We start from the raw sequence: 72,089 nt of genomic DNA, 5'->3' as shown, positions 1-72,089 counted from the left end.
GATGATTATCCGTTGCCTCGGTCTTTTCGACCACGTTAACTTGCGGTGCGAGAGCAAAGGGGAGCGTGAGAAGATGATCCCCAAGGGCAAGAATAAGATGGACGCCGGGAATGTCTATCTTAATGAGGACGAGAAGCGAGCAATCGAAGCTTTTCGAGGTCGATGATGATGGGGCGCCGAAGGTTTGGTTGCCCCCGACGCAAGTCATCTTGATGGACGAGCCGCTTTGCTATGTCGGCCTCATACCGGCCCTAGCACAGGGTGAGTGGGGTCGGTGTGAGGCCCATTTCTGCTTTAATGTTTTTCGTTGTTTGTTTCTTGACATGTCCCTTTGTCTAAGTTTTACTTTGTTTCTTTTACAGAGCACTTTGGTCCCGTTACGTCTCGAGCAACTCCTCGAGAAGATGGGGCTGGACAAAGACGGAAACGTTAAGGAGAAGAATCCGAAGGTCGATGTGCATGACCGCCGTCCGTCGCCTACTGACCTCTTGAAGGGCTTGGACGAGGCGGCGACCCAGGCCAAGGTAGCTGCTGCCTTGCCTCGCCGGGTCCGAAAAGCCAAGTCTACGGCGGCGACGGTGTCAACCTCAGTTCCGCCTCTACCAGAGGTGGAAGTCGTTGACATTGTCGATGGAGAGGATTCCGATGCTGAGGGATCTCCGCTTAGGCGTAAGAGGAAAAGATCTACCCATGCCACCGATGCTTCTGCTTCCGTCGCTCATGTTAATGCCGGTAGCCGAGGAAACGGGTCAACCGGCCAAGAAGAGCAAGCCCTCCGGTACAGGTCTAACTTGCGGCTCAGATTTAGCCGGCTCATTAGATATACCTGATGACCGGCTCTCTGGTATGTCCATGAACGTTGACGTGGACTCTTTGGTTGAATTTTTTGTAGATCAACCGGCGCAGTCTGTCCCAATTACTGAGCGGCGAGTTGAGAAGAGGCCTATGCAGACGGCGGGAAAAAATGCCGACTCCGTACTCGCGTCGATATCCAACGACCAGCTCACAGCGGAGGGTACAAGGCTGAGCAAGAGGATTGGGATTTGGTCCGACCTGGCCGGCTCTCGTATTAGGGAGCAAGAAAAGGCCTTGGCCGAGACGGGACCGTTGATAGAGCAGCTGAGGCTCGATGTTGTTGCCGCAAAGGGGGTGGCCGGGAAGGCTAAGCTTGACCTCCTTGCCGCACAAGCGCGGGTCGAGGAAATTGAGAAGCTGCTGTCGGCCGAGAAGGCCAAGGTAGAGGCTGCTGATTCTGCCGCCGCCAAGTTGAAGGAGGAACGGGACAGGTACAAGGGCGGCTACGACGTTGTTGTCGCCCATAGGGAGGAGTCGAAAAGGGCGTATCGGCTCCAAGCGGAGTCGCATAGGGAGACTAGTGCTATCCTTGCCCAAAGGGAGAAGGATATTGAGACACTTCAAAGCACGATTCTCCCTCGCATGTGTGCTCAGTATAGGGACCTGACCGAAGAAGCTTTCAGGGAGGTGATAGATGAGGTCTATCCGGATGGCTCCTTTCGTGGACAAAATTTGACGAGCCGTTCGACGATAGGCTCGAAGCTAAAGAGAAGGTCGCGGATAAGGCTGCCGAGGATGCGAGGGCCAAGAAGGATGAGGAGGCGACCGCTGCAAAGGCGGCCCTTGCGAGAGAAGACGAGGGCGGCCAAGGAGGAGTCCGCCGATCAAGGCGGTGAGGATGCTAAGGTCGCTAAGAAAGTCTGCGGCGGATAAGGCAAATTTGAGGATGCTAAGGCCGCCAAGAAAGCCGAGGATGCTAAGGCTGCCCGGATTGCATCTAAGTCGCTCACCGAGGGTAACGCTGCTGCGATGGCGGTAAGGGCAAGCGAAGAACGGGCATAGGGAGACGGGCGGTCGTCACCGGGCTCACCCGGCGTCTCGGATAGCTTCACTATTCGGGGCCAACTATTAAGCCTTTTCTCCCGCCATCCTTTTGGCGCTTCAAAGAACCAAATCAAAACCTTTTGCTTTTTCTTTTCCTTGTATTTTGTAAGACCTTGGTAGGTAGAGTCTTGGCTTATCCCAAAGGGGACTACCGTCGTCCGTGTTTCTCCTTCTTGTAACTCGTTATCTTTTCCTTAATGAGATTTTGCTTGCTTTGCCTCTGGCTTGGCCGAGGCCTTTTGATTTATTCCTTCACTTGTCTTCTTGCGTTAATTAATTGAGCGCTTTTCGTTTTTTACCTTTGGCTTTAGCCGAGGCGCGATTTAGGATGCGTATCTCAACTGTGTTTAACGTCTTTAAGCTCGGTCTTAATTTGCCGAGGCGATTGCGTTAATTAATTGAGCGCTTTTCGTTTTTACCTTCGGCTTGGCCGAGGCGGTTAGAATGCGTATCTCAACTGTGTTTAACGTCTTTAAACTCGGTCTTAATTTGCCGAGGCGATTCGTTAATTAATTGAGCGCTTTTTCGTTTTTACCTTCGGCTTGGCCGAGCGGTTAGAATGCGTATCTCAACGGTGTTTAACGTCTTTAAGCTCGGTCTTAATTTGCCGAGGGCGATCGCGTTTCACTCGTCTCTTCCCGGCCAGATTCGGGGCAACGGAGTTTACGTTTTGACCGCCGTTGAACATATGTTAGCATATCGGCTCGTCCCCGTCACTCCCAAGTTAAAGGCCGGGATGATCGGGGTTTTGGCTCTGTCTCTTTGTGTACATATGTTAGTATGCCTTCTGATTGGGGTGGATTAACACTTTGATGAAAAACTTGGATGACTCCTCATTAGATATGAATATGCATTGGGGTGCCAACAATTGTTTTGGGCAACTCATTTGTTATACAAAGTATTTTCTGAGATTGTCGGTGTTCCAATGGCTCATCAAAGGTACATCTCCCATGTCCGTCAGCCGGTATGTACCCGGCCTCATTTCTTCAACTACCTTGTAGGGACCCTCCCGATTGGCCGTCAACTTGCCATGGATGTTTCCTTTGTTGGTGGCGGCTGACTTCCTTAGGACCAGATCTCCTACTTTTAAGTCCCTTTTGTGGACTCTTCGGTTGTAGGCCCTTTTCATTCGGCTCGATATCTTTGCTAAGTTGAGGCGTGCCGTATCTCGGCTTTCTTCGACCAGGTCCAGGGAGGTTCTTAGGCCTTCCTCGTTTTCATCCGGTTAAAAGTGGCCGTTCGAATGTTGGCACCGTTGCTTCAATCGGCGGGATCGCCGGACCCGTAGACTAGGTGAAAAGGACTTTACCCCGTTGCTTCTTTCTCCGTGGTCCGGAGGGACCATAGAACGCCGGGTAGCTCATCGGCCCATCTTCCCTTGAGGTCTTCAACCGTCTTCTTCAAGCCGTTGAGGATCGTTTTATTGGCCGCCTCCGCTTTGTCCGTTGCTCACGGGGTGGCGGGAGACGGAGGAGTATGCAAATTTGATGCCGAGTTCTTCCAACCAGCTCATTATTGTGTCACTCCAAAATTCTCGGCCATGGTCGAACACCATGACTTGGGGTAACCCAAAACGAGTTATGACATTCTCCCGGATCACCTTTCTTACGGCCGCCGCGCAGCTGCAGACACGCCACGGCCTCAACCCATTTGGTGAAGTAGTCGACGGCGACGATTAGGAACTTTCTTCCTCCGGATGCCGTTGGAAATGGCCCTAGTAGATCCATTCCCCACTGTGCAAAGGGAAGGGGATTAAGCACTGTTGCGGTCTCGGGAAGGTGCGTGTATCACCGGAGCGTGCATCCGACGATTGTTGCATTTTCTCGGTTTTGTTTCGGAATCTTCAAGCATGGTGGGCCGAAGTAGCCGCTCGGAGAGCTTTGTGGGCTAGTGTTCTTGCCCCCATGTGATGACCACAGATGCCTTCGTGTATTTACGTCGATTAGCTCTGCATCGGTGGACCGACACATTTTAGGAGTGGCCTTGTCGCGGACCTCCTATATAACTCTCCTTCAAACACCAAGTACCTTGCTGCGATCCTCTTTATCTTTTGTGAGAGGTTGCGGTCCTCTGGTAATTCATTTGACAGTTTATACCCCTTTATCGGAGTCATCCATGTCGTCTCGGTTTCCACGTCGCACACCATGCCGATGGTTTCGTCAATGCTTTTAGCGTTCCTGATGTCCACCAGCACGGTTCGGCTGATATTCTTTATGGTTGAACTGGCCAGCTTTGAGAGAGCGTCGGCCCGGTTGTTCTCAGACCTGGGGATGTGTCGCATTTTGAATGACTTCAATTTTGAGGTCTCGGCTTTTACCTTTTCCAGGTATCTTACCATCCCATCGTCCCGAGCCAGTACTCTCCTTCGTATTGGTTAGTCACCAAGAGAGAGTCTGTTTTCAAAATGATGTGTTACGCCTTGGCGGCTCGGCTAACTCAACTCCGGTTATCACTGCCTCATATTCGGATTCGTTGTTTGAGGTCGAGAAGGTGAATTTCAAAGCGTACTCGAACTCGTCCCCGTTTGGGCCGATGATGAGGATGCGGCTCTGAGCCGTTCGTTGTGGAGGATCCATCGGTATATACCTCCCACATGCCGGGACACGATTCTTCCCGATACGTGCACTCGGCCAAGAAGTCTCCCGGCGCTTTGCCCTTTTATCGAAGGCCTTGGTTTGTATTGAATGCCGAAGCCAGATAGCTCCACTGCCCATTTGATAAGTCTGCCTGATTGTTCGAATTTTTCCAGTGTTTTCTCCAACGGCTGGTCGGTTAAGACCGTCATGGGATGTGCGTCGAAGTAGGGTTTCAACTTCCTTGCGGCAACAACCACGGCAAAGGCTGCTTTTTCAATCAGCGGGTAGTTTCTCTCGGCGGGCAACAGTGTATGGCTGATAAAGTATATTGGTCTTCTTTGCTTGTTTTCTTCTCTCGACGATTACGCATCGACCGTGGCCGAGGTTACTGCTAAATATAGATATAGCGTTTCCCCCAGCGTCGGTCTGGACAGGGTCGGGAGAGTTTGCAGATGGGCCTTCAGTTGTTTGAAAGCCGTGCTCTGTTCCTCCCCCCAGCAGAAGTCTTTATTCCCTTTTAGCACTTTGAAGAATGGGGTGCTCTTGTCGGCTGACCGAGAGATAAAACGGGCAAGGGCCGCCATCCTCCCGGTCAGTATCATAACCTCTTTGCGATTCCTCGGCTCCGGCAGGTCTAGAATCGCTTGGACTTTCTCTGGATTGGCATCAATTCCCCTGGCGCTAACAAGCACGCCGAGGAATTTGCCGGCCCGGACACCGAAGTTGCACTTTGTAGGGTTAAGCTTCATCTTGTATTTCCTTAGTGAACAAAATGTCTCGTGTAAATCGGCTAGGTGCTCGCCGTCGGACTTGCTCTTGACAATAGCATCGTCGACGTGAGCCTCAATGTTTCGCCCTTTTTGATTTTGGAACACTTTGTCCACCAGTCTTGTGTAAGTCGCGCCGGCGTTTTTCAAACCAAACGGCATCATCTTGTACATGTAGGTGCCGTGTATGGTGATGAATGCGCATTTAGGCATGTCTTCCTCTGCCATGAATACCTGATGGTATCCTGAAAAGGCGTCGGCGAGCTCGATTGTGTAGCCTGCCGTTGCGTCTATTAAGCTATCTATCCGAGGCAAGGGGTAGCAATCTTTCGGGCATGCTTTATTAAGTTGCGTAAAATCAACACACATCCTCCACCCCCCTGATGATTTTTTAACCATTACAACATTAGCTAACCATTCAGGGTATGTACAAGGGATGATAAAGCCTGCATCTAACAACTTATCAACCTCGGCCTTGATGGCATCTTCCTTTTCGGCCGAGGAGTTTCTCACCCTCTCGCTTCACGGGGCGAGCGCTGGGAGTACGTTCGGCTTGTGAACGATGACTTCTCGGCTTACACTGGCATCTCGGCGGCCGAGTACGCAAAGACGTCTTTGTTCCTTCTCGGCAGTCTAGGAGGTCGGCCCTGAATTTTGGTTCCAGCCGACACCGACAATCAACGGCGGTGCGTCTGGATCAATCTCGATCTGTTCGGTCTCAGCCCCTTCGACCATGGCGACGTGGTTGGTGCTCATCGGTTCGTCCTCCTGTCTTAAGGATGGGTTCTTCCCTTTTTCCTCTTTCTTTGCCACTTTGAAGGATTGCATGTTGCATCCTCCGCCGATATTTGGACGTTGACCACCTCGTCTTTTTCGTTCTTTGAGACGAGTTTATGAACCTCCCGCGGTCCGAGATATACATCGTGTCGGGGCCCGATGGACATTACAAAGATCGACCTCACTCAGGGTGACACGACCGATGAGAACGTTGTATGCGGATGAGCCGTCGATGACCACGAACTCGGACATCACATTCTTGGCCGCGTCGGACCGCCGAACATCACTCGGTAACTTGATAGACCCCGGGGGACCAAGCCTGCCGGAGAAGCCGTACAATGGGTTGGTGCATGGGCTAAGGTCCGCAATTTTCAGGCCGAGCCCCGTAAAGCACTCCCGAACATGATGTTCGTGTAAGCACCCGTGTCAATCAGGCATCTCATGACCAGGTGGTTAGCTATGTCTAAGTGGACTACGAGTGGGTCGCTATGTGGGGCGATGACTCCTTCGTAGTCCTCCTTCCCAATAGTTATGTTCGGGATGTTGGAAGCGCGGGCCGTAGTGGGCACGAAGTTGACGGCCCCGATACGATCCGTTCGAGTGCCGTTTGTGTCCGCGAGCGGATCCGCCGTTCTCGTTTCCCCCGATGACAACATGAATTGTTCCTATCCGTTGAAAGACGGATTTTTTATCCGAGCCACCGGTGTTAGTCTTTTGGCCTCCGGATATACTTGCCGAGGCTCCTTTTCGGATCGGCTCTTCAATGGCATTCTTCAAATGCCTGATCGTTGGTTAAGTGACCGGTGTGGCCGTGGTACTCACAAAGATGCGGGCTCGTGTCACCGTCCCCCTAGGTTTGGGGGCCTTTCCCACTTCGCCCCTCGTTTCGCTCGGGAGAAGACCTCGGCGGCCGATACGACCCGGGGGGTGTGATCTTTGTACTTCTTATGGTAGTACGGACTGAACTCCCCGGCGTCCGCTGGTTACGCTTCTGGCGGGCTGTCGGTCCGCGACCTATTATTGTCACGGCGCCCTTCATCCGGCTTGTCCTCCCGGTGGCTCTTTCTTTCGAGTGCCGGCTTCGCCGTGGCCTATCCATATTTTGTGATAGTCTTCGACCTTAATGGCCTGGTCGGCCAATTTCTGGCGGACTCAAGGCTCGTGCCACCGCACTTGATGAGCTCGTTTTTCAAGTCCCCTGCGGGAGGCCTTTCATTAGTGCGAAGGCCGCTAGTTCGCTTGTTCGGCTCCCCCTAATCTGCCGAACCACGCATCGAACCTCTTCACATAGCTTCGGAGTGACTCGCCTCCCTCCTGCCTGATGGTCAGGAGATCCGATGTCTCAACGGCTCTCCTTTTATTGGTAGAGTACTGGGCCAAAAACGCGTCTCTTAGGTCGGAATAGGAGTATACCGACCCATCGGGTAGCCCCTTGTACCAGCTTTGCGCCATTCCAACCAAGGTCGTTGGGAAAATTCGGCACTGGACCTCGTCGGTTGCTCCCACACCGACATGTGAGACTCGAAAGCCTCGGCATGATCGGTTGGGTCGCCCTCTCCTTTGTATGATATAGACGGTAGCTTTAGCTTTGGCGGCACCTGGGTCTCTAGGACGTAGGCACTGAGGGGCTGTCTGACCACGTGTCTAATGACACGCGGCGATCGGCTCCTCGCATCCCTAGTCCGGCCCCTCTCCCCGTGGCGGGAAGGGCTTCTTCTCCGACTCTGGTGAGTCGGACTCCTTCTTCGACTCGGTGAGTCGGACTCCTTCTCCGACTCGGTGAGTCGGACTCCTTCTCCGACTCGGTGAGTCGGACTCCTTCGCTCGTCGGGGCATGCCTCGTGGGCGTCGCGGCGACATCGTCCTTCCGCGAGTGCGGGAAGGGCTTAGTTCTACCACCGACACTCACGGCTCCCCGCGTCTTGGTAGGCTCGGCCTCTCTTAGTGCTTCGTTCGGGTTTCTCGAGTCACCTTTTGGGCCCTAGCTTCCTGGACGGGTCCCGCCGCTCTTGTCGGTGTGACAGTGTGAGCCGGCGCGCTGACAATCAGGTCCAGGAGCTGCTTCAGCTTTGCTGCGTCAACCACACGCCCCATGATGGTGACCTGGTCGGCGGGCAGCGGCGTATCTGGCATTATTGGCATCCCGATCTCCGGTTGAATTATCCGGTGGTGGAGGGCCGCACAACCTGCATTGTGGACGGTATCCTCCGGGTGGAGGGGCTCTTCGATTCGAACACCTCTTGTTCTTTTGACATCTTCTTAGCTTTTTGGGTGGGTTTTTTTTTTTGTTTTTTTTTTTTTTTAGGGAATGACTAGCTTCTAGTATCTGATCCCCACAGACGGCGCCAATTGTTCCGGGTATGAATTCCGAAGTAGGTTTGTTTACCACGCTAGCTTTGTCGAATAATGCCTCTTCTAGCCTTGATTGCTCTCCTCGGCTTTCTCCTGCAACAACGAGCAAACTGAGGGCTTGGCTTTGTGCCAAGCGTACTCACTCCGACGCTCAAGTCAGTGAACTTATTGTGATTAAGTAGTATGTAGCTTGATGACGTGTATTGTAGAGAGATGAGAGAGATAATACCAATTTAAGTGGTTCTTAGGTTAGATTCCGGATCCCTTCCTCAATGAGGATTGAGGAGTATTTATAGACTTTCACCTTTTGTCACGTAGTGGCCAAGTGGGCCAAGTGGCGTAGCAGGTGGAAAGACTGATCTACCCTCGGCCGAGGGACCTATGGCAGGCCGGCGAGCCTGGTTGACTCCATGCCGAGGGTTCTTGGATATGAGTACGCGGGTATGTGCCCCGGCTGGTAGGTTGCCATGCCGAGACCCAGGCTGGCAGGCCGAAAGGCTGCATCGGCTGGGATGTCTAAGTCATTGGCTTGCTGTGGATATCTTTGACCTCGTTCAATATGTTGACTTGGTCAGCGGGCACAGAATATGCCCCATCATTACCATTTCGTTATTACTTTTTCTATTATTGCCACACTTGATTATGTTAAAGTCGTGAAAATGTCACTCAATGCATGATCTTTTAACCTACTATAGTAGGTCAATCCACATTATATCAAATCCAAAGTGTAATTACTTATAACAAAACTTGAATAATTATTTAAAGTATAAATGATAAAATCATTCATATAAGTGATAAACCATAGTATTGGATTTTAATATTATTTTTATGTATATATTAGATAAATTATTATGAATATGTTGGAATAAAGTAAGTTTGGGCAAAGTTTGATATGTAGTGTTCGATTAGGCTTACGAGTATGTTCAAATTTATAACCGTAATTTTACGTTCGAATATAAAAAAAACTCAAGAATATAGTTCACCATCGACATGAATTTTAAACCATGCGATTGTGATCTAGTCATCAATTTTAAGTGGATAAAAATAACTCACATTATGGTTGAGAGCTCGATTTAAAACCACAATAATACCGAACCCTACTTATTATAAGATATCAATTAAAATCTGGTGCATCAAGAAAAAAATGTACAACAAAAATTGTACTTTATATAAGTAGGAATATTTATCAAAAATGGGTTCTCACAAACTCAGTTGTATTAATTAAAACATACGAAACACTATTTTGAACTAAACCATGTTGCGATAACTTTTCTTTATGTTATTATTTAAAAAAACTAAAGAGGGTTGGGCAAAAAATCTAAGAATATGACTATTGATAAAAAAAATCAATGTGTTTTATTAAAAAAATTCATATTGAATAATTGATTAAATTTATAATTATTTAACCTAATAACCTATATAGTTTTAAACCCGTGCAAAATTGCACGGGTATGTATTTGGGCCAATATTAATGTTTTTGGATGTACATTTGTTTTTGCATTTCTATTGCACTTATCTAGTTGTTCTAAATCTACGATCTACATAATTTATGTTTAAATTTGTTAAAAACACGTATTCACATACCCTGGTTTATAAGGAAATAACGTAATCTACTCTTGTAAATAAAAATTGCATGCATAAAAAACTTTACATCCGGATAAAAGAAATATACTCTAATATAATCAACTTTAACATATGTATGTAATTCATTTGCATTTTATGTTCGATCCCGTATATAAATGTTATTCTTTCTTGAAATTATGTAATTTTTTTATTATGTAATTTTGTTTTAAAAATTATGTAATTCAATTTCATTTACTCGCATTTGTAATTCATTCTGCGTATATGTTATTAATTTTATTTACACGGAATGTATAAAATTATTTCATAATAATAATTCATACTCCCTCCATTCAACTCCACTTTGAAGGTTTCTCTTTTGCACACTATTCACAAGCGGACATTTAACTTCAGTTTTATCTCGATATATAAGTTAAAATATATTCATGTGGGATCTTATTTGATTCGTCTTTAAGAGTACATTAAAAATATCTAACTTTTATAATTTTTGCAAATACGTAGCTAAAGATATTTACCGCGTAAAAGTCGCTTTGGCAAATGTGATAAAGCAAACATGTAAAGTGGAGTTGAATGGAGGGAGTAGAATTTTTTCATAATATTATTTCATAGAATTTGTTGTAAGACGGAATTTATCGCATGTTTGAAAAGACGGAAATGTGAAGAAATAAATAAATTGCACACTCAAGGGTCCTACCATAACATGAATTTCCCAAAAAAAAAAAAAAAAAAACTGCATTAATGACGTGGCGCGCTGAGGATTGAGTATTGTTTTTTGTATTAATATAGATAAGATTGTAGTAGGTAACACAAATTACAAATGGAAACTAACAAAATAATACTCAATCCTTAGCACGCCACGTCATTAATGCAGTTTTTTTTTTTTTTTTTCCGGAAATTCTTGTTATGGTGGGACCAGTGAGTGTGCAATGTATTTATTTCTTCATATTTCCGCCTTTTCAAACATGCAATAAATTCCGTCTTACAACAAATTCTATGAAATAATATTATGAAAAAATTCTACTCGTATAAATTAATATTATGAAATAATTTTATACATTCCGTGTAAATAAAATTAATAACATATACGCAGAATGAATTACAAATGCGAGTAAATTAAATTGAATTACATAATTTTTAAAACAAAATTACATAATAATAAAATTACATAATTTCAAGAAGGAATAACATTTATCTTATCTATATTAATACAAAAGACAATACTAAATCCTTAGCGCGCCACGTCATTAATGCAGTTTTTTTTTCCGGAAATTTATGTTATGGTGGGACCCGTGAGTGTGCAATGTACTTCGTATTTATTTCTTCATATTTCCGCCTTTTCAAACATGCCATAAATTCCGTCTTACAACAAATTCTATGAAATAATATTATGAAAAAATTCTACTCGTATGAATTAATATTATGAAATAATTTTATACATTCCGTGTAAATAAAATTAATAACATATACGCAGAATGAATTACAAATGCGAGTAAATGAAATTGAATTACATAATTTTTAAAACAAAGTTACATAATAATAAAATTACATAATTTCAAGAAGGAATAACATTTATATACGGGATCAAACATAAAACGCAAATGAATTACATACATACGTTAAAGTTGATTATATTTCTTTTATCTGGATGTAAAGTTTTTAATGTATGCAATTTTTATTTACAATAGTAGATTACATTATTTCCTTATAAACCAGTGTATGTGAACACGTGTTTGTAACAAATTTAAACATAAATTATGTAGATCGTAGATTTAGACCAACTAGATAAGTACAATAGAAATACAAAAACAAATATACATCCAAAAACATTAATACTGACCCAAATACATACCCGTGCAATTTTGCACGGGTTTAAAACTAGTAATTTGTGTTTCTCCGCTAGTCTTGCTTGTGACGGGCTAATCTCGTCACAAGCTTGTGACCTCTCACAAAAAGGGAGAGGGGACAAGGTGGGGCACCCCCATGTGCTTCCCACTCACCTTTCAATGAGCATTTTGTGAGAGAAAACGGTATTCGTCACAAGCTTGTGACGGATATCACCCGTCTTCAATGAGATTTTGTGTTTATACAATGGCAAAGAATTCATTAACCTACTGAACTACACAAATTGTGATATAATTTTCTTTTTAGGTTCAACTTTTTATATATGAAACTGCAACTTTATCGACATTTCTGACATACAAAAGTCATCCCGCAAAGAGAAATAAAACATGCAAAAGGGACACTTCATCACTGACATTTTATGCAATGTTTATTCCCGGCGTTAAATTGTCGTTCTCGTGAAAATGTAACAGTTGTGTTCCAGTTAGCATACCCGGAGTACAAGTTGCTAATGATATTGATATATCTCGAATCCTAACTGGACCAAAATAAATTAGATACTATAAAAGATTTTTCTAACGTGTGGTTTAAGGGCACACATTAAGACGCTATAAAAGGAAAGATTCTTAGGATAATTTCATGATAAATTTAGAGATAAACTCATTGTTGTCATTTTTAATGAAATTATACTAAGAATCTTTCCTTTTATGGCTTCTTAATGTGTGCCCTTAAGGCACACGTTAAAAAAACCCTATTATAAATCATCAAAATTTGGTTTTTATATGACTCGACTTAGTGTGTGTTTGGCCTAACTTGTAAAAGTGTTTTTGGACTCAAAAACATTTTTTGGTCAAACACATCATTTTTTAAAAGTTAAATAAAAATTTCTCAAAAGCTAAAAATCCATATTTTTGCTCATAGAAATAGAAGCAGCAATTTATTGCTTCTACTTTTAAAAAACACTTTTGAAAAATTAACTTGATAAACAAAAACTCATTTTTGAGAACACAAAAACTCCGGAGAGACGGTCTCTCAATAGCGTTATTGAGAGACCTCTAACATGATGTGATGAGGGGCCCACTAAATATTTTTTTCCTCTATTATGTCTCCAACTAAATTAGTGAGAGACGGTCTCTCATGAGACCTACTGTTTTGAGAATCGAGGCCAAACATGCTTTTGCTGTTTGGCCTTGTTTATGGAAAATGCTTTTTCCTTTTTAAAAAGAGTTTATTCACAAGTTACTTTTCGGAAAAGTTTTAGTTGTTTGACCATACTTTTGTAAAAGCGGTTTATCAACAAAATTTATATGTTTGGCCTAGCTATTTTAATACAACTTTTGTTTGCTTATTTGGTTCTTTATGTAAAAACTCTCTAATTTACCATGTTTGACCAAGCTACTATTTTTTCAATTACAAAAACATTTTTTAAGCTTGGCCAAACAGTCAGGTAGTAGAGCGAGTCCATGCAGGTGTGTGATTCTTTATGACTCGACTTAGTGTGTGATTCCCTATGCATTTTACTTTTTGTTTTATTAACCATGTGGGTGATACTTGACCCGTCACAAACTTATGACGGATATATCCGTTACAAGTGAGACCTATTGATTTTTCTTACCTTGGCAAAAAAAAAAATAGAAATTGGATTTTTTTTATGATGTAAAAGATCCTAATTAATATTCCATGGTCCAAACTCCAAACCCCACGTTTCTTTTATTTTTGAAACCTTGGCCACAAAGAGGGAAAGAGGCCAAGCCCAATTGTTGTCGCGGCTTGCTCCCAATCACTTTGCCAACCGTATTTTAAAAAATATAAACAAAAAAAAAAGGAAAAAAAGTGGCGATTAGTAGGTGAAGGCTCGCAGCCAAAATTGCCATAAAGTGTTGAACACACACCCACAACAAAAATAAAAGTTGGTAGAACATCAAAATTACACAAACACCCCTTTTCTCCCTCAACTACCGTTTCCACTTTCCCACCCCTCTTCCTTAAACTAAATTATAATCAAACAAATCCAAAATAAAAAAACAAAAACAATACAATCATTATTAAAATGAAATGAATATACTTAACGAAAAATAGATTACTTCATCCAGTCCAATTATTTGTTTATTTAATTTCAATTTTTTTGAATAATATTATAATAAAAAATAAAAAGATGATTGAAACACATTATAGGTGATCAAATCAAATGCGGACTTGGGCTGAACATGGTCACACTAACATGATTTTGGAGTCGTTTGGTTCACGAGATAGAATTCCCGGGAAGATTAAATTCACGTGAAGTTGAAAATCACGTGAATTGTAGAAATCTTGTTTGGTTGGATATGAGAACTTGAATTCATGTGGGAACTCCCACTTACCTAGGGGGGTTAGGTAAGTGACTTCCTATATTATGTAGGAATTGGAGTTCCATAGGAAGTTCTACTTCCCATGGATTGGGCAACCAAACAAACTTTCATTTAGGAGCTGTTTTGTTCAAAAGGTTGGAATGGATTGAAATAGAATGAGATATCATTGAGGAATAGATTTAGAAGCCATACCTATTATTTATTGTTTGGTTCACTCTAAAATTATATAGAGGGGGAATGAAGTTAGAAACATGAGGAGAAAGGTGGATATGGAATTCTAAGGGGTTGGGGTGGAATTAGAATCCTGATGAATTCTAACTCCATTTCAAAATGTTCCAACCAAACACTAGTATCACTCAAATCCATTCCATTCCATTCCAACGCCCCCAACCAAACACCCCCTTAGCTACTTCCCATGATTTTCCAATTCCTATGAATTTGGAAGGCAAACAAACAACCCTTTTTTTGCCGCGGACATGCGGGTTAGCATGTTTTGAGCCGGTTCACGAGCTCTGCCTTTGTAAATTTTGTAAACATCGTCCAAGTCCACTTTCTTAGGAGAGCAGATAGAGTGAGTCTAATCGGTTGTTCCGTCGATTAACAACTCTAAGACGAATGAATTAAAAGGTAAGAAAAATGAGTAAGTGAATAAAAAAAATGGTCTTTGATAAATTAGTGAAAAAGTGTCTCTCCAACTTATATCTAAACGACTAAACATAAATGAAAAGATAAACAAATGAAAAAAATATACATAGGTAAACAAATAATCGCGACGAAGGGAGTATTATATAAAGCTAATAAACGAGCTATCTTTTTACAAAATGAAAAACCATCTCTAGCAATAATTATTCCTAAACTAAGCTAAACTATACTATCGGAAAATTCACGCAATACACCTAACCTTTGACATTTTACACCAGATATCCAACTTTTTGATCTAGAAAGCTTTCAGAAGTCATAATTCGTGTTTATAACTTTAAAGTGACGATTTTTTTTAAATCAATCATCTTTCCGAGTACTATGATTTGAAAAAGTTATTTGTCGAGTTTGAAATTTGTGACCAAGAGATATGGTCACTCAAAGTTTGTTTGCTAAAAAAATTGTGACGTACAAAAACTCCTAGTCACGGAATCCAAATACAACATATTTTCTTTTCAGATTGTACCTTTCAGAAAGATGGATTAATTTGAAAAAAAAGAAATCGTCACTTTTCAAATGCGTAAACACACAAATTATAACAATTAAAAAAGATATTTCGTGTAAAATGTCAAACAGGGCTCTGTTTGGCAGAGCATTTTAGGTACCTTTTTTGGTCAAAGTAAGGTATTTGGCCAAAATTTCCGGTAGCTTATATTTTTGCAAGTATTTGGCAAGTAGCTTATTTGCCCAAATAAGCTACCTAAAATGAAATGTTACCTAGAGTAGCATTTGGGATTTAAGGTACCTGATCATAATTTATATTCCCTTTTTACCCTTTTATTAAATAGTTATTATATCTTTACCAACAATTTCATCTTACGAAGCAAGCCCTTGATCGTCATAATATTTTTATCCCCATTCCACGAAGCCCAAGAACGGAGATTTTTGTCCGTTGGTTACCCCCACCACACGGATGGACACTTCTCAACACGGACAGAGCATCCAAAGGAAACCCCGGCCCTGCAGGGAGCGAAGGAGTATTTAGAGATGAGACCGGTAACTTTATAACTGCTTACTTCTTCTCTTGTGGGTCATGTACTTCAATGAAGGCGGAACTTCTAGCCCTTTTAGCGGGTCTAGAAAGAGCGAAGTCTCTCAACTTAACAAAGCTCATCATACATATGGACAATTTACCATGGGTTAATCTCATCAATGAAGACCAGCTGGTTAGTAATGGACTGAAATTCATTGTCAAAAGATGCAAGGACCTAATACGGGAAAGGCATTGGAAGGTCAAATTGGAGTATACGTATAGAGAAGCCAACAAAGCAGCTGATTTTCTGGCCAACAAGGGAGTTAACGCGAGCACTTTAATTACGCACTTAGATATTCCTCTGAATGAACTTCGTCCTATCCTTAGGGAGGATATTTTTGGGGTTACTACCCCTCGTGTAATAGCTAGTAGTTAGTTGCGGGGCTAAGCCCCTCTTTCGCACCACAAAAAAAAAAAAAAAAAAAAAAATCAAGTACCTTTTTAATTAGTTTTACCAAACAGAACTCTAAATTGACAAACAAAACAAAATAAAAACATAAAAAAAAATTCCCCGAATTTTCCTAACACGATTCAACATCAATCAGTCAAAAACCTCAACAACCCCCGTTTTGGCGTTCTTCCCCTCTCTCTCTATATATATAAACCTCACACCCTCCTTATTATTCCTCATTCCCCAATATACCCTTCACTCTCCTCCTCCCTCCCTCCCTCATTCCCCAACCCCCACAACAATGGCTCTCTCAAGCACTTCCCTCCTTCCTACCCCTACCCCTACCAAATCCACCTTCTTCTCCTCTTCCTCCTCCGCTTCATCCACCCCCTCATTCATCCGTCCAATCTCCGCGGTCCACTCCGCCGACAAATCATCATCCACCCCCTCCACCGCCGCCGCATCGAAATCCGTTTCCGCCGCGGCGGTGACGTCAGCAACAATTACCGCGGCGAAGAACGGGGCGGCGGTGGAGCAGAAATGGGGAATAGAATCATGGAGGAGTAAGAAGGCACTCCAGCTCCCTGAGTATCCTGATCAAGGGGAGCTGGAGGCGGTTTTGAAGACGATCGAGGATTTCCCCCCGATCGTCTTCGCTGGTGAAGCTAGGATTTTAGAGGAACGTCTTGCTGATGCTGCTCTTGGTAATGCGTTTCTGTTACAAGGTGGTGATTGTGCTGAGAGTTTTAAAGAATTTAATGCTAATAATATTAGGGATACGTTTCGGGTTTTGTTACAGATGGGTACTGTTCTTATGTATGCTGGTCAGATGCCTGTTGTTAAGGTTAGCCTTTCCGTTCCATTTAATTCTTTACGTTTTTACTTATTTTAGTTTTTACGTCTTTCAGTCCATTTGATTGTATACGTTTTTTTATCGTGGAATGACGTGTTATTTGATCTAATTAACTGTACGTGACAAAAGTTACTTTCTTTAGAACCAAAGGTAAACAAATGATTAAGACGACTTTTAGTAGATGGTTTTGCGATGAATTGGGTCGGGTTTTTGAAAGTCAATTGATAAAAGTTTGTACATTTTCTATGGTTTTAATGGTCAAACTTGTAAAAATTTGAGGAAAACAAAGAATTTAGAATAGTCAACATTACATATTAGTCACTATTTGTCGGTTCCAATCATTTGTTTACGTTTTGGTATTTTAATAAAAGGTAAACAAACGAATGAGACGGAGGGAGTAATAATTTTGATTTGACTATGTGGAATTGGCTGATGTGATAATGTGGGAATTGAGTAGTGATGGATTTGATTGGTTAATAGGTGGGGAGAATGGCGGGGCAATTTGCAAAGCCGAGATCAGACAATTATGAGGAGAAGGATGGGGTGAAATTGCCAAGTTACAGAGGAGACAATATCAATGGTGATGTGTTTGATGAGAAATCGAGGATTCCGGACCCACAGAGGATGATCAGGGCATACTGTCAGTCGGCTGCTACTTTGAATCTTTTGAGGGCGTTTGCTACTGGTGGTTATGCTGCTATGCAAAGGGTTTCTCAGTGGGATCTCGACTTTGCTCAGAATAGCGAGCAAGCTGATAGGTATGGTGTTATGCAAAGGGTTACTCATGCGAATCTTTATTTTGAATGGTTGTTAGTTGGTGATGATTGTTCTTTGTGATCATCTTTTATGTGGCTTTTGATTTTGCTAGATTTGACGGTGATGGTTTTTGGATGATTGTTGTATTTGTTCTTGGCTGCTAATGCTTTACCTTTTCAGTGCCTGAATGGTCATCATGTATGAGTTTGTAGGTTATAATTGCGTGTGTTGGAATTTGTGATGCAATGCAGTTAGCGAGTCCTATGTAAGACAGTATTATGTGAGACCGGCCGGAATCCTCATGTATTCTTCATTTAATTATATGGGGTTATTGGGGTTGTTTTGATGTGAAAAACCGTCTCATCTATGTTCTCGTGCCTGGTTAAAGGAACATTATTAGATAGATCAGATTATTTATCTGACTTACCTTTTTAGTTATTGGACTTTTGGCTTTTTGAATGGTTGGATTCTTACATTGATCATGATAGATTCGCAATTAGCATCAAAGAAAGATATTCCGTTATCCTTTTGTAGCTCATTACTCACATGATTGTATTCATCATATTCTCTCTTTTCTTTTTGAGTTGCATCATGCGATTCTTTGTCGATTGACAATGCAATCTACGATTGTTAAGTTTTGCACTAGTTTACAACTTAAATTTTTGTTTTTCCTGATGCAATCACAACATTCTTTCTTGACTATTTGTATAGATAGATATACCCAAGTCTTCAGTATTTGTTGCTCGTGTGGTACTTTATGGTTTTTTCGCTATTTGTTTTTCTGTAAGAAAATAATACTGCAAGTCATTTGGAACTCTTCTCAAACTCTGTAAGAGTCTCTCTTTCTTGGTTGCTTACATCTAGAAATATATTTGTCGCCTGCAGTACGTGGGGATAATTTAATTGGTTGTCAGTTTTGGCATTATTTTCTGTTTTCTCATTTGGCGATTGGCAAATTTGTTCAGGTACCAAGAATTAGCTCATCGTGTCGATGAGGCCTTGGGATTCATGGCTGCTGCGGGACTTACACTTGAACATCCTGCAGTGCAATCAACTGAGTTCTGGACGTCTCATGAGTGCTTATTGTTGCCTTATGAACAGTCTCTTACCAGGAAAGATTCCACTTCTGGGCTATACTATGATTGCTCAGCCCACTTTCTCTGGGTCGGAGAACGTACTAGGCAACTTGATGGCGCTCATGTTGAATTCCTCAGAGGAATTGCCAATCCTCTTGGAATTAAGGTACTTGATCGGTCTCCCTTTCCTTATTTTAACATATATAACGTGTCTTATATGAGACGTTCTCACCGAGCCAGCTCATAACTAATTGTTTCTGCAGGTAAGTGACAGGATGAACCCTAATGAGTTGATCAAGCTGATCGATATTTTGAACCCGGACAACAAGCCAGGGAGAATTACAATCATTACCAGAATGGGAGCTGAGAATATGAGAGTGAAGCTTCCGCACTTGATTAGAGCTGTCCGTAGGGCTGGTCAAATCGTCACATGGGTCAGTGATCCCATGCATGGGAATACCATCAAAGCTCCATGCGGCCTGAAGACTAGGCCCTTCGACGCTATTCTGGTACGTTTTTTATTATATTTTTTAGTTCACCAATGACTTCGTCTACACTTTATTGGAACTTTGATTTATCTTCACATTTAATACAAGTAGATCATCGTAGCTTGTCTTGACCAGGTTATTGATTTAGATATTTTGGTCTCGAGAAGAATTATTCCACCATCATTATGATATAATTAAAATAAATATCTGAGATAAATTTTGCGTAATCATGGTCATTCATGTTGATACCATAATCCCAAGGCCTCAGGCTAACAGTCCCACAATCCTGAGTCCCAACCTAGCCGTACACCCGATACATAATTTTTGCTTGGGTTCCGATGTCAGCTAAAGACGGATTTTTTTCCATATCGGTGACACTTCTCATTACCTGGTACTTAATGTATTTTGGTAAATGGTAGGTAGAGACTAAAAATGTGAGGTAGGTGGGAAGGTGCCTACAATCAGAGGTGGTTGTTTGCTTGTCCAAAATGATTAAGCACGTTACCTAATTAATTGCTATACTTTGATGTTATGGACTGGATTATATCATTGATTTATTATATACATACCTACCTACAAATGGGGATCTATGCTTATTGAGTTAATGGTATGGGGTCCGCAAACACCGAACAAACGATTTCGTTTGTGCATTTTGTTCCTTAAGTTTTGTATGGTAACAAAAGCTTCACAAATTATAGTCTAAGACGGAAAGAAAGCTCCTTTAATAGTAGTAAATGAATGTTTTTTTTAATAAAAATGAACCGTCTCAGAGTGTAAGACCGTCTTACACTATAATTACTGCAAAAGCTTTAATAGTTGTAAGTGTAAATGTGATATTGTTCTGTTTACGACGGGGTTGACATTGTAAATTGATGTTCCTTTTATTTCGTGATGACAGGCTGAGGTTAGAGCATTCTTCGACGTCCATGATCAAGAAGGAAGCCACCCAGGTGGTGTTCACCTAGAAATGACCGGCCAAAATGTAACTGAGTGCATTGGAGGAGGCCAAACAGTGACCTTTGACGATCTAAGCTCACGCTACCACACCCACTGTGACCCAAGGCTAAACGCTTCCCAATCTTTGGAGCTAGCCTTCATCATCGCTGAGCGCCTTAGGAAGAGAAGGATGAAGTCCCAGCCTTCTTTGACCTCTTAAATTGGATATTTGGTTTAACTTTTTTTGCCTTTTTTTTTATCGTTTTTCTCTACCCTAAAAGTCGAAAACTATGTTAATGACTATGAATATGCCTAATAGTACTATTTATGCTTGTACTGGATTCTTTTAGTTTGCTATGCAATGTAATGTATTGTATCAGTGTATGTGTATTACTGGGGGATAATGAGTTCTCTGCTGCTTGAGATGACCGCAAAAATGAATCAGTTTACGTGTTTAAAACATTTTCGACTGTGTGTTTTTTTTTTCGCGTGTTTTTCATACGAGTATATGGTGGAAGTATGCAGCCAGACAGTTTGGAAAAGTATTGGTCTTGACTTTGTGCTATAAGCCTATAACACAATGATATGATTTGAGTGCATTTGACAACCTTATTCCAAAGAATTCCTGGATCTTCACCATGAACAACCTTAGTAATGTCAACTTGGTAAGTCCGAAGACAATTTTGTTGAAGAAATTACTATTCGGCTCATTTCTTCCCCCTTACATTTTGTACAAGAAATAAAGGAATGATTTTAAATCACACAAAATGCTCTACCGCTCTCTACTTCACATGCAATTAAATTTGTACCACACAGAACTTTACAAAATAGAAAAGATAGAAAAAAATTCGACTACCATGAATAAGGAAAGAGTGAAGAACTGAGTGAATAGGAGCGAGTATAAAAAGTCATTTTCCTTTTGCTAAACTAAATAGTCATTTTCCTTTTGCTAAACTAAGGTGACAAATTCAACATCAATCTATTTGAAGAGATTAATAGTTAAAATTGCCTACGACATAAGAAAAGCACGGTAAATTTGTCTAAAAAATGTAGGTTTTTTGAGATAAATAAATCCATATTCTTTTTTTTGAAAATTTATTAAAATAATAAAGAAAAAAACAAAAATAAATAATAGACTAAATTTTAAAGTTTCTTTGAAATTCTTTTTTAAATTGGATTATAAGAAACTGGTTTAGATTTTTATATATTTTTATAATTTGTAATAATTCATTTTTTGAGTAAAATGGATTTATTGTTCAAATTTTTTGATTTGTTCACCAAAAATTAAGAGTGTCAAAAAGAGGTCCAAAACTAAAATATCGTCAAAAAATTAATACTTCCTCATTCAACTCCACTCTAACACTTTCAATTTTCTACACTATTCACAAATAAACATTCAATTTCAATTTTCTCTTAATATATAAGTGAAAATATATTCATGTGAGATCTTTTTTTATTCGTGTTTACGAGTACATTAAAAATATCTCTTTTATAATTTTTGTAAATACGTAGCTAATGATATTTACCGCGTAAAACATGCGTTGACAAACGTGATAAAATAAAGTGGTAGAGTAGAGTTGAATGAAAGAAGTATTATTTTGAAAAAATTCAAAAGATAAAAAATAAAGGGCTAGCTAAACTCCATGTAATTAGGAGCAATTTTTCCTAGAAAATACTTCATCGTGCTATAAGTATCTCATTGGTCTTGCTTCAAACCGGTTATTTTTATTTGAAGTAATAAGACATGATTTTGTAATTATTCTAGAGCTAAATGTCACCATCGTCAAAAAATAAGTTATTATAAGCTGTAACACTGATTGTACGTGTACCATTGTGATTACATTTAATCAAAATAATAGTTATTTAAATGAAAAATGGCCGTCTAAAATAAGTATGAAAGTGTAGGTTTTTTTTAAAACAAAGATGTACTATTATAAAAACAGAAACGGAAACTACATAGCGCTGCCGTTCAGTATGAAAGTGCACAAAATCTCATTTGTGATCAACACTATCCGTCACTTTGGAGTGACGGATACCATTTTACCTCACAAAGTATCCACTTTTTCTCTCTCTGCAACACTGTTCATGTGGTCCCCTTTCTCTACTAACCCATTTTGTTACCATTTTATCTCACAAAATATCCGCCATAAATGGTAACCCGTCACAAGGGAGACCAATTGATGAAAGTGTAGGTGAAATTGGAGGGAAAAGGGTAGAGCAAGGTCAATGGATGATGGCTTCAAGACTGAGTGGGTGACATGCAAGTTGGTGAAGAATGAGTTGGTAGGCCTGCCTTGTACGACCTTCTTTTATTCATGATGTGATTTTGTAATGGTAGTAGGTGAGAATTTAGTAATGTACTAATGTCCCTCGAATATGCTATATTGGCTCGACTTAACTCGACTCTACTGTGTGGTTTTATAATTGGTCTTCGTTAAGATTATTTTAACTATTGAAAATGTTTTATTTTAGTGGTGAAAATAGGGTACTGTGGCCAATAGTTCTTAAGTTCAACTCCCTCCCCTCTCTCTATTCTAATCCGACTGTGTATGCGATTCGTCAGACTAAAAAAAAAGATCGTTTTTATTAATGATGCATTGATGCTTGTAACTTTGTAAGGCATTCAATAAACTTCTAATTCTATTGAGAAGTCATGGGTCATGAACTCATGACTTTTTAGTCTCAAAACATTGCAAATTGTTCGTGGCTTCGTGATATATGCTGGTAGATCCTCAGATTAGCTACCCATTTGTCACGGGCTGACTTCTCTTTACTCCCGCAAGCAAGCCACGCCCCGTGCGCCACCCGTCAACAGTTCATCGTTGGCGAGTCAGGCTTGCCAAATTGACTCGACCTCGAGCCTCTCATTAGTATGCACCCACGATCCAACGATCACCCGATATCAATACCAATTTGGTTATCCCTCACACTCACTTTAATGACTAAGTGTTTTTGGGATGAAGGTTAAAGAGAAGAGAACACCCAATACATTTGTGTAGAGCTTGAATGAAACTCTCAATCACTCAAATGGAAATGTACATGTGACACCCCCCACATACCAAAGTGCCTTACCAGGACCACTCTACCATGAGAGACCGTCACCATTTCGGTTTCCGAGGCTAGTATATTAAAGTTACCATTCCAAAACAACAATTATTAAAGTATGACGAATTAATGTTTACATGTTCCAAAACCAAAACCAAAATAAAGATTACTAATGTTCAACAACTGAAACTGAAAGATAAATCTCAAGACAGTGGAAGCTAGACTCGAATGATGACTCCTCATCTCGTCCCAAAGCTAATGACCATCATCACCTGTCACAATCTGCTCACCATCCACGAATGGATCACCACAGATTTACAAAACAACGGGGTCAGTTTACTGCATAATCAACATAAGACAAGTACGATAAGATAAATAGCTGATCATCATCCACCTCCGCTCCCAATCACAACATGTAACTGACTACACACTAAAGTGTGTAGCCCTGCCAGTGGGGAACTGCAGCCATACCCACCTAAGCTCCGCTCATCAACGAGCGATAATCCTGTTCATTAATGTGCACATCCCCTCCTGTGGCGGGTTCCACAGAGGGCGAACCTAGGGGTGAAGCCACTCCGGCAAGTGACTCCAATCAGCCGAGAACGCACCTCGCGAACATCATCATCAACCATCTCAACACCAACACCAACTCCAACCCAACAATAGCAGTTAATCATAATATCAATCGTACAAGCAATCACAACACATACCTTAAAACCAATTAAACAGTAAACCGACTAGAAAAATCCTACCTTAGCACAAACTGCAATGAGACAATCAAGCAAGCTAGAATGGCTCCTCTATGAAATCTCCACCTAACAACAATCACATAATTCCAATTACCACATGCCAAAACCCCTTTTCCCCAAATCATAAATCAGGGCAAAACCCTAAATGACCAATCAATAGAACTTTAGAAATTAGAAGCTTACCGACACAATCGACGCAAGAAAAGATGAACTCGACACACGAACGATCCACGCACTTTGAGAGAGAGAGAGATTTGGAGAGGATTAGAGTTACGTTGTACTGCTTAGGTTTTGTTAAAATGATTAAGAACTCTAAATCGCGTCTTATATAACCCTAATCCTTTCTAAATCAAACCGCGGAAATAAACCTCGTTAGACCGGATACTCGGTCGAGTGTAGAGTATACTCGGCCGAGTATCCTCTACTCGGACGAGTATTCCCATACACGGCCGAATACTCGTCCGAGTATTCCTGGGCAGTAAACTGTCCAGAAACACACGACACACTTACTCGACCGAGTAAGCCATATTATTCGGCCGAGTAACCAACTTAGAAAACCGTAGTATTACAGTACATGCCTTGGTCTATTTATAGACCTTTCATTCTACTTCTAAACCTTCTAGAAAGTTCTACACAATTACATCTTAGTATCTTACAACTTTCTAGAACATTCTAGACTCGATTCTAGAACACTCTACACACAACAAGAACATATATAAACATCCCAATACATAAAAGAAATATCTAGAACCACCTAGATACTTCTACACACTTCTAGAATATTCTAGTTAACTCTGGAATATTCTACGTAATTCTAGAATACACTAGATCCTTCTTGAATACTCTAGACACATCCGAAAAGCACTAGAAAGTCCTTGAATATTCTAGAACATTCTACCAAATTTTAGCCCATCGAATAATTTAACCGAATAAAGCAACGTTTTCGGATCGGTGAGACACCATCCGTGACATTCTCCCCCACCAAAACCGTAGACGTCCTCGTCACGATCAATCCTCGATACTCCGGCTCGAAGATGAACTTTACGAGATCCATTCTCGTGATTGTTTGACGTGATCCCCATCACGCCCGTCGAAATTGACGGTCAACAAATGCCCTTTGTACTTGCATCCTCAGTAGCCTTTTTAGTCGGCTCGACTTCACAGTTTGTTATAGCATCCAGCCCCGCAGGTTCCTTGCTAACGACCCGATAACCTTTAACATCGACTCAACGATTCTGGTAGCCTTTAATGTCGACTCGACATTAAAGGTTGTCGCGATAGCCAGTCCCGCTGGCTTGTCCACGACCCCCATAATTATTGTTGAAGTAGCCATCCCTATTAGCTCATTGGTAATGTTGTCTTGATCGCAACCTTTTTGGTCTAGACTCCCCAGGTAACGTCATAATGACGTTGATTGTTACTCACAACACCTCGTAAGCTGATCTTTTTGTCAATCACTATTCAGTAGCAATCGACCCTAGTGAACCACTTGGCCACTTCCCATGTGACCAAAGTGGCTCTAATGCCACCTATCACGGACCGACTTCTCTTTACTCCCGCATGCAAGCCGCGCCCCGTGCGCCACACGTCAACAATTCGTCGTTAACGAGTCATGCTTCCTTATTTGACTCAACCTCGAGTCTCTCGTTTGTATGCACCCACAATCCAAGGATCGATGCCCGATATGCATACCAATTTGGTTATCCCTCACACTCACTTTAATGACTAAGTGTTTTGTGATGACGGTTGAAGTGAAGAGAACACCCAGTACATTTATGTAAATAAAGCTGGAATAAAACTCTCAATCACTCCAATGGAAATCTACATGCCTTGGTCTATTTATAGACCTCTCATCCTATTTCTAAACCTTCTAGAAAGTTCTACACAATTACATCGTTCAACTTCCTAGAACATTCTAGACTCAATTCTAGAACACTCTACACACAACTAGAACATACTTAAACATCCCAATACATACAAAAAATATCTAGAACCACCTAGATACTTCTACACACTCTAGAATATTCTAGTTAACTCTGGAATATTCTACATAATTTTAGAATACACTAGATCCTTCTTGAATACTCTAGACACATCCGGAAAGCACTAGAAAGTCCTTGAATCTTCTAGAACATTCTACCATCGAACAATTTAACCGAATAATGAAACATTTTCGGATCGGTGAGTCGCCACCCGTGACACCTTGGTCTTTTTAAAAAATGAAGTGATATAAATGTTCACACGTTTATTGGTAAAATCGACTCAAATACATATTATCAAGTATTATGACAACGGTAGTTGTCCCTGGATAATAGTAAAAAGTTTGGCTATTATCAACAAGTAATAGTATTTAAATATGCTTTACGAATAAAACGGATATTATCATTTAAGCAAGACTAGCTGATGAATGTTGATTGGTTAAAAAATGTAGCGTGTTAATGGATTGGTAAAAGCGGACAGAGGCAACATTTGAGGGGTAAGAGTGGTATCATATATATGGAATACTTAGCATATAAGAACATAGCTTTGGTATATGATGCTATGAGGTATATAGTTGCTCACTTTTTATTTCTGATTACAAAAACAATTTAATCCTAAATAATAAGGCACGTGGAATATGGATTATAGATCATATACTATATTTTTTCCTTACACCAAAGGGAATTATTTAAATAACTATTTATCGTGAATATTATTGTTTTCCGAGCATCATCTATGAAAAAAATCTAAATGACATACATAAATTGTATCGAATGTATTTATAATAGTTTAAAAAATATCAAATTGACAATATGTAATTGTAAGTAGTGTATGACTTTATTGGTTAATAATTTTTAGTTGACAAAGGAATTAACAAGTTGATTTTACTATTAAAAACTCCATATATGATGTCGATTAGTAGTACGGAATATTCTTTACCCAGTACTCCCTCCACACATCTATTTTCACCCCATTTCAATTATTCCTCACATATATTAGAGAAATGAGGTGAAAATATATATGTGAAGAGAGTACATACCAAGAATAGTGGCTACGGTCTTCTGGTTACCAAAAAAAATGCAAGTACATTGAAAGTTATTTCCATTTGCAATCAAGTTGATGGTCCGAGAAATCACCTAAAGCAAATCAAAAATTCTACCGTCCACTCGGAGGACGGTACTCCCACACACAAACACAATCCACCCAATTAAAATATGATAATGGCTAGTGTGTGAGGAGTACCGTCCTCCCGGAGGATGGTATAATTACTCGAAGCAAATTGTAGCTTAAAACAAACCAACTACCCCTACTTAAAGGCCTGATGTCAAACTAGGTTTATCAACTGGCCCAATAATGGCCCAAATATTTTGAAATCAAATGCGAAATGGTTGAACTCGATATAATTCATAAGTAGGCAATATTTACCTTCACATCCTCTCTCCTCTTTCTTCGTAACCTCCTCACCCGCTTCAGTAATGGCGGACATCACCTTTTCTCTCTTCTCCCCTTCCATGGCTTCCGACGCTTCTTCTCTCTATGCTGACGGAGTGACTCGGTGACGCTGTAACTTCCTCCATCCTTTTCCGACGCTTTCGTGTTTTCAAGCTTAAAAATGGAGTTTATTGTTAATTGAAGGTGTAGGAGAGAGTTCTTCACCTCCTCGTAGCTATGGCGGTATTGGTGGTATACTGTATGATCAGATTATTGAAATTGGAAATGATGAAGCTGTTACTAATCCTGATTTTCACGATGTTTTGGATTCTCACTTTAATCGCTTGCCTTCTAGGTATATTCTCTTAATTATGTTTATTATCCTTTGATCATGTTTTATTTCTCCATGGTTTACTTTAGTTTAGTTTAGTTCGATTGAGTTCGTAATTTGTGAAATATTTTTATGTTCATGTATGCGGATTTATGTATCCTTATTTAGGGTGTATTTGGATGGAGGGACTTGGAAGGAAAGGAAAGCGCAAAAGTGATGATTAGCCCCTATAATTTTAGCGAATTGTGAGATTATGCCCCATAACTTACAAATGTAGTAATTAGGCCCCATAACTTCACCAAGTAGACTATACAACCATTTGTATTGGTTGTATACTAAAGAATCCGAGCTTTATAATGAATTATTTGAGCTTAGACCTACACATTACGAACTTTATTAGAAGGAACTTGAGCTCCATTCTAAAAATATTGATTTTTAAAAATTATAATGAATCAAGAATAGTATATATAAATTTAAATATAAATTAAAAATTTAAATTTTGACTCAATTAGATTTTAATTTTGACATAAAAAAATTTAAATATAAATTAAAAATTATAAAAGCTCGAAAAAAATACACAGGTTGTACAATGCTCTTGTACAACGGGTTGTATAGTAGTATTTGTGCCATAACTTTGATAAAACGTGAAATTCAACCCAATTTTTTTATTTTCAACCAAAATTGCACAAAAAAATTCAATTTCATTCATCGATATAATTTGTGAGTATACAATAAAACTTATTAAATAATTTAAACTGTGTATGAAATTTATTACACATTGTTGGAAACAAATCAACAACAACAACATCTGAGCCTTAATCCTAAAATGATTTGGGGTTGGCTGACATGAATCATCTTTTAGAACCGTCCATGGGTGAAACGCACACCTCAAAATGCGAATAGAAAAGGGAAAATGAAAAACAAAAGGGAGAGCGAAAATGTAATGGAAAGTCAAGGTAAACTTAGAGGTTTTAAAATCGAATTCCGGATTTCTCTTATAAAGCTTAAAATTTAAATTGAGAGAAAAGATTAAAACGGTTTTGAGAACCGAAATAGAATTAAGGATCCAGAATGCCTTAAAGTAAACCAAGTAAAATATATAAGAAAATGGTTGGTAAAAAAGTGTAATAAAGGAGAGAAGAATCAATAATTTAATTGTTGGAAACAAATATTTAAATGAATTAAATAAAATTGAAAACTTGTAAACGTAGTCTCATATGTATGTGAATTATAATAAAATTTGTAAAAATTATTAAAAATATTCTAAAAATTATGTTAATAAATTAAATAAATACTTCTAAAATGTTAATAATTATTTAGTATACAATGTACTTATGAATAAAATGATTTAATGATATGATTTAAGTTGAAAAGAGTAATTGAGATAGATTTCACTTTTTCTCAAAATTATGGGGCCTAATTACTACATTTTAAAGTTATGGGGCTTAATCTCACAATTGACTAACGTTATGGGGGCTAATTACCACTTTCGCGGAAAGGAAAGGGATGGAAAGTAGGGAATTTAAAATCCCTTGTTTGGATAGCAAATAAGTGTGGAGGGAAATGGAGGGAGAGGGATTCATTTAGTTTAGTTTAGTTTAGTTATGTGGATTGATGTACCATTGTCTAGAGTAGCATCCAGGTGGATAAAATAATTCCCTTCAGCCTCTTGTTCCTATGGTGGATAAAAATTGCCCTGTCTAAGTTTTCACAACCATCTAACTTACGGTCTTACGTTTAGGGTGTGTTTGGATTGAAGGATTTGGAGGAAAAAGAAAGGGAGGGAGAGTAGGGGATTTAAAATTCTTTGTTTGGATAACAAATAAGGATGGAGGGAAATGGAGGGGGAGAGATTTGGAGGGATCCATTTTTCCTCCTCTAAGCCTAATCAAAATCTCTCCAAAATAGGCAAGATTTGGAGGGATATTGTATCTAAACACCCACACCCCATTTCCCCTCCTCTTACCTTCTCTCCCTTTCCCTTCCCTCCTTCCCCCTCCCCTCTCTTTCCCTTCACTTTTGCTATCCAAACACACCCTTAATCTTTAACAATTTTTCCTTTGCTATGGAACAAGTCAAGGGGTTTGCTGTAAAATACTAGTAGCATTCTTAATTATCAAGGTATGATCTAAATTGTAAAATCGAGGTTTATGCTAAACCTTCTTGGCTTATAATTTAACTACATGAACCAATGTGATGAAATTACCACTTTTCATCATGTGTTGGTGTTTTTTTATATGGTTTTGGCAATCCTTCCTTTTGATTATTTTTTCTGTTATGTTTCAATTGTAGAACTTCTGGAATAAAAGCGAGAGTGATGAAGACCATGGCGGTGAAAGTGTGTCGTCTTTTTTATGCTCTCTCTCATATGTGTATCGTGAAACATGTGTGCATAACCGGTATTTAGACTCTTTCTGAATGTTAATTTAAGGCTCTTAGATGTTTGTCGTGTTTCTATTGTCATGTCGATCACACCTTCGTTCTCAAAAAAATTGTTGTGTACATCCAACGCCCCTACCTTGCCGTGGGCAGGAACCTTTAAGGCGCTGGAGTAATGGTTGATTATACTAGTGTAGTCTCACTCCCTGCAACATATGGCTTTCTATCTTTTGTTCTTAACTGATTTCCACAGCAATAGTTATTGCATTTATTACTCTGGTTTGGAATAGTGATAAAGTGGGAAAATTCGAGCCTTGTTCTAAACTTGAAGACTTCAATTTGAAATTTAGACAAAATTCGGAAAAGAGGTACCTAACCAATGCCCTGATAATTTGTTCCTTGGTCATTTTTGTGTATTTGTCCTGAACTCGTAAGCCTTGGGGAGAGAGTTTGGTGAGAGATGGTGGACCTAGTTTGAAGCCTGATCCATTAACTTGATGAAAATGCAAGTTTTTGTACATTTGGAAAGACATGGTCGGCTAGTAGTGGATTAATGGATTAGTGGTCGGCTACTTGCTTTTGCGAGTAGAGTAAGGAGATAGAAGAGATTACTTTCTGATTATTTATTTTGTGGTCGATTTTTTAATTACAAAATCTTTGATCTAGTAGAGATGCAATTTTTGTACATCACATCGGGGTTCCTTAGTTTAATACTGTTTGAATTAAAGAAATACCAGTACTAAAAATGAATAGTGGCCTTTTTTGGTTTCTTATATTTTCACCTTCTAATTCTTGTCTGATTAAAAATACAACAACAACATTACCCTAGTGCCTCAATGGCTCCCGCAAATTGCGGGGTAAGGGGGGTCGGATGTACGCAACCTTACCCTTGTGTTAGCAACACAAAAAGGCTGTTTCCGAATGACCCAAGATGAAAATTGCGTCGAGAACTGCATTGAAGGACCGCTACTTCACAAAAGAAAGAAGAGCAGCCATTTTAGTGAGCCATTTTGATTTATTCCAATATAATCCATAACCAAAGAGTAATGAGTCTTGTCTGATTAAATAACTGCGTAAAATTCGAATAGTTAGCTAGGTATGATTTGGTAAAAACCAGGTTGAAGAAAGATTCATATGCATTATCTATGAAACTGCAAGGTTTCGTTAATGTAAGTTTTGAATCAAATGATGGGCATGATTTCTTGTACACTTTGTTTGGATGCAATAATAGAGGGAAAAGAGGGACGGGGGATGGAATGTTGGAAAAGGGGGGAGGGGAAGGAGAGGCGGAATGGGATGATGGCATTTTCCTTTTGAATATTCCCTTTGTTGGGAGGATTTGTATTTGGATTGTAGGAGGGAGAATGGATCCCTTCATTTCCCTGCCCTCCAATTCCATCGTACACAATTTGCCAACCAAACAAGGGCAATCTTCCGCCCCTTTCCCTCCCCTCCCTTTCTCTCCGAATCCCTTCATACAAACAAAGGGCTAGTTTCTATTGTAGAACGTATCTCAATGGATCTGAGAAATGCAGTTATTATATGTAGCCCCAGTGGCCCACTTTTCTTCTCACAGAAAATGGGTCCATGTGGCTAATTCAATAAAATGCAGGAGTATCGTCTAATCTTAGGATGTACTGTAGAATTGAACCGTTACTCTTTTACTTCTGCTGCCTGTTGTTACTTTGGATAGCTAGTTTCCTGCATGGCGGACCACATTTTCACTTAATATAATCTGTTTTGTAGATTGTAATTCTGTGTGATAGCCTGGTAGGCTCCGTAGTGATTCTGTTATCACTGTTTATGTGAATTGTTTTTTTTTTGCCGACTGTAACAAACTTTTTGTGTAGGTAGGAACTTGTGTTTTTCATGAAGTGAGTTTCTCCATTCCAGATAAACCCAGATTCTTAGTCAGGTATGTTCAGATGAGAGTTCGGCGACTCGCCGTCTATAGGTCATTCATTCTTTTCATCCAAAGCTTTTGATGTAAATTAACATCAATGATATAATTACCATTAAAAATTCATGAACAAACTTGTCGAATCAAATAAATAATGTGGCCATTTGTTCTGTTATGCAAAACTGTTCCTCCATTGTGATATTGCTCTTACATAGTTCATGTTTACCAGAAAGGCTGTGAACATTTACTAATGTTCATTAAACAGAAGGATATAAGAGGGAATCTAGAAACACTGTCATGGAAGTAGTTTTATGAGCTTTAACAAAATAAGCACCCTGTAAATACTCTTTACTTAATTGCTCGAGTAGATATACGATGCAGTGTAAAGATCGTTTCACCATCCAACTAATTTTACTAGATCCTGTACTCCGGCTTTTATTGGTCACTCTAAAAAGACTATTAACAACTCCGCGATGTGTGATCTTTTCCAGCTTTGCGCGTTGCTTTCTGACTTGGGGCTTAACACTCGTGAAGCTCATATATTCTCAACAACTGATGGTTGCTCTCTGGATTTATTTGTTGTGGATGGGTGGTCTGTTGAGGTACTATTTCTCTACTGTTTGAGTTTAGGGCATTGTGATATGAATTTTATAGTTCTTGTTTTTTTCTCTCATTGTTTCTTTTATTTGTATATATTATTTTTATCATCTATGGGTCTCGTTGTTAGATTTTTGCTGATATCTGAACCTGACTCTTTTCACATACTAAAAAAATATTGGATACTTCAAATATTTTTTCAGCTTCTTTTTGGGGTGGATGTGGGACCTTTTTATTTCCTCGTGATTGTAGGAAGTCTTGTATGGCATGATATTGATCAGAAGAAATGTGTCCTGCATCATTACTTTATTCTGATATTTTTTTTAACTTTATAAAGCATTAGGGGGCATTTGGTTCGCGAAGGGCTGAAGGGGTAACGGAATGGAAACAGGAAAGGGTTACAAGGGGAAAGGAATCCGATACCCTTTGATGTTGGTACTTGTTTGGTATGAAAAACACAAATAGATACCAAGGCTAGCACACCCACTACAAAACCGAGAACCGCCAGTCCACCACTTCACGGTCACACAGGAACAACCACCGGTGACCTCCTCATACACCGTCTCCGGCAGCCCCGTTCTCCCTTGCCGGCAGCCCCATATCTCCTGTCACCGGCGTCGCCGTCTCTGTTCCAAACCACCCTCGTTCTCTACGCACCCCTAAGAAACCACACACAATAACGACCGCCCCACTGTGGTAAAAGTGTAAAACTATCCCCGCAACAACGGACATGGGTATGACACTTGGACACCTCATTTTAGACCAAAATATGCATTATTTTCAAAAAAAATAGCCGAGTCCGACACTTGGACACGCACCCGTGTCGGATACTTCTAAACGAGTCTGAGTAACATAGGGTGTGTGTGGGGGGGGGGGGGGGGGTGTGTTTCATGGTTAGGGGATAGTTTTACTAGGGTGGGGCGGTGCTTATTGTGCGTGGTGTTAGAGGTTGTGAACGGGGTTGGACCTAGGTCGTCTGCAGTGGGAGGACGACGGCAGACGATAGGCAAAAGGCGACGACCGGCTGCGACCGATCTGAGTTATGAGTTTAGAGGAGTTTGGGGTAATCAAGGGGAAAGGGAATGGTTTTTTTTGTTTGACAATAAAAGGGAATGACCGATACAGTGAAACAAACATAACCAGAGGGAATGCTTAGTTTTCATTCCCTTACCCTTTCCTAAAACCGCCATACCAAACGCCCCCTTAAACAATATTGATCAAAGGACATGGAACGGGGTAACAGCCATGTACTAAAAGACACCAATGGGGTGACACATCTACAGGAAAAGTGTTGATTGCTGAAGCTCTAATGAGTAATTCCATTTACATAAAGAATAAAATTCAAGTGCTTTTTCTAAAAGTCACCACTCACGAGTAAAACATTCGAAAGAAAATCTAAGTTGTACCTCCTTTGATAGCAGTGTATGAGAGGGTTACGCATTTAGTCGACAGATTTTGTATTCTACACGAAAGTTTACCCTATAACATACCTCAAATGGAAGCTCTATAAGCTGTTGGACGTCTAGGACTGAGGAGATGTTGGCTGTAGGCAAGAAGGGATCAAGGGGAGTGCTACTTGGCATGCAGATAATTGAAGGGAGTGGTGTGGCAGGGGAGTATCTGCTTTGGGAGTGGTCAGTGAAAAAGATGGTGTGATTGGATCTGGTATTATGGATTTAAAATCCATTATTAGCTGCGAAGAATCGATATTAGGATATCCCCGATGTCACATGACAGAGTGGCAGCCAATGTGGCTGCAATTTTAAATGTGTTTACCATATGCGTTAAAATCTCCACTCTGTCTTAATATCTGAAAATTAAATTGGTTTTCCATGCTTGTAACATATCTTCTCTTAATATTTCACAAATACAGCCAGCATTTGCTATATTCAATACTCCGGTTTTATCATAAAAAAAATTTCCCAAAACTTTCGCTACAAATAATACTCCATAGTTATTATCTAATCAAACTGTGATAATTAAGCAACAGCAATATTTTGAAATAACGGTTGATGAGGCGAAGATGTCGGCGTTTTAATCTATGCTTGATATAACTGGAAATAACATGACGGCGACTTGAAATCATGTTACCTAACTTAATGGTATTGCTGATGCCGTGATGTGCTATTGCATATCAAAAATATTCTCAAGAAACATTTAAATGGAAAAATTACCTCAAGAAACAGTTAAAAGGAAAAATAATCTCAAAAAACAGTTATAAGGTTCATTTTGCCCATTATAAATTCCCCCCTCTTTCTGTTTCTCTTGAAACTTCACTTAGTAGCACACTCAACTACTCGAGCATTATTTCTTGTGCTGCTAATCTTTTCCTTGATAAATTTTGTCTTATCCCCCTTATAGAAAAAATGTTATAAATGAAGTTCAAAAATGCTGCTTCGTGAATAAGGATGGTGGGTAATTATTCCGAGGCGAGTTGGGAGCATATTTGGCTATTTGCTGCTTTTTATTTGTTGTTATCCTGAAGTCCTGAACTACTACTGGAGACATATTTTATGCTTCATGGGCTTGTCTTGTAATTTTATATTGCATTAATACTTTTATGCACCAGGATCTTCATTTCAGTCAAATTGTTGTTGACTTTGCAATGTTATACATAGGATTCTGAAAGCTTGCACAAAGCTTTGGAAGAAGCGAAGTGAGGTAAACGTTTTACATTCATGATTTTATTTCATGTTTCTCGGAAGCTTGTTAGGGTCATTGATTGCTTTCATATTCTTTTTTGGCCATTTTTTTTAGTTTTGCCTTTGATTATGTCGCCAAAGGGAACTTTAATTATGTTAAACTTGTATGAATAAATAGGACTCGTGGTCTGGCTCAGTGCATTCGCAGTTCCCAGTGGATAATGCAATAGCTAGTCAAGCTGAGCCGGGAAAATGGGAGATTAATAGAAAACTGCTAAAGATAGGAGAAAAGATTGCATCTGGATCTTGTGGTGATCTGTGAGTTGAACTGCTTCTCATTTTTGCACTATAAGTTTTGTTTTCTCTTTTTTTATTGTTTGCAACCTAATGTTTTTTTTTATTTCTTCTCTCTGGTCTTTGACAAAGGTACCGTGGACTTTACCTTGATCAAGATGTGGCTATCAAGTTTCTCAAATCTGAGCATCGAAGTGAAGGGTCAGAGGATGAGTTTGCTCAATGGTTGTCTGGTTGATATATTAAGGTGAGGTATTGATGTTTCTTTAAGTGATTATCATTGCTCTCTAATGTTTTCAGTAAAGATCAATTTTATCATTGCTATCTAATGTTCAGACATCCACATCATGCTTTAAAGTGACAGTAGACGAGAAATGGAGACATAATGTTGCAACACCGCCAATCTAATAAGAAGGCAGCCGTTAATATTTTAGCTGAAATCAGAGAGGTCCACCGACTTAATATCAGTCTAAGAAATATAAAAAGTTGAGAACATGGAAGAAGTCTGACAACCAAGTCTATCGGTCACCACTTTAGCCGTATGCAAACTCCCTGCTAGGTAAAACACGAGAGAATTTCTGACAAATGACAATACACATTAATAGCCAGTGTCAATCAACACTAAGAGGCTTATTCTAGATGACTCACGATAAGAATTGCGTTGAAATTGCATTGAAGGGCAGGTAGTTTACAATAAACAAGCATAATCTCTGTAGTGAGCTTTTTTTGTTTTATTCCATTATAATTTAAAATTAACGTCTATTGTTGGGTAAACGCTCTAAAATTCAAAGCTAAAATTGAAAAGACGACCTCTCCAATAAGGCTGGATTTTTAAGTAAAATTTAGTGTAATGCCTATTCTCTGCTTGTACTTCTTATTCTGATTTTTCTATAACAATGAAATTAATTTGATGTCTCGTAATCTCCTGCCTATGGCCGTGTGGGGGCGGGAGATCTATGAGGGCTTATCCCCATGTTGAAAACATAGAGAGGTTGTTTCTAGATGATCACAATTAAATTTGCGTTGCAAATTGCATCGACGTGCTTAATATTATTTTGTTATCAACGTGCTTAATATTTTGTTAATTCTCACGTATGACGTATGAGGATGTAGTCGTGTGTTGGTAATATTATTTTGTTATCAACGTGCTTAATATTTTGTTAATTCTCACGTATGAGGATGTAGTGTAATGTGTTGAATGAAGATTCCCTTGTATTTTTTCTGCGGTTTAACCAAAAATAGTTTTTGTGTGCAGACAAGTACAACATGAAAATGTTTGTCGCTTTATTTTTGAGGGCATGTACTAAGTTCTCTAATTTGTGCATTTTGACAGGTATCATATTCTGTACTTTTTCTTAAATTTTAACAATGATATGTAGAAAGTTTCTTTGTTTAAATTAAAATCATTGAATTTTACGAGAAATATTGTTGTGTTAGCTTTGTGCACTTATGTTATGAACTATGCGTGATTATTTGTACTTAAATATAAGTATAGAACTGCACTTTTGGCATTCCCTGTTACGCTTTTGTGCTAGAATTTTATAGCGCTCAGATAAGTGCACTAGTTAGCAATAAGTTGTGTACGCTTCTTATATTGAGCTGGTCAATGGAATTCTCCACGCAATTTTCATTATGTTTAATAACAAATGTGTTGGATTATCACTGGGGTGAGGTTATGAACTATGTGGTATTTTTTGGGTAGAAACATTATGGACACGAGTGATGGGTGTACTCTAGAATAAGCTTGGTGCATATTTTGCCTGGTGGTAGACCATTTTTGGGGAATAATGTTTTAATAAATTGAGAGGTACTAGAGAGAAAATGGATAGAAAGAAAGGGAGAGGGGATCCAATTGCAAATAAAAATCCCTTTTCTATAAAAGCTAAAGCATTTAGAATGCTCTCATTGGTCCCTCATTTTTAGAAATGGAAAAAACTTTAATTCATGTAGGACCCCTCCACCTTTGTGTACATATTTAAAAATCCCTTTTCTATAAAAGCTAAAGCATTTAGAATGCTCTCATTTGTGTTATACATGATATGATACTTGAAACATAGGACGGATAGTGCCGAATTTATGTATTATGATTTATAATCACAGATGTCAAATGATGGTAAACAAGGAAAGTCAAAAGTTTATCAAACCTAATAGGGTGTGTTTGGATACCAAAATAGGTGGGGAAGGGAGGGGGAAGGAGGGTAGGGAAAGGGAGGGAAGAGAAGGGGAGGTGAATGTTTTGATACATTTTCCCTACAAATCTTTCCTATGTTGGAGGGATTTTGATTCCTCTTGGAGGGAAAATGGATCCCTTCCCTTCCATTTCTCTCCAATCTTGTTTGTGAAAATATAAAAAGAGAGTGAAAAGAGGGTGAAACTCAATACAAAAGTCAAGTTAAACTTATAGGTTTGAAAATCAAAGGTCAAATTTCTTTTATAAAAGCTTAGATTTTAAATCTAAGATAAAATTAAATCCAAATGATGATGTTTCAATTAAGATTGTTACAGTGATGTAATCTGGACGAGGAACGTACTTGGAGATTACAAGTACCCTGTTGTTCCCGAGTATGTAAGCCGTTTTAAAATAACAATTTAAGTGGCCTTGCTGCTTATCCATGCATCTGTCGCTATTAGTTGTGGAGTATTTCTCAGTATTTTTTTTTCTGTGTTTCTATGTATTCATCTTAATAGTTATTGAGATGAAAGACTGTCGTGCTCATTCACTGCAATTATACTCAATTGCTGCATGATGTTTATGTTAGCTCATTAGAAAGACAAGTATTGTTGGCGGTCAAATGTATGGAATTGGCTTGAATGGAGGTAGTATTTATTTTAAGGATGTGGAAGTTGGACTGTTTTCACTCTGAACTTATTATACTTGGGAACTGAACTGAACTGAAGTTGGACTGTTTTCACTGAACTGAAGTTGGACTGTTTTCACTCTGACTCGACTGTGAAAGAGTCGGTTATGACTCGTTTAACTCAGTATTGAAGTGTCCAACATGACTATTCAAGAGACGGATACCATCCAAATTTGTGGAGATCAATAGTGCCTTACTATTCTTGTACAATCTCCTTTTCCCCTTTTCACTTCTAAATAAATTCCTACCATTTCTCCATTGTTACCGCCAAAACGTCCGGACGGTTGGTAACAACATGATGACATAATTTTCATGGCTCTTTTACTCAAGCCTCCTGATCTCCATTTTTGAATGTATATGTGTGCAGCTTCTTTCAAATTGCTTTACTTGTTACTTTCTCTTACTGGGTGGCTGATTGTTTCAGTTTTTGGTTGATTGCTTAGGTTACATGTTTTGGGATGATTTTTAAGTTGTAATTTTCGTACCGTGTTTTGCAAATGACTACCTAATACTTATACTCACTCCGTCCTGGTCATTTGTTTACCTTTGCTATTGGCACAAAGATTAGGAAAAGGGGAGGAGACCATTTGTGACAAGTGGACAATAATGAAATTGGATGATCAACTAACCATTAGAGATATGCCTAATATAGAAAGGTAAACAAATGAATGAGATACCTAAAATAGAAATGGTAAACAAATGACCGGTACGGAGGGAGTAAAACATAGTACCTGATAAGTTCTCCGTTAAAAAATTGCTGCCATAAGTGACTTCCTTCATAACCAGTTAACCACTGTCATTCGCAGCGAGTTAGAGTAAAACGGTAAAGGGTCTGAGGAAGAGCTTTGAAGGGCGAAGGATGGAGAGGCATAAGGGGTAGGGCTATCGGATTATATTAATGGACATATGTTGTCGGAGGGAGTATCATGCTAACTACTAAGAACACGTCAATGAAACTGATAAGTTTTTTACGTGTTTGGAGGGTGAGGTTAGTAATGCTGGGTGTATAGTCAGTCGGCTTCAGCAGTCCATAATTGATATGCTCAAAACTGTATCGTCAACAACTTTTGATATTATCTCGGGTACATGTGTCTGACACTTGATCTTTGGAGCAACATCAGTATAGCTTTAGGGATCCATGGATTTTTTTTAATAAATGGCTGAATCCAGAACTTGACCCACATAGAGACACCCGTGTCAATTAGTTATATCCGAGTCTCGGTAAGATAATATATGTGTGATCTTGTGGCAGAGTGGACATAGTAGTTTATGAGGTTTTGAGACCCCACAGGTCCTTGAACACTATGCTTTACTGATGCGGATGGCGATACTTAACTAAGTTTGCTTGATGAGAAAAATATTTAGTTTACGATCCTGCAGTAAAGGAAATAATGATTTACGAAATTCAAAATTACCTGTACTCTTAAAGTCTAAAACTTCTGTCTAATTCCCCTAGTCTGCTTGATGTGGGCACCTCTTTTATCAGTCAAAATGCCTGAATTGCGACTTCTTGCACCAGATTCCTGTGTCGTTGCATCAAATCCAATGCAGGACGGATTTCAATATCACCATGCCCTGAGCAAGGTTTTGTAATGTTGATCTATTGGATTCTAGAAGGGCCTTCTGTGTTACTTGCCCTGAGCAAGGTTTTGTAATGTTGATCTATTAACGAAAAAAATGATGTCAAGTTTTCTGAAAATCCTTCAGATATATATCCTTCAGATATATACTAAATGGCAATTGTCTAGATGACTTGGATTTAGTGCCGAACTGCCGATTGATTACGCTTTTGTGTGAAATTAAATGCTTCTTGTAGTTTGATACTGTATTTCATAGTCCCCTTCTAATTGCACCGTGTGTCTGTCTTGTTTGGAGAGCGCTTGTAATAGTTATTCGCCTTTGCCTATGTCGGAAATAATAAGAAAAGGTTGGATTTTCAGGTTACATGGGTGGTTCCCAAAGGGGTGGCCTCACCGAAAGGGACATTGACTCATTGAGCAGGTAATTAACTGTAGTGTGTCTCTCTATTGGTTTAGTTCTGATGTCACCGTATAAAATCTTAGTAGGGACCGTCTTAACCGGCCTCTTTTTATTTTGTTGCAGGGATGAAACTTTGTTCAGAAAACTTTATATCTCTGAAATTTAATACATTTACACTATGCAGGAATGTGTTTAGGGGCTCACTCCTTCCCCGATAAGAGGCCGTCTGTTTACCGCGAAGAGGAGGCTACCAACCAAAAAAATACAGAGTATGCAAAACCTGAACACCACAAATAAGGAAGCAACGATTTTGTACATCAGAGAAGTAGTTATATTATGACCACCTCAAACGCGGTGAATGAACTCATATACAACGGATAGCCCACGTAATACCTCCATCTTATGGAATACGTGGATTAGGGACTTATTGCTTCCTGTACCGTCTCGCATCGAATATCAGTTTAAAGAAAACATCATGTAAACAAAATCCTCCATCAGTTTCCACCATAGAATCAAACTTCACTCAATTTTTCTTGCTATTTGTGCATTCAATCAAATTTTACAGTTTGATGCTATTATGCTGGAGATTCTCAAAGAATTTAGTTAGCGATGGATGTTTCCACACCTTTTTCGGAAATACTCCTTTCGTTGGGTTCTTTTCAATAGTTTATTTACGTTTATATTTTTCTGTAAAGATATTTTAATCAAATGTAAACAAATAACGATGACAGACACGGAAAATCAGAACTAAATTTTCATAATTATCGGGAAAATCAGAACTAAATTTTCATAATTATCTAAAAAATTATCGAGTTCACAGCACTCCGGCACTATTAAAAAAAATGTTGAAAAGAAATCAAGGACAAACACACTAGTTTCAAATAAAATGGCACAAAAAAATCCTAGCGATCACACAAAGAATGTGAGTAAAGCAATATTATGATCATCGAAAATAACTCGTCTTCTTGTTTAATTAATTAATTTATTCTAATCTTCCTGCAATGAGGAATCGTACAACAAACCTTCCGGCCATGGGATACCTTCCTGAGGACGACGATAGTGGGGATAAGTATATGTATTACTTTTGCAGATGGGAGAGATATACCGTGTCGTGCGGATTTCATCGAGGACAGTAAAAGTCATCATTCCAGTAAGCGTAAGGGCACCGAGTAGGGCGGGACGAAGGCCATAACGGGCAAACCCTACGGCTCCACCTATGGCTGCACAATGGATTTGATACGGAATGAAACCCCCGTGATGAGGCTCTCAAGCAACCCATGAAAGAAAGTGACCTAAAGAAACCAACGCTATACTCTGACCTAAACCGGGAGATTTGGCAAGGGCAGTGAGCAATCTAGACTTAAACCCGCAACTATTATTGGGTTTGATGAAATTGTAGAAAAATCCAATTGTAGTACCTCCTATAATTCCAAATCCTACATCTTCTACTACGCCAGATATATCATATGGACATCTTAAAGTACAATATGCATTACTATTTGGAGGCCCTCCGTCAACAACTAGCTTTTCCATGCCGCTCTTAAATGGAAGATGCTACAGTTACACTCGGTGTATAGAATCTTCTATACGCCACCAATAAAATCTATGGAATCTATTATTTAATTATGGAAGGAATTTGGGAAATTATTTTTACCAAAATTAATGATAATATTTTACATTAACATAATTTTCTCATACGGGGAAGTGGTGATTGACCCCCTTAACTCTTTGTAATTGTGAAATTAAGCCCCATAACTTTTAATTGGAGTAATTTGACCCCATAACTTTCACATAAAGTGCAATTTAAACCCAATTCAAATTGTATCTAATATCCCCTTGAAATCAATATCTCCTCAATTTCCCACTACAAAAATAAGAGAGAAAAAAAATTATACACTCCATATACAGATTAGAAATACACATTTTTCATATATGATGTTTCTTCTTAAACGATACACATTCTTCAAAAAAAAAAAAAGAATCAAAGCAGCAGCAAACATGTGAAATCCGCTGCATCAGTGTGTAAGTAAATGGCGGCTAAAGCACATAACAGCTCACTATTGCAGCATTTGCACATTGATATAAATCACCCAACATACACACAGGTGACTTGAAACTTTCAGGAAACTTAAGGTGCACAATTTCAAAAACAAAGCAGCTAGTCCTATATAAGCTCATCAAGTCTTATCATATCTCCGAATTGAACAACCTTGTAACACAGCATAAAATAATGAACCTAAAAATTGCTCTAATTAATCTAATTTACTAACAAAATAAGATGATTTAAATGATAATTGGAAGAATATATTACCTTTGAGTAAGGTAGGATGAGATTTGGGGTACAAATTGAGGTTTTGCTATTGAGGCATTTCGAGCTCCATAAATGTGTTGCATATCATTCTTTGGGCAGTCCCAGTACCGGTTTATATTGTAAAATGGTGGAATTCAGGGAATTAGGGGGTAAAAATTAGGTTTTGCAAATTAGCTTGGAATCTTAGGGATTGAAGAATAGATAAGAATTGAAATGATGTAATTAAGTGGAAATACAAAGAGGAAAGTTACAGAGAAACGTGGAAATAAAGTGTATTTTTTTTTTTTTTTGCAAAATGATAAGGTGTATATTAGAATATTAGATTGTACGTATTTTGTATGTTTTTAATATACTATACCTGCTAATATACGTATACCTTGTTGTTATACCATGAGATTTTGGTGAGATTTTGAATGGGGTTAATATTCACTTTATGTGAAAGTTATAGGGTCAAATCACTTTAATTAAAAGTTATGGGGGTTAATCACCACTTCCCCTTTTCATATCTTACAAAATATTCTATCATATTTCTTCAGCTTATTTTAATTAAAAAAAATTGTTTAGTCTTGCTATGTATCAGGCATTAGTTTTCATTAAAAGAAAAATTTATCATCATTAATACTCTTTAAGAACATTACATTGAGTTTTAGGTGCACTTCAAATTTTTTGTCAAGTCTTACCTTATAAGACGTAAGTTTTTATTACAAGAAAAACTCATTTGTCAGACGTTAATTTTTATTACAAGAAAAACTCGTTTGCTGGCGCCGCCGACTGGGTTAATTGGTAGAGAGGAGACAATGGTGGTGCATGGTAGCCGTTAAGGATTGGTAGGAGTTCAATTGTTAGGGAAAAAAGACGTAAAAGATGAAAGACTTAGAAAATAATACAAGTATGTTACCAAATCTGAAATAATTAGGGTATAAAGAAATAAATAATAATCTGGGAAATTTTTTAATTTTAAAATTTGTCTCTTCAAATATACTAACAAAATCAAACATAAAAAAGATTTTGTCTTATACCCCACTATTGCCACATGTCAATATGTGACTCGCAGTGTATAGAAGATTTTATACACCGAGTGTAACCGTAGCCTTTTCGCTCTTAAATCGATATCTATATTTATGCTCACCTTGCCACTTGAATCAATCAATTTAGAACAATATTAATATGAGGATGATTAATAGATGCCTTATATATATATATATATATATATGTATATATATATATATATATATATATATGTATATATAGAGGTAAGATCTAATGAGTCCACCACTTCCATTGAGTCCATAAGTCCCTCTAAGGGCCATTGGATGGACTAAATGGAAGGTTGAGATGAATTTGATTAAAGGCCATTAAAAAGAAAAGGAAAAAAATGTGGATGGTTGGATTGAGATGGATGGTTGAGATTGAAAATTACCAAAAAAAATTACCACTAATCAAATTTCTACACACTAATTAATTTTTCTTTCTCTCTCTAGCCCCTAATTAATCAGTTTTGAGTTTTAGATTTCAGAAGTGTAAATGTAATGTTGTATGAGTTTTACAAGTGTAAATGTGACGGAAATATAATTTTAACATTTTACAAGTGTAAATGTGAGGTTTTACGAGTGTAAATGTAACATTTTAAAAGTGTAAATTTGATTTTTTGTGACGGAAATTTTGAATTTATATAATTTTAACATTTTACAAGTGTAAATGTGAGGTTTTACGAGTGTAAATGTAACATTTTCAGAGTGTAAATTTATTTTTTTGTAACGGAAATTTTGAATTTATATAATTTTAACATTTTACAAGTGTAAATGTGAGGTTTTACGAGTGTAAATGTAACATTTTAAGAGTGTAAATTTGTTTTTTTGTGACGGAAATTTTGAATTTATATAATTTTAACATTTTACAAGTGTAAATGTGAGGTTTTACGAGTGTAAATGTAACATTTTAAGAGAGTAAATTTGATTTTTTGTGACGGAAATTTTGAATTTAGATAATTTTAACATTTTAAAAGTGTAAATGTGTAATACTCCGTATTTATAGTCTTGGGGGTACTCTATAGAGTAGCCCTTACTCTGTCGAGTAAGGGTAAGTGTCGCAAAGAAAATAGTTTCGACTGTTGGGCACTCGATCGAGTAGCTGGGGCACTCGATCGAGTAGTGGGGTACTCGATCGAGTACCTTGGGTACTCGATCGAGCGCCCTGGTTTACGGGGAGTTTTCGCGGGTTTTGTTAATTATGCGATTAGGGTATTTAAACCAATTCGTCTTTGTTTTAAAACACTTTTACCAAAACCTAAAACCCGTTTAAGAGAGGAAGCAACGAGCTTCTTCTTCCTAATCGCATCCTTAACGATTCCCTGAGTTCGACGGTCGATTCTCGTTGTTTTTCGTGTTGTTGGATTCCTTGCGTCGAGGGTAAGCTTCTAGCATAATTTTTATAATGTTTTGCTAGTTTTGGTCAAACCCTAATTTAGTGTTTGGGGATTTTATGAGTAGGAATTGAATAGTAGTCTTTATGTGTTATGTATGATAGGAGGAGAATTCGTAGAGGAGCCGTTTTGAGACAGCTGTTTAGATCGCCTGCGTATTTGCTTTCCAGGTAGGATTTCCTACTCGGTATTAGTCCCATAACGGGATATTGGTGATGTGCTGTAGTTAGCTTTTGATTGTGATTGTGATTGTGTTTGTGCTTGTGGTTGGTTGTGATGGTTCTCGAGATGCGTTCTCGGCTGAGTGGGGTCACTTGCGGGAGTGATCTCACGCCCTAGTTTCGCCCTTCGTGGAACCCGCCACGGAAGGGGATGTGCACATTAATGATACAGGGTTATCGCTCGTACGATGAGCGGGGCTTAGGTGGGAACGGCTGCGGTCCCCCATCGCGGCAGGGTGGTCCAAAGGACGATCGGTGTTGAGATGATGATGGGAGTTGGTGTTGTGTGTATGTGTGACGGTTCAAATTGTCTGTTTGCCTTATTGTTATTATCTATTTTGGTTGTGTGATTAGTACTGACCCCGGTGTTGTTTTGTAAAACCTGCGGGGATCCATTCGGGGATGGTGAGCAGATATTGAGCAGGTATAGAGATGGTACTGGATAGCTGGGGATGGCCACGACATGACGATAGAGTCTTCCGCTGTAGTTTAGCTTTTATTTACATTTCAGTTGAGAACAGACAGTTTGAATAATGTATTGCACTTTCAGTTTGGTTTCGAGGATTGTAACTTTTCATTAAAGTACTTATAATAAAGGTTGTTTCTATTTTGTCTATTTGATTATCATACCTCGGGCAACCGAGATGGTGATGTCTCCATACCTGAGTGGTCCTGGTAAGGCACTTGGGGTATGGGGGTGTTACAAATGGTATCAGAGCGACGATCCTGAAACCTGTAACCAATGAACTTAATGAACATAGGGAGTCAATTAAAATGAACCCGGGGTAAAAGTTGTAGGAGCTAGTGCAAAGGCTTGGGAGACGTCCTAAAGTCGCAAGGGGTCGCCCTACAGCTTTGAACCGGTCACGTGGGGTAAATATGTGTTGAGTCATGTGTGTGCTTAGTAACTTGTGTAACAATGTGATGGAATGTGATGATGGATGGATGTTTAAATTGAAAGTTGATGAGATGAAAGGAAGGTGATGATATATATATAAACATTGTTGATAGCATATGGGATGTTTTATAACATGGCAATTAATAGCATGAATGTTATGATGTAATGTGATTTTATAAAGTTATCATGTTAGTATATGACGTAATATGCGGGTAGCTTTTACGTATTAGTGATACTTGATCGAGTAAGACTGACTCGATCGGATAGGTTTTTGGCGAAATTGAGTCCAGAATCGCGTTTTGGGGCACTCGATCGAGTAACTAGGGGTACTCGATCGAGTAGGGGGTCACTCGATCGAGTAGCCTATATACTCGATCGAGTGGGTTAGTGACCAGAAAGTCTGTTTGGTTCTGGAGTTTGGGTACTCGATCGAGTACATAGGGGCACTCGATCGAGTAGCCCGTCACTCGATCGAGTGGGTTTGGGTACTCGATCGAGTGGGTTCTGGGCATCGTGTTTTCGTGTTTTGAAGTTTAGTACGTATGTTCATATCTACCCTTTCTCATATATGTTTAGTTTCAAGATGTCGCCCAAGAAAAATGCCTTGTACGCTAGAGCAGAGCTTATGACTACGGATGACATCGTTAAGATGTTAGAGCACCAGGATGCTCTTACTGAGACCCTGAAGAGAGTGAATGAGGACAAAGATAAGAGTAAGGAGAAGGAGGTTGACCATGCTAAAGTCAGCCTCTATATTGCGAGGTTTAACCCGAAGGAGTACAAGGGAGTTGAGGAGCCTAACCGTCTTGATAGTTGGCTGAGGGAGATGGAGAACATACTAGATTTAGTCCACTTGTCCCGATGAGATGAGAGTGGATCAGCCGCATTCTATCCGAGGGAGGCAAATGGCAAGTGGTGGGATTCAGTGAAAGTAAGTGCCAAGGAGATATATACCAACCAGGGGTTACCCGCTATACCTTGGGAGGAGTTTCGTAGGGGGGTGTGAGGAAGGAGTTTGTGCTTGGAACATGTGAGGAGTAAGTTGAGGGAGGAGTTTGATAAGTTTAAGATGACTCGAGATGTCCGTGGCTGAGTACTACAGTGCGCGTTCAATGAGAAATCTAGATATGCAGAGGACATGGGTTTGAGCGATGAGAATTTGGCTTTGAGGTTTGAGAGTGGACTAACCACGAAGATTATGGACAAGTTACCCGTGGGAGTCCTCACCGATGTGAAGGAAGCATATGAGAGGGCCGGGAGAGCCGAGAGACTAGTGGAGATGGCTCGGAGAGGTCCGTGGTGAGAAGAGGAAGTCGGAGAGCGAGGGTGGTGGCCAATCTAACTACAAGAAAGGCAACCACAATCAATCTAAGGGGTTTTCTTCGGATCCGGGTTTAGTCTTTGGAACTTCCTTTGGGAGAGGTCGTGGGAGTGTGAGCAACAGGGGGGAGTGACCTGCTTTGGGTGTGGTGGCGTAGGCCACAAGAGGCATGAGTGCACGAGTGCACCGGATCTTTCGAGACCTCGCACGAGCTTCGCGAGCAACAAAGCCGGCTGGATCATGGCCAAACCGAGGAGGCCGAGCTACCAGAGTGGAGGCAACCGCAACGGCGGTAATTCTTATCAGAAGACACCGACGAACAACAACAATCAAGGGTCGGGTGCTAAGCCGACCGCATCGCTAATCTTGTCCGGGAGGTGGGCGGAAGACCAATGGGCAAATTGTTCATGATGGAGAAGAAGGCAAACGAGGAGGATGCGCATGTTATCACCGGTACATTCCTTGTTAATGGTATTCCTACGTTTGTTTTGTTTGATTCGGGGGCTTCTCAATCGTTTGTGTCTTCGAGTCATGTAAAGCGATTGGGTCCGAGAGTATATGAGACTCGTTAAGGAGCAAGTTTTCATACCTTCGGGTGAGTCCGTATCGTGTGGGAGGTTGTTTAGAGATGTATCTTTGATAGTTGGGCAAGTCGATTTTCCTGTAGACTTGCTAGAGTTTCCTTTTAATGGTTTTGAGATGATAGTTGGGATGGATTGGTTAGGAAAGTATAAGGCTAAGATAGACTGTCATCAAAAGAAAGTGTCCCTTAGAGGTCCTAAGGGTGTTAGTGTGTCTTACCGTGGGTTTTTAGTCAAACCCAAGGTTAAGTTGATTGCAGCTGTTACCTTGAAGTCTTATCTGAGGAAGGGATGTCCTTTGATCCTGTGCCATGTGAGAGATGATCGGATAGCGAGTCCAACAGTTGATGAGATACCTGTGGTAGGAGAGTTTGCGGATGTCTTTCCAGAGGAGATTCCGGGGTTGCCACCGAAGAGGGAGATAGATTTCACCGTTGAGTTGAAGCCAGGGACGGGGCCAATCTCTAAGGCACCGTACCGTATGGGTCCTAAGGAGATGGAGGAACTTAGGAAACAGTTGGACGATTTGATAGAAAAGGGGTACATTAGACCGAGTGTATCGCCTTGGGGAGCACCAGCCTGTTCGTGAAGAAGAAAGATGGGAGCTTGAGGTCGTGCATAGATTACGGGAGCCGAACCGTGTGACGATAAAGAACAAGTATCCTTTGCCAAGAATAGATGACCTGTTTGATCAGTTGAGTGGTGCAACAGTTTTCTCTAAGATTGATTTGAGGTCGGGGTACCATCAGGTGAAGATTAGAGATGTGGATATACCGAAGACGGCTTTCACGTCGAGGTATGGCCACTATGAGTATGTGGTGATGCCGTTTGGATTGTCTAATGCGCCGGCGTGTTTTTATGGATTTGATGAATAGGATCTTGAGACGCTTCTTGGATCGGTTCGTAGTAGTGTTTATCGATGACATCTTAGTCTACTCTAAGACTAAGGAGGAGCATGAGGAGCATCCGAGGATCGTGTTGCACCTTGAGAGATCATGAGTTGTATGCTAAGTCTGTCCAAGTGCGAGTTCGGTTAGAGGAAGTTGCTTTTCCGGGGCATGTAATCTCTAAAGATGGAGTAGCGTGGATCCTAAGCAAAGATTGAAGTCGTGACAAAGTGGGAAGCACCGAAGAATGTCGGCGAGGTTAGGAGTTTCTTGGGTTTAGCTGGATATTACAGACGGTTCGTGAAAGATTTCTCCAAGATAGCTAGACCGATGACGGCGTTGATGAGGAAAGAGAACAGGTTTCGTTGGGATGAGAGTTGTGAAAAGGCGTTCCAAACCTTAAAGGAGCGTTTGACCACACCCCGTCCTAGCATTACCTGAAGGGAGCGAGAATTTCGAGGTTTATACGAGACGCTTCAAGAATGGGTTGGGATGTGTGTTGATGCAGAATGGTAAAGTAATTGCCTATGCTTCTAGGCAGTTGAAGCCTTATGAGGAGAACTACCCTACTCATGACCTGGAGTTGGGTGCAGTGGTGTTTGCTCTCAAGATTTGGAGGCATTACCTTTATGGAGCAATCTTTAAGGTATTTTCGGATCACAAGAGTCTCAAGTACATCTTCACGCAGAAGGAGTTGAACATGAGACAGAGGAGGTGGATGGAGTTGATTGGAGATTATGACATGGAAATCATCTACCATGAAGGGAAGGCCAATGTTGTTGCTGATGCTTTAAGTAGAAAGAGTGTGCATTCCTTATGTACACTCTATCTTTGATGAGGTCATGGGAGGAGGTAGCGAGTTTTGGGATTCATATGATGCGAGAAAGGAGATGCTATGGGTGATATGACAGTACATATGGAGTTTTATGATGACATTCGGGATAAGCAGGCTTTGGATCCTAAGATAGTTGAGTGGAGAGCTGGAGTAGAGAAAGGGACAGTGTCCCGATTTTCCATTCATACAGATGGTAGTTTGAGGTTTGATGGTAGGTGGTGTGTGCCTAATGATGAGGAGTTGAAAAAGACAATCATGACAGAGGCTCATTGCACACCATATTCAGTTCATCCAGGTGGAGACAAGCTATATAAGGACTTGAAGAACACGTTTTGGTGGCCTGGGATGAAGAAAGAGACAGCTGAGTTTGTGTCCCGTTGTTTGACATGCCAGAGAGTTAAAGGGGAACAGAGAAGACCACAAGGTAAGATTCAGTCTTTGGAGGTGCCTGAGTGGAAGTGGGAATCCATTTCCATGGATTTCATTGTGGGTTTGCCGAGGAGTCAACAAGGTAACAATATGATTTGGGTGATAGTGGATCGGTTGACCAAGTCCGCTCACTTTGTTCCAATGAAAGATACATGGACTAAGGCACAATTGGCTATGGCCTATCGAAAGAACGTGCTTAAGTTACATGGAGTCCCTAAGGACATAGTGTCTGACAGAGATGCGAGGTTTATATCGAAGTTTTGGAAAGAGTTGCAGGAAGCGTTGGGAACGACTTTGAAGATGAGTACAAAGATTTCATCCTGCGACGGATGGGCGACAGAGAGAACAATCAAGACCCTTGAGGATATGTTGCGAGCTTGTGTGATGGATTTTGGTGGTAGCTGGGAGCAGAGGTTGGATTTGATAGAGTTTTCGTACAACAACAACTATCACACCAAAGATAGGTATGGCACCGTTTGAGGCTTTGTATGGGAGGAGATGTAGGAGTCCGATCTGTTGGGACGATAGTCTTTGAGGCAAAGTGGTTTTAGGACCAGAGATGGTACATGAGATGGTAGAACAGATTAAGATGATCAGAGAACGGATGAGAGCAGCCCAGGATCGACAGAAGAGTTATGCAGATCTACATCGTCGGGACATAGAGTTTCAGGTTGGGGACAAGGTTCTTCTGAAAGTGTCTCCGATGCGTGGAGTTATGAGATTTGGGAAGAAAGGCAAGTTAAGTCAGAAGTTTATAGGGCCTTATGAGATCTTAGAGCGAGTCGGGAAGTTGCTTATCGTTTGGCGTTACACCGTTTGCATTGGAGAGAGTGCACAATGTGTTTCATGTATCGCAGCTGCGGAAGTATGTGAGCGACCCGTCACATGTGTTAGAGGCAGAGAGCTTAGAGTTGGATGAGTCCCTATCATACCTTGAGGTGCCTAAGAAGATCCTAGACCGGAAGGTTAGGAAGACCAGGAGTGGTGAGACAGTGTTGCTTAAGATCCTTTGGTCTAACCACGAGACTGAGGAAGCTACATGGGAGGCCGAAGATATCATGAAAGAGCGTTACCCTTTTCTCTTTGATCAGGTACGTATGGTTACGAGGACGTAACCTTGTTTCTTTTAGGGGGGTAGGAGAGGATCGCGAGAGTTTTTAAGAGCTTTTACACCCTTCTTTTTCATGTTGTGTCGGTATGTTGTCGGGATAAGTTGGGTTAGTGTCATGCTTTACGTTGTGTTTTGTTTGACCTTCGAATCGGGAGGCTTATGGGAGTACCTTTGTTTAGTAGTGGTTTGAACTTCGGGGACGAAGTTCCTTTTAAGGAGGGAAGACTGTAATACTCCGTATTTATAGTCTTGGGGGTACTCTATAGAGTAGCCCTTACTCTGTCGAGTAAGGGTAAGTGTCGCAGCAAAATAGTTTCTGACCTGTTGGGCACTCGATCGAGTAGCTCGGGCACTCGATCGAGTAGGGGGGTACTCGATCGAGTACCTTGGGTACTCGATCGAGCGCCCGGTTTTACGGGGGAGTTTTCGCGGGTTTTGTTAATTATGCGATTAGGGTATTTAAACCAATTCGTCTTTGTTTTAAAACACTTTTACCAAAACCTAAAACCTGTTTAAGAGAGGAAGCAGCAGTTCTTCTTCCTAATCGCATCCTTAACGATTCCCGGAGTTCAGACGGTCGATTCTCGTTGTTTTTCGTGTTGTTGGATTCCTTGCGTCGAGGGTAAGCTTCTAGCATAATTTTTATAATGTTTTGCTAGTTTTGGTCAAACCCTAATTTAGTGTTTGGGGATTTTATGAGTAGGAATTGAATAGTAGTCTTTATGTGTTATGTATGATAGGAGGAGAATTCGTAGAGGAGCCGTTTTGAGACAGCTGTTTAGATCGCCTGCGTATTTGCTTTCCAGGTAGGATTTCCTACTCGGTATTAGTCCCATAACGGGATATTGGTGATGTGCTGTAGTTAGCTTTTGATTGTGATTGTGATTGTGTTTGTGCTTGTGGTTGGTTGTGATGGTTCTCGAGATGCGTTCTCGGCTGAGTGGGGTCACTTGCGGGAGTGATCTCACGCCCTAGTTTCGCCCTTCGTGGAACCCGCCACGGAAGGGGATGTGCACATTAATGATACAGGGGTTATCGCTCGTACGATGAGCGGGGCTTAGGTGGGAACGGCCATGGTCCCCCACCGGCGCGGGTCTGTCCAAAGGTGGACGATCGGTGTTGAGATGATGATGGGAGTTGGTGTTGTGTGTATGTGTGACAGTTCAAATTGTCTGTTTGCCTTATTGTTATTATCTATTTTGATTGTGTGATTAGTACTGACCCCGTGTTGTTTTTTGTAAAACTGCGGGGATCCATTCGGGATGGTGAGCGAGATATTGAGCGGTATAGAGATGGTACTGGATAGTCAGGGATGGCCACGACATGACGATAGAGTCTTCCGCTGTAGTTTAGCTTTTATTTACATTTCGATTGAGAAATGACAGTTTGAATAATGTATTGCACTTTCAGTTTGGTTTCGAGGATTGTAACTTTTCATTAAAGTACTTATAATAAAGGTTGTTTCTATTTTGTCTATTTGATTATCATACCTCGGGCAACCGAGATGGTGATGTCTCCATACCTGAGTGGTCCTGGTAAGGCACTTGGGGTATGGGGGTGTTACAAAATGTGAGGTTTTACGAGTGTAAATGTAACATTTTAAGAGTGTAAATTTGATTTTTTTTGTGACGGAAATTTTGAATTTATATAATTTTAACATTTTACAAGTGTAAATGTGAGGTTTTACGAGTGTAAATGTAACATTTTAAGAGTGTAAATTTGATTTTTTGTGACGGAAATTTTGAATTTAGATAATTTTAACTTTTTACAAGTGTAAATGTGAGGTTTTACGAGTGTAAATGTAATATTTTAAGAGTGTAAATTTGTTTTTTTGTGACGGAAATTTTGAATTTACATAATTTTAACATTTTACAAGTGTAAATGTGAGGTTTTACGAGTGTAAATGTAATATTTTAAGAGTGTAAATGTAATATTTTAAGAGTAAATTGGTCCTTTGAGTGTAACTTTGGTCCTTTATAAGTGTCACTTTTGTCCTTTACGAGTAAAACTTTAGTCCGACTACCAAAAAACACCACCACCGTCGTCCTCCACCGCCAACTCATATCCACAAAAATTATGAGTGCAAATCTATATAATTTTAACAAGTGTAAATATAAAGATATACGAGTGTAAATGTAAAAAAAATGAGTGTAAATGTAAAGAAATACGAGTGTAAATGTAAAGAAATAAGGGTGTAAATCTGAAAAATGCGTGTAAATGTAAAGAAATATAAGTGTAAATGTAAAGAAATACAAGTGTAAATGTAAAGAAATATAGTGTAAATCTGAAAAATGAGTGTAAATGTGAAGAAATACAAGTGTAAATGTAAAGAAATACGAGTGTAAATCTGAAAAATGAGTAGAAATGTAAAGAAATACGAGTGTAAATGTAAAGAAATATGAGTATAATAAATATATTTATTAGATCTAAGAATAAAAATCAGGTATGAAAATAACACATTTACACTTCATACTATGAGTGTAACTTTAATGGAGTAAAGTGTAAATTTAAAGACATACGAGTGTAAATTTGAAAAAAAAAATGAAAAGTACAGAAACGCCCAACAAAAAAATGAAAGATGAAAAAGGAACCAAGACGATATATTTGAAAAAAAGACAAGATTACTCCAATCTGAAAAAAAAAAAAGAAAGAAAGAAAGAAAGAAAACAAAATCTGAAATATAAAACAACCTTTGATTCACAACTCTATAAACAAACAAAAACGAAAATTATATAAAAACAACTAGAAAATTGAAAGAGAGAGGCACAAAGATCAACAAAACACAACGACAAACTTGAACACAAACCAAGGAAAACAGAACACAAACCAACGAAACCAAAGAAAAACAAAACAAACAAAAAACCACAAAATCAACAACGACAGCATCGACCACGACAGCAACAACACACGTCAACAACCATCCTCGCCTCCTCCAACCACCGCCAACAACCACCCTCGCCGACAACATCAACCAAGACGAGAGGGGAGGAGGAGGATGTCGATGAAGCGGAGTTTTTTTGGGATCTCTGTTTGTGAGGTGGAGTGACGGCTGTGGTGTTGGAGGTGTTGCTGTGGTGGGGTCGGAAAATGGTGGTGGTTGTGGTTGTTGGAGGAGGTGTGGTGTTGCTGTGGTGGTGTCGGGAAATGGCAGGCGTGGTGTTGCTGTGGTGGTGTCGAGGTGGTGCGTGTGGTGGTCTCAGATCTGGAAAAAAGGAGAAGGGGAAGGAGGTGGATCTGGATGCGGGTTGTGGTTGTTTGTTGTGGGTGGTTGTCGGGTTGTGGTGTGCGGGCTGACGGTGGAGAGGAAATGGTGTGGTTGTTCTTGTGGATGTTGTTGGTGGTGAGTGAGGGTGGTGAGCTCGAATCTGGCCAAAAAGGGAGAAAGGGAGGGAGGTGGCGGGCTGATGGTGGAGAGGAAATGGTGGGATGGTGGAGACGAGGGAGGTCGGGGTGGGGTGGTGGTGGCGGACAGGTCGGGGTAGGGTGGGGTGCCCTCGGTGGTGGTGAGGATGAGAGGAGGGAACTTTTTTTGGGGTGTTTTTTGAATTTTTTGGATTTTTTGGTTTATAGAGAGATGAGAGAAATGGTATTTGTGTGATAGGAGAGAGAAGTGGGTGGAAAAAGAAAGGTTATATAGTGAAATTAAGGGTTGATTAGTGAGGTAGTGAGAGAGAGTGTTTTACATTAGTATTAATCCCTTATTTTAGTCTTAATACCCCACTTTTTGTCTTCAATCTCAGCCCTTCATCCCATCTTTTCAAGGGTCCTAAAGAGGACTTATGGACTCAATGTGAAAGGATGGACTCACTTGATCTCTTCTCTGTATATATATATGTATATATATATATATATATATAGAGGCAAGTTCTAATGAGTCCACCTAAAATGGTGAGTCCACTAAGTCCTAATCCTAGCCATTGATCTCTAAAATTGATGGTTGAGATTTTACAATTCTAAGATGAAAACTTTAATGTTTTATAACTGAAACTTTAATTTATTAGTTTAACTTTAATTCTTTACTATTATAAGTTTAACTTTTATGAATGAAATTTTAATGCTAAAAGTTAAAACTTTAATTTTTTTGGCCAATTTCTAATATTAAAATTTGAATTTATTTAATTTTACAGATTTATAAATGTAACTTTAATGTTTTAAGAATGAAACTTTAATGCTAAAAATTGAAACTTTAATTTTTTTAACTAATTTTTAATATTAAACTTTGAATTTATTTATTTTTACAGATTTATAAATATAACTTTAATGTTTTACGAATGAAACTTTAATGCTAAAAATTGAAACTTTAATTTTTTTAATTAATTTTTAATATTAAACTTTAAATTTATTTATTTTTACAGATTTATAAATATAACTTTAATGTTTTACGAATGAAACTTTAATGCTAAAAATTGAAACTTTAATTTTTTAAAACAATTTCTAATTTAAAAATTTCAATTTTTTTAATTTTATTGATTTATAAATGTAACTTTAATGTTTTACGACTGAAACTTTAATTCTAAAAATTGAAACTTTAATTTTTTTAAACAATTTCTAATATAAAAGTTTTAATTTTTTAAATGTAACTTTAATGTTTTACGACTGAAACTTTAATGCTAAAATGTGTAACTTTAATTTTTTTAGACCATTTTTTAATATAAAAATTTGTTTTCATGAAATAATGTACTTGGGACTAATATTTATTTAATTTAACTAATTTTTAACTGTAACTTTAATGATATACGAGTGAAACTTTAATGCTTTAAAGTGAAACTTTAATGCTTTTTAGGCCATTTTTAATATAAAAATTTAAATTTATGTACTAATGTAATTGTAACTAATATTTCATTAATTTTGCTGATTTATGAATGAAACTTTAATGTTAAACTAGTGAAACTTTAATGATAATTAGTGAAATTTTAATTTTTTTAGGCCATTTCAATAAAAAAATTTGTATTTATGTAATAATGTATTTAATTTGAAATTTATGTAATTTCTTTAATTTACAATTGTAACTTTAATGGTAGTGAAACTTTAATGGTAGTACTAGTGATTTTTTATACATTTATATTTTATACAATTTTATATCCATCCACCATCCACCATCATCAACACCACCAACACCATCACCCACCACGAGCCTCCTCGCCCGACCCACCACTCCCAACGCCTCCACGACACCACCTGACCCACCACCACCACAAATGGAGGAAAAATCGAGGAAAAAAAAAAAAAAAAAAAGTCGACACCAACAAAGAATCTAACCCACGTCCACCACCCAGATCCGCCATCACCACCAATCTAACCCACACACCTTACCAACCGCCCAGGACATCACCACCACCACTAGCCTCACACATAAAACACCAACAACCACCACCACAAGTGCTTTTTTCAAATATGAAAAAAAAAAGGGAGAAAGGCGAGCCGCCGCCGTTTTGTTGTAGGTCCAGTCGGAGAAGGGGAGGAAGAAGAAAGGGGAAGGGGAGGCGGTGGAGTTGTGACGGCGTGGCGTGCAAGGGCGGTGCAGAGGAGATATGAGGAGGCGGGATTTCAAAATTCAAAATTCGAAAAAAAAAAGGCGGTATTTCGAGGAGGAAGAGAGGGAGGCGACGAGTGGTGGGGTGCGGCGTTTGGTGGATGTGTCGGAGTGTGGCTGCTGTTGTTGTCGTTGCTTGAAGTCGGCATATGGAGGAGGGTGACTAGTGGACTGGTGGTTGTTGTTGTAGGCGTCGCTGGTGGATATGTTGCGTTGGCGGCGGTGTTGGCGTGGAGGCGGCGTGGCAGGGGGTCGTGAGTGAGGGAAAGGAGGAAGGAGAGTTGGTGGCGGTGAGGGAGAGTTGTTGGTGGAGGCGGCGAGGCGGGGAGTGCGGCGGGGAGGGGAGTGAAGGCGCGGGGGGGGCACGCGGGGAGAAGTAGAGAGACGGAGAGAGAAAGGGAGGAAGTGAGAGAAATTGATGTTGGTAAAATGAAATAGAATTAGGGTTTGTTGAGTTATATATAGGATATTTATTTTCAGAATTAATCTTAGCCATTGATTTTGTTATAATCTAATGGCTAAGATTAGGACTCATGGACTCACCTAAGGAAGGTGGACTCATTTGAACCTAATTCTATATATATATATATATATATATATATATATATATATATATATATATATATATATAGTGTAAAGATCAAGTGAGTCCTCCTCTTACATTTGAGTCCATAAGTCCCATTATGGGCCATTGGATCTTGGAAATGAAGGGCTAAGATGAGAACCCAAAAATTAAGGTTAATACTCTAATTTTGCCATCTTCCTCTAATTTTCTCATTAACTACAATAATCCTCCTCATCTTTCATTCATCAACTCATTATCACATCTCCTTATTCTCTCTCTATATCTCACTTCTCCATATTCTCTCCAAAAAAAACCAAGAAAAAAAAAACCTAAAAAACCAAACAAATAAAAAACCTAAAAAATCCAAATAAATCATTTACTCATCTTTTCCTCATTCACCATCTACTTACTACCACCCACCTACCACCACAGTCGCCAACCGCCACCGCCGCCACCACCACCGCCACCGCCGCCGCCGCCCGAAGTCTTTTTTTTTTTTTTTTTTTTTTTTAAAAAAAAAAAAATTGATGTTTGGGTGTTCTTTTTATTTTTTTTGTTGTTTTTTTCTCCTTATATCGTCTTGCTATATAATATTGTTTTAAATTTGTGAGTTTTTTTTAAATTTTAATCTTAGATCTACTAAAGTAGATCAATTTTTTTTTGACCCTTTTTTTTTTTTTTTTTCATTTTCGTTTTTTTTTTTTTCAATTTTGTTATTTTGGTCTTTTTTTTTTTCGGTTATTGACATTCTTACAAATTATAGTGTGATTTTAGTACTAAATCTATTAGTTATGAAATCTCATTTTTTACTTTTTTCTTGTTGATATCACTTTGTTAATATTCGTCTTGTTATATATATTTGCCAAATTTCGCATTTAAAATTTTCTTTTGGTATTGTGTGATTTAGGATCTATTAAAATTACTTTATCGGTTAAAATTACACTTTTTTTCGTTAAAATTACACTTTTTTCCGTTAAAATTACACTTTTTTCCGTTAAAATTACACTTTTTTTGGGTTAAAATCACAGTTTTTTCCTTGTTAAAAATACACTTTTTTCCGTTAAAATTACACTTTTTTGTGTTAAAATTACACTTTTTTTCCAGTTAAAATTATAGTACTAAATCTATTAGTTATGAAATCTCATTTTTTTACTTTTTTTCTTGTTGATATCACTTTGTTAATATCCGTCTTGTTATATATATTTGCCAAATTTCATATTTAAAATTTTCTTTTGGTATTGTGTGATTTAGGATCTATTAAAATTACTTTATCGGTTAAAATTACACTTTTTTTCCGTTAAAATTACACTTTTTTCGTTAAAATTACACTTTTTTCCTTTAAAATTACACTTGTCTTCATTAAAGTTACATTTATCTCTACTAAGGTTATCTTCTCAATGACTAAAGTTATGCTTTTGGACTAAAGTTAGAACAATTTGGACTGAAGTTACAGAAATTTGGACTAAAATTACACAATTTGGACTAAAGATACACAAATTTGGACTATAGTTATACATTTGGATTAAAATTACACTTTTATGGACTAAAATTACACTTCCGTGGACTAAAATTACACTTTTGTAGACTAAATTTATACATTTGTGGATTAAAGTTACACATTTGTAGATTAAAATTACACTTTTTTGGACTAAAATTACACTTTTGTGGACTAAAATTACACTCATAAAATGATAAAAGATACACACACTATCAATTTACTAAGTTACACTTTAGTGGACAATGATTGGAATTGCACAATCTAAATGACTCAAAATAAATGAATTGTGTAACTTTAGTTCTAATTGTGTAATTTTACTCTAAATTTAGTCGTAAATAGTGTATTCAATTTAGTCGTAAACTCCAAAATTGTATAATTTTAGTCCAAATTTAGTTGTAAATATTGTATTCAATTTAGTCGTAAACTCCATTAGTTCGTCCAAATAGTCCAAATTAGTTAGTCCATATTGTCCAAATTAGTTAGTCCAAATTGTCCAAATTGTCCAAATTAGTTAGTCCAAATTGTCCAAATAGTCCAAATTAGTCTGTTTAACTTTAATCCAAGAGTGTAACTTTAGTCATTAATAGAGATAAGTGTAATTTTAACAGGAAAAAGTGTAATTTTAACCGAAAAAAGTGTAATTTTAAAGTAGAAAGGTGTAATTTTAAAGGAAAAAAATGTAATTCCAACAAGAAAAAGTGTAATTTTAACAGAAAGAGTGTAATTGTAATGTAATTGAGTGTAATTTTAACATAAAAAGTGTAATTGTAACAAAAAAAAGTGTAATTGTAAGAAGAAAAAGTGTAATTGTGACAAGAAAAAGTGTAATTTCAACAAGAAAAAGTGTAATTTTAACAGGAAAAAGTGTAATTGTAACAAGAAAAAGTGTAATTCCAACAAGAAAAAGTGTAATTGTAATAGAAAAAAGTGTAATATTAACAGGAAAAAGTGTAATTATAACAGAAATAAGGGTAATTTTAACCAAATAAAGTGTTATTTTAACCAAAACAAGTGTAATTTTAACCAAAAAAAGTGTAATTGTAACAAAAAAAAGTGTAATAGTAAAAAAAAAAAAGTGTAATTGTAACAGAAATAAGTGTAATTGTAATAGAAAAAAGTGTAATTTTAACAAAAAAAAAATTGTAACTTTAATGTTTGAAGGTTGTGCAATTTTTTTTTTAAAAAACAAGATCTATAATTTTAGCACAAAATAATATGTAATTACAAAAATCAAAAAAATAAAAATAAACACCAACCATACTAGACCTAAAATAATAAAAACCGAAATAAAAAAAATGAGAAAGAAAAAAACCGAAATAAACAAGATTTTAATGGCGGATGAGATTTTAATAATAACAATGAAATAAACAAGATCTAAACGATTTTAATAATAACAATGAAAAAAACCGAAATAATATGCAATGAGATTTTAATAATAACAATGAAATAAACAAGATTTGTTAAAAAAAAAATGAAAACCAAATCTGAAAATAAAAAATTATTTATAAAAAATAACAAAACAAACAAAATACAAAATCACGAAAGGAAAACCAAATTTGAAAACCAAATAAAAAATGAAAACCAAATCTGAAAACAAACAAAATCACTCCAAAAAATTATATATAAAAAAAAAACAAAACAAACAAAATACAAAAACAAAAGATGTCGACCAAAAACAAACAAAAAACAAAACAAAACAAAACCGAAAATAAAAAATTGAAAACCAGCAGAGGAAGGCGTTTGGTGGACGGCAGGGGAGGAGAGGAAGGCTGCCGCGGTTGTGGGGGCTGTGGAGGTGAGTCGGCCGTGGTTGTGGTCGTGGGTGGGTGTGTGTGGCGGTCGTGGGTCGGTTTTGCCGGTTGGGTTGTGGTCGTGGGTGGGTGTGGATGGCAGACGTGGTTGGTGGTCGTGGTTGTGGGGTGAGCGGGCTGGTGGTTGTGGCGGTGAAGGCTGTGGTTTAGCGGTGCGGAGGTGGTGGCGTCAGATCTGAAAGAAAAAAAAGGGTATTGGTGGGTCATGGTGTATATGGTCCGAGTGGTAGGTGGCGGTGGTCGGGTGCGGAGGTGGTTGTTTTAGGGGACTGGACGGAGGGAGGGAGGGAGAATTTGATTTTTTTGAAATTTTTGTTTTGGGTTTTTTTGGTTTGGTTTTTTATTTGGTTTTTTTTTATTGGTTTGGTGATGAGAGGAAGAGAGGATGAGAGATGTGGTTTTGTTTTTGGAAATAATGAATGAGGAGTGAATGAATGATAAGAAGAATTAGATTAGAATGAGTAGGAGTTAGGAATGATTAGGGAGGGAGATTAGCTAGATTGATATCTAGCCCTTCATTGAGATGTAATCTCCTCCCTCCATCTCCTTCATCCAAAGGCCCATAATAGGACTAAGGGACTCAAAATATATAAGGGACTTAGAAGAACTTTGCTCTCTCTCTCTCTCTCTCTCTCTCTCTCTCTCTATATATATATATATATATATATATATATATATATATATATATATATATATATATATATATATATATAGAGATGAGTTCTTATAAGTCCACAATTTTGGTTGAGTCCCTAAGTCCTAATCTCACCCACTCATTTTTTAGATGTAACTTCAAGACTTTATGAGTGTAACTTTAGTCTAAGAGTGTAACTTTAATACTTTACGAGTGTAACTTTAATCATTTAATGCTATTTTTTATATAAAAATTGAATTTATGGCTATTTTTTATACAAAAATTTGAATTCATGGCTATTTTTTTATTATTTTGAATATTTAAATTTAAAATTATGTAATTTTAACGATTTATGTAATTTCAACACTTTATGAGTGTAACTTCACTGTTTTACAAGTGTAACTTTAGTATTTTAAGAGTGTAACTTTACTATTTTAAGAGTCATTTTTTACGTTAAAATTTAAATTTGTGTGATTTTTATTATAGGTTGAATTATATAATTTTAATTCTAAGTTTCTGTAACTCTAGTCATTTACGAGTGTAACTTTACTCTGATATGGGTGTAACTTTAGTCCGATAAGAGTGTAACTTTAGTCCGATGCGGGTGTAACTTTAGTCCGATGCGAGTGTAACTTTAGTCCGATAAGAGTGTAACTTTAGTCTAATAAGTGTGTAACTTTTTCGATAAGGGTGAACAACCATCACCACCACAACACGCGCGCCTCACCACGCCTTTTGACCACCACCACCATTGACGCCTTTTGACCACCACCAATAACAAACTAAAAAAAAAGTCGTTAACCTTCCCCACCTCCTTCAACGACCACCACCAACCCACGCCTCCAACAACACCAACAACAAACCGCCAATTTTAATACAATTTGAAAAAAAAAAAGATATGCAGTGGAGGACGACTCCTCCAACCACCACCACCAACCCACGCCTGCAACAACAACCGCCATACTTGACACAAATAAAAAAAAATCTGCAATGGAAGACGAGAGGACAAAGAAAGAAAGAAAGAAAGGGGAAGAGGAGCGTGGAGTGATGGCGGCAATGGAATGGTGGAGGCGGTGTGGCGGCGTCGGCGTGAGGGAGAAAGAGCGGTGGTTATGGCTTCTCAGATCTGAAAAAAAAATGGAAAAAAGGAGGGAGGCGGCAGCGTGGAGGAGTCCTCCGTAGGGTTGTTGTCTGGTGCGGCGGCGTTGGAATGGTGGCGGCGGCATGACAGCATTGGAGTGACGGGGGCAAGGTGTGGCAGCGTGGGACTGGTGGTGGCGAGGTGACCGGAGTTTAGAGAGATGTGAGAGGAAGAGAGAGAAGTAAGAGTTTTTGTGTTGTGAGGAAGTGAAATGAGAGGGTTGTGAGAGATTAGGGTTTTGTAGTATTTATATAACAGTCCTTTATTTTGCTCTAATCCTAGCCATCCATTATGTTAATCCAAAGGCTTAGATGAGGACTCAAGGACTCACCCAAATAAGGAGGACTTATAGGATCTCATTTATATATATATATATATATATATATATTGTGGACAGCGGGCCGCCCACGGGGGCGCTTGGTGAAGGGGCTCGAAAACAAGCGTTTACATTTTGTAAGGAGTCGCCACCAATTTTTATGGGAAATTGGAACCGTTCGAATACCTCGTGTCATGTCAAGACACAAAGTAATGACATGAACACTAAGCAATCGTTACCCTTAGCATTCTATGCCTAGAATGACTCTCGTGGATGCCAATGAACACGGGTGCTCACGGAGATCTGGAGTAAGGGGTGAGGGTACGTATTAGGAAGCTCTTTTGATCGAACACCTAATCCCGCCCGCCTCGATAGCGGCCTCTACTAATGATTAGGGAAGTTATTCGTACTCGATATATCGCCGGCTATATGCATGCAATGCAACATCCATAGATTAATCCTAGCATGTGAGAATTAAACTAAGTCGGTTGACATGTAATCTAGCAAACAATTGGGTCGAAGTTGGAATTTAATGCTCATTTACATGTGAAAGCATACAAGTGATACAAAAAACAATAAAATTACAAGAATGAAAATTACAATAATTACATAGGATTAGGCGATTTATGTCGAAAATACCGCTAAAACGGATGATTTGATAAAAAGAGATAAAAGAATAGAACACGACAGATCAGAAGGTGATAATACGATTATTAGTTGATTAATACGTAGCTTAATTAAACTAGGTCAAGGCAGAAAAGGAGTTCAGGGACATAATTCACCCTGGAACAGGCGCAGCAGGCACTGCGCCCTTTGGAAGAGGCGCAGCAGTTGCTGCGTCTGTTCCAAGGGTGAGTTCTGGCTGTGAAGCCGGAACTGCAAACCGTTAATGTTAATTGGTAAATTTTAAGGATTGATTACGATAATTGACTCGAATGAAAGTTGTTAGCAGATTATTTACATATGATTGAGGTCATAAAACAGTAAAACATGATTGAGACGGAAACAAACGGATTAATTATGTGAAGGGTCGATGTTAATGAATGATTAAATTAGACTAACTAACTAAACGAATTAGACTAAACATGATGAATGACGATGGATTAATGAACAAACAGATGAAAGTATATCAACAATGAATCCCAGAAACCCAACATGAACGAATTGAATCTCTAAAACCCGAATTGAATTTAATGACGAAAACCCGCAAATATTGATTATTAGGGATTTGAGTCGGATTTATGACGATTTAAACATGTTAATGATGATGGTTAATATACATATGAATTATTAAACTATCATGTGAATGAATTAACAGACGAACAAAACAAAAGAAATAAATTTGAGACGAATTACGAGGACGGAGGAAGAAGAAAAAAAGAAGCAGAATCTGGCGGCCTCACGAAGAGGCGCAGCAGTGCTGCGCGCTCCTTCGAAGAGGCGCAGCGGTTGCTGCGTCTTTTCTCGACGTCTGTCTACTGGAAATCCGCAAAAAAGGTTTTAAAGACGGCTTTAGAAATCGATTTGAATGGTGTACTTTCGACATAAACCTTATAATCGTTATACAATAATAAAAAATACAATAAATAAAAGAGAGATTATACACCCTCAGACTTACATGTTGACGGAACGAGAAGAACTAAGAAGATCGATTAGTGAATGCTCGACGCGAATGCAAGGAAAGAGTGCCCTCGTAAGAGGAAAACGATTGATTAATTAATTAGATTGATTGAGTGTAGTGGTCAAATTGGTCGGTCATGCAACGGAGAGGCTGGTACCCGGAAAGATCCGAGCTTACGTGGTCGGAAGTCCAAGCACGTAGGCGCCAATTAGTAAGAACGAAGTCTAGAATGCAAAGGGAGAAGAGAAGGGCGGACACTCGCGTGAGAAATATGAGGAACGAAAGCTCCTATTTATACTAATCACGTGAAGGAATAGGGTTTCGGAGACTCTTTGGAAGTGAATCTCGGAAAGATATAAAAAAGATACGTAAATCATGCAAAGAAGGGCCTGGGAAGAGGCGCAGCAGCCACTGCGTCTCTTGGAAGAGGCGCAGCGCCTGCTGCGTCTATTCCCAGGAGGTTTCCTCCTGCTTAAGAAAGATTTCCGCGTTTGAGTTATGGTAGGACGGAAATAATTCGATTATCTTTTGAATATTACGGGATATTATTTGCCAAAAGATAAAATTTGAGAAATATGGAATAGAAATATCCTAAACATTCCGAACATTCGACTCGGGATTTAACAAATATCGAAAAATGGAGACGGTTTTTGACCCGGACTCCGAATGTACTCTAATTACTGCCAAAACGACCGTATCGGCACGTAGATGACAACTAAGAGGTTGACATTAATATTTGAGCAATCACTTGACGATAATCTTACGAACTGTCACAAATCGTTCCGCGAATCAAACATGCGGCCCAATCATCACCGGGTGGTTTGCGAGGGTGCGAAACGAGGTGTCTACATATATATATATATATATATATATATATATATATATATATATATATATATATATATATATATATATATATATATAGGTAGGGTACACTCTTACATTGACAAGATTAGGAAATACAATCCTATACTTCCTCCATTTCATTCAATTCCATACATTTACCTTTTTGAACACTATTCACAAGTAGGGAGAATTTTCGATACAACTTCTAATATATAGCATAAAATATAGTCATGTGAGATCTTGTTTTAATTGTCTTACCGAGTACATTGTAAATAACAAATTTTTATAATTTTTACTAATATGTAACTAAAGATATGAACAAAAGAAAATGAGCATTGATATACGTGTATAAAGCAAATGTATGGAATTGAATGAAATGGAAGAAGTACAATATCTTGTTAATATCTTACTTCTATATGGTAATTAGGAAATACAATACATACCATATTATCTGGAACCCTCTAATTCTACTCTATCCGATCCAGACCAAAAGTAACGCTTACTAAACTGGACGATCCAAACCAAAGGTAACATTCTTGGACTACAACATTACCCACTCCTTTTTCCACCTTTTCTCAAAAACTCTATTTTTTCCTATGTTACCTTTAGTCTGAGTCGGAGGGATTGGTCTAGGTCGGAGGGAGTATATGGTATTTACACAGTTGAACCGTGAATCAAGAAATTACAGGTCGGCAAACAGTCGAACCATAAACTCCGTTCTGTTTTACGGTTACCATAAATACACATAACAAGACTCAAAGTAGAAACTGTGCAAATTAATAGAAAAAGTAGATTAAAGGGATAAAAACACACACCATTAGAATTCCGACGGAGAAAACGAGAGTGAATGTGATTCAGAGTTTAGGTTTTGAATGTTTTGTTTCGTGGTTGCGGGAACAAGAGACAAACAGAGGCGATTCTCGGGTTCAGTGGACGGGGGTGCGAAAAATTAACGAAATTATGGAAGTTGCGGAAATATGTTTATATAATGAGAAATTTGGTTCTAACATAATAATTTCTTGTGTGATTGGGAATAATATACACAACACAAATGATAAAAAAAAAACATTGAATAGAAAATGTTCACTAGAAGTATTGAACCCATGACTTTGAACAAGGAAAAACTACACACAACCACTAGACCAACATAATTAATATGTCTCTTAATTACACAAAATTATACTTATTTTTTAACAAAGGGGATGCGGGTGCATCCCCTGCACCCCCTCCATAATCGCCAAACAACGGTTGACGGATAGTTCATAAAGGTATAAGTTATGAGTTTGAAATGAGTCAAACTCATACTAACCTTATTAGGTATTTATTTGGTAAAAATAGGGGGTTTATACTCATTCCTCAAATTAATGAGGTATAGATTTCTCATACCCAAAGGCCATGACATCAAATAATAAATCTGAAGCCAATGAATCTTACAATCGTCAGGGTCACATAATTCACTATGACTAAAGTGTATTTTTCATTTTCGTATTGTTCTTTATAGTGAACTTCTCAACAATGGCCATGTAACCATGTTAGCCATGCGAATTATGAGACTAAGCACTCAACACTGTCGTATTATAAAAGGAGTTGCTGATGTTCTTTTATTTGTGTTCTGAATATGGCTCGTGCTACTGGTTTTAATAACCATAAGTTTATTTGGAAACATGTTTTTCTCTCTACTACTTATCTGAATAACCTTCGTCTTTTAATCTTTACCTTTTACAAGCGAGGTGTGTTAGGTCGGTGTATTACTAAGACCAATTTAGTAACCAACTTAAATTTATTTCTTCATTACAAATTAGGACCTTAATGTTCCTTGATTAACCAACTTAAGTGTTAACATGTTTGTTGAAGTGTTGAATAGACAACAATCAACATTAACTCGGTTGGCGTACCTGACCAACTTGTTATAGTTTACCTTCTTCCATAACATCTTCAGGTTTGCTCTTTCTCTTCTGATCTGTATTTTGCTAAAGTACCTGATACGGTTTTGAGATTGTTGCTATTGAATTTTTGTGTTGGTTATATTATTAAGGTGTTGCTAGATTGATCCGTTCTGATCTTTAAATTCTACGTGCATATATTAGAAATGATAGAAATGGTAGAAGATTTTATTTATTTTTCAGTGGTATGTTACTCTTGGAATCGTGTTTCATCTTTAATAAAGCACCAATGGAGGCTGATGCCAATGTCATGGCTTTTACTAGCTAAAGAATTCGGTTTGGAAATCTACTCCTGGGTTGATTTTTTGGAACTGGTAAGCCATGCACAAATATGCATAGGCTACATTATACTTAGTTTGCTATCTATTTTATGATTACAAGTGTATATTGTAACAAGTTCTCGATAAAAAAAATTGTTCATGATGCGAAAATCTTTGCAGGGAAGCAATCAACAATTTGATCTACCCGCGAAAAAGGAAGCTGATATTTGTACTATAATGTACACTAGTGGTACAACCAGTGAGACTAAGGGAGTGGTATATTGTATCAGGCATTAATTTCTCATTGAAAAGCATCAATGAAGAGGTATGTTCACTCTCCAACATTCTCCACCGTAAATATTGTAAAAGCGCTAGATCACTATAAGACGTTCTTACTCAAAACTTCTCTTGCTCTGATTTCCCTGCCTTTTGTAATGATGTGAATCCACAGCTAAGGCAAACTACTGAGAGGTATCTGTCATACCTTCCCCTAACACATATATTTGATCTAGTAGTCGAGGAATTATTCATCTCAACTGGTACTTCAATCGGATATTGGCGTGGGGTAAGTGAAATCCTTAACTCAAAAATTTACCTTTTCCCCCCTAAATATTTAGGTTGATCTCACATATGAAACTGTCGCACATAAGACTCGTAGAAACCTTAAAGCCATTATTCATGAAATGTGGAGTTTTATGTACTCTGATAACTAATTGTCTTTATGTTTTTTTTACCTCAAACATCAAATTATAACAACGTTACTCAACCACGTTAAAAGTCTCCTGCCTGAAAAACCTAGGTTTCAGGTGATCACAATGAAAAATCTGTTAAAAAATCACGTAATGCGACTGCTACTTTAGTAACAGTATGTTTTCGAAACATACTGAGCCATTTCACTTTATTTCCTGCGTTACAAATACATCTCGAGAAGAAACCAACACTTTAAGGAGTTATCAAAACAATTCTAGTACTACTCATCTGTTTAAGCTTCTGATGGTTTGCTGTCTGTTCCCCTCACTATATTGCTCTGATACTTATCTTCCCATGTACCCTTTATCCGTGTCAGACAGTCAATGATCAAACAATTGGGTAATACCCGTGTGGCCGTGTTAAATATATACAGCCCAGTCTGAGCAACACAATATACTGCTGCCAATGATAAAGGCCTTTGTTTGATAAGTTGTATGAGTTAATTTCCTGTTGTATTAATGAATGCACATTGAGCCATATATGTGGTTTGATCCAATCATACTATGCTCTGAAATGTCTGTAATCTTTCGTTACACAGGTATATGCTATTTTTGTGAAAGGTCGTCGTGAGACACCTAGATGTTTGGAATTACTGGATGTAATAGGTTGGTACATAGTTTCAATTTTTTTTAAAATCTTTGTGCCTTTTTAGCTACCTAATCAAATGAGCTAACTAAGGTGATTTTTGTTTCATGTGAATAGCCGGAATCGTTTTAGTGGCTGCTCTGTGGAGTTGTCGCGTACCTTCTATACAAAGTTGAATAAAGATGAGGCTGCCAGAATGGAAGGTATACTCCTTCTCACTCTTAGTAGGCTATAAAAAAAGTAGAATACTTGATTACTTCCTATCTTTTTAAGTTTACTACGCCGTAACTCATAGTTGTTGAAACCAGTGCTCTAGTTAGAAAAGATTGACAATAAAAGGCAATGTAGAGGTCAAGGCTTTTAATTTTGCTATTTTCCGACACTTTTTTTCCCTTTTGCAACTGTCAAGGAAATTCGCCGTGTGATGCGGGGCGAGACTGTATTTTTGATGTCTAAAGATCATGGTAACATTCTTCTGCGTTGCTTTTGATCAACCCAACACCTATCACAAATTTGTTTATGTATATTTGATGGCAGGTTTGATATACTAGCACCGTATCATTCATTTGATTACCTTTGATTAAAATACCTCTCACAAAGAATAAAAGGTAAACAAATGACCCAGAGTAAGGGAGTACTATTTATTTTATTCTATTTTCTAGTCCCTAATGTCATACTTCTCCATATAGCACTTAGAATTTGGTGGACATTCATTTGGTAAGCGAGCTATCTAATATGTTGTTGATTCTGGGTGATTCTGGGTCGAGGAACTTCATTGAATGTCGACGGCATACTCCTTATTTCTTTGTTTTTGCGTTCGTCTTTTGTTGTAGCATTGCAACTCTGATTATTAGCTTAAGATCAAATATGTGTTGAAAGAAGTTTTGCGGACACTGAATCTGACTGAAGGAAGCTTTCAACTATGCTTTTGATCATCCCAGAACTTGTCAATATTTTAGTGGGTTTGTGGCATCGAGTTTGATTTGATGTATAGTTTTATGTAAGTTTACTAGATGTTTAGAGAACATTTAGTATAGATTAGCTTTGTAACTAAGACGTTTGTGGGATTATTTGTACTTTGGATTGTATTTGGAACGTTGTTGGGTTGAATAAGATGTAATGTTGTTTAACATGTGATGTATTAGTGGTTGGTTGGACTTCTTGTTGCAAGTTTTTAAGTTTTGATATTCGGATTTTGAGTTTTATGTGATTTCGGCAGCAAATTTTTATATAAAAAAAAGCATTAATAAATTGTGTCGGTTCTTGAGAGAAATGATGCAAATGAGAAAAATAAATTGACCCTAAAACAAAATATCAATTACATCAGTTGTGATAACAAATGACGCAAAAAATAAAGAAAATACATCGGTTCTATAAAGAACTGACGCAAAAAAATAAAGCAAATACATCAGTTATGATATCAATTGCGTCTGTTTTTAAAACACAACTGACGCAAATATTGAACTTTTTGCGTCAGTTTTTAAGACAAAACTGACGCAAATGTTGAACTTTTTTCGTCGGTTCCACAACTAACACATATCAAATACGTCCCCTCGATATAAGTCAGTAAAAAACCGACGCAAAATGGCCTCTACAACTGACGCAATAAAGGGTTTTTCCATTAGTGTAGTTTTTAGGAGCATTACAATAGCCCCCACTTTCAACCATAGACCATTACGTGGGAGGCCTAGACAGTTCAATGTGTTTAGGAATTTTATAGTTCTAGTTTCTGATTTGTTCTCTTCCCTCTGTAGTTGGTCACAGCTCCGGTAAACTTTTCCCTTGCCCGGTAGTAAAGACATTATATACTGGTTGACTGAATCAACTAAGGTTGGAGTTGGAGCAAGAATTGCCCTCTCATGAAAATAATCCGGGTTACACAAGTTATTTTCCAAAGATGCGTACGTGCTTTTGACGATTGATGTCAAAGGTTCGGTTGTATCCTTTATGAGGACATCATCTGGAATATGTAAATCGTTTTTTCGCTACTCACTCCTCCTATTGCTCCTTCTCCAACCTTCTTTATCCATTCATCAAATTCTCGTAGCTCCTGATCTTTGATATCAAAACTCCCCAAATCAAGGCGCATATTTCTCGTTAAGTGCAACACCTTGGAAAAAGAAATAAAAAAAATTCGCCAGTTTTTAATAAACATATAAATGCTCTTAAGAATTATAAATAGATGTTCGGCAAAATTACCTTGCATTCACTCCATAGATAAGAGGAATTAATAATAAATCCTACAATTTTGTCTCTGTCCTCTTTTGTATATAAGGGTAACAACCGTCTGAAGTCACCGGCAAAAACAACTAATTTGCCTCCAAATGGCGTTTTTGAGGTTTGCATTACATCTCTCAAACTCCTATCAAGAGCCTCTATGCAAAACTTGTGTATCATAGAAGCCTCATCCCATATGATGAGCTTTATTTTACGAAGGTGATTGGCCAAGTGACAACCATGTTTGATGTATTTTCAAGTGGAGTTTTCGGATATGTCTAATGGTATTCCAAATACCTCATGGGCTGTCTTTCCTCCAGAAAGGTAAGCTGCTGCGATTCCACTCGAAGCGACAGGGAGAACAATATCTCCTCTTCTCCTTAAGGCGGCGCAAAGTGCCTTCAAAATAAATGTCTTGCATGTACCTGCATGACCATAAATAAAGAAAACTCCTCCACGATCCATAGCTGCTGATTCTATTATTTCATCATACACTGACATTTGCTCCATAGTCATAGATGAGATAAGAAATGTGTGCTCATAAGTTAATTCTCTTTTGTCATAACCAAACTCGTTTAATAAGTTGTTCTCTCTGTGAGTTGATAGTATAGCACCTGGAATAGGCATTCCATAGAAATTTCGTAGGCTGCTGCTGTTAATTTGCAGAATTCGCTCAATATCAATTAATGCATGATGTTTCAGTTCATCGTCTGTCAATTTCAACTCTGTGAAGTGGTAAATGGAACCATATTAATAGACATCATGTGCAATATTATTAGATTTTTCTAGAAATCAA

General features: G+C 38.5%; 2 protein-coding genes and 2 long non-coding RNA genes across 8 annotated transcripts; 3 read left to right on the top strand and 1 right to left on the bottom strand.

Annotated features, from left to right (window-relative positions):
- The first annotated feature begins 16,471 nt into the window (after nucleotides 1–16,471).
- On the top strand, nucleotides 16,472–20,833 carry LOC141638891 (phospho-2-dehydro-3-deoxyheptonate aldolase 1, chloroplastic-like). The gene is made up of 5 exons (XM_074448075.1): nucleotides 16,472–17,106; nucleotides 17,596–17,873; nucleotides 18,837–19,113; nucleotides 19,211–19,456; nucleotides 20,334–20,833. Exons 1-5 carry the CDS (start codon nucleotides 16,564–16,566, stop codon nucleotides 20,589–20,591), a joined length of 1,602 nt encoding a protein of 533 aa, XP_074304176.1. The 5' UTR covers nucleotides 16,472–16,563; the 3' UTR covers nucleotides 20,592–20,833.
- Nucleotides 20,834–27,545: 6,712 nt separating this feature from the next.
- On the top strand, nucleotides 27,546–41,187 carry LOC141638892 (serine/threonine-protein kinase STY46-like). 5 transcript variants are annotated; one of them, XR_012542286.1, is made up of 10 exons: nucleotides 27,546–27,931; nucleotides 30,200–30,306; nucleotides 32,141–32,201; nucleotides 32,678–32,788; nucleotides 35,402–35,444; nucleotides 35,604–35,743; nucleotides 35,852–35,966; nucleotides 36,975–37,052; nucleotides 40,518–40,578; nucleotides 40,742–41,187. XR_012542286.1 is itself a non-coding variant. In XM_074448076.1 (8 exons), the coding sequence occupies exons 2-7, from the start codon at nucleotides 30,225–30,227 to the stop codon at nucleotides 35,955–35,957; spliced, it is 543 nt and encodes a 180-aa protein (XP_074304177.1). In that variant the 5' UTR covers nucleotides 27,546–27,931; nucleotides 30,200–30,224; the 3' UTR covers nucleotides 35,958–35,966; nucleotides 40,097–40,234. The 5 variants fall into 5 exon arrangements, 1 of the variants encoding a protein (XP_074304177.1); XR_012542287.1 differs by having other exon boundaries at nucleotides 40,681–40,755; XR_012542288.1 differs by lacking the exon at nucleotides 27,546–27,931 and adding an exon at nucleotides 29,329–30,028.
- A 131-nt stretch (nucleotides 41,188–41,318) lies between these two features.
- Nucleotides 41,319–43,132, bottom strand: LOC141638893 (uncharacterized). Its single transcript, XR_012542290.1, has 2 exons — nucleotides 42,869–43,132; nucleotides 41,319–41,777 (listed from the first exon to the last, which is right to left on the bottom strand). It is a non-coding gene; the product is annotated as an uncharacterized LOC141638893 (long non-coding RNA).
- Nucleotides 43,133–68,526: 25,394 nt separating this feature from the next.
- On the top strand, nucleotides 68,527–70,236 carry LOC141638894 (uncharacterized). The gene is made up of 2 exons (XR_012542291.1): nucleotides 68,527–69,096; nucleotides 69,194–70,236. It is a non-coding gene; the product is annotated as an uncharacterized LOC141638894 (long non-coding RNA).
- The last annotated feature ends 1,853 nt before the right edge of the window (nucleotides 70,237–72,089 follow it).

Source organism: Silene latifolia, unplaced genomic scaffold, assembly GCF_048544455.1.
Source record: "Silene latifolia isolate original U9 population unplaced genomic scaffold, ASM4854445v1 scaffold_222, whole genome shotgun sequence".
Lineage (NCBI taxonomy): Eukaryota > Viridiplantae > Streptophyta > Magnoliopsida > Caryophyllales > Caryophyllaceae > Silene > Silene latifolia.
The sequence above is the reverse complement of the archived record's forward strand: the minus strand, read 5'-3'. Positions and strand labels throughout refer to the sequence as shown.

Coding starts and splice junctions, on each gene's coding strand:
- LOC141638891 (XM_074448075.1), top strand. CDS start 16,564: ATGGCTCTCTCAAGCACTTCCCTCCTTCCTACCCCTACCCCTACCAAA. Junction 19,114..19,210: donor CCAATCCTCTTGGAATTAAG/GTACTTGATCGG, acceptor TTGTTTCTGCAG/GTAAGTGACAGGATGAACCC. Junction 19,457..20,333: donor GGCCCTTCGACGCTATTCTG/GTACGTTTTTTA, acceptor TCGTGATGACAG/GCTGAGGTTAGAGCATTCTT.
- LOC141638892 (XM_074448076.1), top strand. CDS start 30,225: ATGAAGACCATGGCGGTGAAAGTGTGTCGTCTTTTTTATGCTCTCTCT. Junction 32,202..32,677: donor AAACCCAGATTCTTAGTCAG/GTATGTTCAGAT, acceptor GATCTTTTCCAG/CTTTGCGCGTTGCTTTCTGA. Junction 35,445..35,603: donor TTTGGAAGAAGCGAAGTGAG/GTAAACGTTTTA, acceptor ATGAATAAATAG/GACTCGTGGTCTGGCTCAGT.